This window comes from Carya illinoinensis, chromosome 7, assembly GCF_018687715.1.
Source record: "Carya illinoinensis cultivar Pawnee chromosome 7, C.illinoinensisPawnee_v1, whole genome shotgun sequence".
Taxonomy (NCBI): Eukaryota; Viridiplantae; Streptophyta; class Magnoliopsida; order Fagales; family Juglandaceae; genus Carya; species Carya illinoinensis.
In genome coordinates, this window is record NC_056758.1 from 13,365,414 (window position 1) to 13,437,502 (window position 72,089).

Here is a 72,089-nt window from a genome sequence, read left to right on the forward strand (position 1 = left end):
TGTACCTGTGGAGCTATAAAGAAAATTGTTGATTTCCAACAAGAAGACTATGTTCTGCAGTTCTTGATGGGTCTCAATGAGACATATGCACACCTACGGAGTCAAATTTTACTGTCTGATCCGTTTCCCCCAATTAATAAAGTTTTTTCTCTTGTTTTGCAAGAGGAAAAACAGAGAGAAATTGTTACTGAGTCTTTACCTTCCAATGAATCTGTTGCTATGCTTTCTAATCGTGATTCTACTCATGATTCTAGCCGTGGATCTACTGGATTTCATGGATCTCGAAATGGCAAGACCTTTGTTTCTCGGAAGGATCGGCCCTACTGTACACACTGTGGTTTATCAGGGCATACTATTGATAAATGCTACAAGATTCATGGATATCCACCAGGATACAAACCAAAATCTCGAAATCCTACTGCTAACCAGGCCACTGCTAGCCAATCTGTTTCTAATTCAGTTTTAACTCCAAATTTTCCATTCTCTCAAGAGCAATGTCAACAGCTCATTACATTTCTTCAAACTCAAACTAATATTTCCTCTGTGAATCAAGCAAGTACAGTTTCTGCACAATCTAATTCATCTGTACCTTCTACTTCATCCGCTCCTCCATTTTCAGGTATCTCTATTAATCTTTCTTCCATTGCTTCTAAAAATAATAGAGATGTCTTTCACAATCAATCTTGGATCCTTGACTCTGGTGCAACCGATCACATGATTGGTTCTTTAGCACTTTTTTCTTCCATTCAGTCTTCTGTAAATATTTCAGTGAAATTACCTAATGGTTCATATACTCAAGTCACACATATGGGAACAATTAGACTCTCTGACTCATTTGTTCTAACTAATGTCTTATATGTTCCAGATTTTACCTTCAATCTCATTTCAGTGAGTAAACTAGTCTCACAACTATCATGTTTTCTCTTATTCTTACATGATTTTTGTTATATTCAGGACCTATCCAATTGGAGGACGATTGGAGTAGCTAAATGCTCACAAGGATTACATCATTTACTGCAAGTACCAGGCACTAGTTCTGTTTCTTGTAAATCTGTTTCAGTTGATTCATTTTCTTGTTGTAATCTTGCTACAGACAGTTATACTCTTTGGCATAATCGTCTTGGACATATATCTGTTTCTAGAATAAATGATATAGCTTCTGATTTGTCCAATTTTACATCTCCTCATAATACTCATTGTGACATTTGTCCCCTTGCCAAACAAAAACGGCTTTCTTTTCCCTTAAGCACATCTACTTCTAAATCTGTGTTTGAAATCATTCACTGTGATGTATGGGGTCCTTTTTCTATACCCTCTTATAATGGCTTCAAATATTTTTTAACAATAGTTGATGACTTTAGTAGGTGTACTTGGATATACCTACTCAAAACCAAATCTGAAACTCGCTCTTACATACAATCTTTCTTTTCTTTTGTTGAGACTCAGTTTAATTCTAAAATAAAAACTGTTCGTACTGATAATGCTTTAGAATTTGATATGAAGTCTTTCTTTGCCAACAAAGGAGTTATACATCAACTCAGTTGTGTATATACTCCCCAACAAAATGCTATTGTTGAAAGAAAACATCAGCATATCTTAAATGTTGCTCGAGCTCTCAGATTTCAATCTCATATTCCCTTAAATTTCTGGAGCTATTGTGTTCTAACTTCAGTCTCATCATATTCATATCAATAGGGCCTTCCCTTCATAATATTTTAAGACAGCTCCCAGTACCCCAGTTTTATGGATATTCTTAAACACAGCACCATCCACATTCAATTTCAACACTCCATAATTAGGAGGATACTGCCATTTTAGGGGGTTCATTTTCCTAGGTGTGCTTTGCTTTACTACCAACCCTTCCTTCAGTACTTCATGAACCAATTAAAGCTCTTTCCATATAGCTAGACTGATGCGCTGCATCTCCTTCCTTCTCATTTGTTATGTGGTTCCTTCTACACTGCACAGACCGAGAAAGTTAGAACCTAGTCAACATGTCCTTATCATGCTCCTCTGGTGTTCCTTTTGCTTATAGATCAAATGAGCATTGAGTATTATATTCTGCTTCAAAACTTGGCAAGTAGTTATTCCATATTTATTAACACCCGGGGAGTAGCAGACTGTATGTAATTATAAGCTTTCTGCTCCTACTTCAAAATTTAAACAGCTCACATTCTGTACAATATTGTAGGACCCTTTTATGGACCATCGATGGTGGGGCATTGAAAGAAAGTCTCCAAGAGAAATTCTTGACTTTGTTGGGCATCTATAAATTCCATAATGCTTTCCAAAATTTATCTCCTGTTTGCATATCTGAATTCATGATGACATCGCTGGTAAGTGGGTAATCAATCATGTTGTCTTCAATATTATGTTCAACATTAAGTGGGTAATCAATCCGGTTCTTCTCATCGCGGCGCCAGATCATATGATCACTACTTCACTTTTGTCATACTTAACTAAGAGTTGTCATCAGAATGGCTTTTGCCTCGTGCCAGATAGATTTCAGCTTGAACGTTAATATGTTATAGTAAATTTATATTATAAGATTAAAATTTATATGTTATATTAATAATTATAAGATTATTTTTATATTATATCATTGAATTGGTGGGTTCGGTCTGATTAGTAAGCAGTTCAATCTAGTAGCGGTTCTTAAGAACCAAAATTGGTACGGTACCAGTTTTTATATTTTAAAAATCAATTTAAATCCTACAGGACCGATATATATTTATAATGTTTTGTATTATATTATATATATTATATGCTAAATTTTTAATTAATATAATATGAAATTCTAATCTTATTATTTAAGTCTATTAATCTTATAACATAAAATTAATTTTATAATTTTTAATATAATATTTGATATAACATGTAAATTTTTATATTATAATATAAATTAATCTAACATAAAATTTTAATCTTAAAATAAACATCAGTATTAAGTTATTAATATAAACTTACTTTTGATACACACACACACCAAGGATAAATATATTTTTCACATAATAAATTATAATGTATATTCTTTTTGTAAATACAATTTTACACATTTGATCATATATATTCATATAAAAAGTCTAGAATTTATATAGATTATAGTTAAATTCAATACTATACTATTATATATGTGTTAATTATTATAAAACAATGTGTTTATACTATAATATAAGTAGACTAATAGTTTAGTATATGTAAACATCATGTTGTTAATAACATAGATAATCTGCAAAATCAGAAAAATCAGACTGAACCGAAATTGGAAAAATTGGAAGTTTCGATTTCGATAATGAATTGGTTTTTAGATTTTCAAAATCAGTGTATATATGCTAGTTCGATTGTTAAAAATGTAAAACATGCACACCCCTAGTTATTTGTAGTGAAACACTTTTATCTTAAATGGGCATTTGCGCCCAAAATAACTTGTGACAAAATTGCATCATAGTGTAAAAACATTAATATTGTGGCGAAAGTCAATTTGCCACAAATACAAACAGTTTGATATATAAAATAAAATTATACACAATGAAACAAGAATAAGCCGAAAATGAGAAATGATAGTTGTAGTCGTAAGTGCGCAAGTATCGTACAATCATTTTGAAAAAAGTGAATAAATACGGAACCCACTTGAAAAGAAATTAATTTTTTAATAGTGAACTTCACTCTTTTTATAAATGACAGCATGACACTTGCACATTTAGTAATTGCATGTAGCATTACTAACCGAAAAAGTACAAAAAAATGTTCTAATATAAGCCTAAAAAATAGATATATCTATTTTTAGGCTTATATAAGAGCAAAGTTGAGATCCAAATTTACCAACAACGTATAAATAGGATTTCAAACAAACATGCATGTAGATCAAATGTGCAAAACATTACACAAACTGAACATCATTAAAATAACTTCAATCCATCTAAACAACAGTAAGTAAGAAACTAAAATAAAACATTAATTAAATAAATAGATTGAAGATCATGATGGGAGAATGATCTTCTAAAAGTTTGTAGCTGCCTGCAAGCTTGCTGAGCTTTTGGTATTCCCCTGTCAACTGATTTTGCTTCAACGTCTTTTGGTTTAATCTTGTAGTAATCAAATTTCCATTATCATAAGACTATTACAATTGTGAGGACGCAAGTTTGTGTGTGTGTTTACCTTTAGTAAGACCAAGTGGTAGTATAAGTGGTTTTTTTCTTTTTTTTTTTTTGGGTATAGCTAGAGGCCGGGCCTAGCCCGTGTGTATAAGAGTCCAAAATCTGGAAACAAGCCCAACCCTTTTTTATCCTAAACGGCGTCGTTTTGATGGCTTAGAAGATGAATTTTTCCTTACCCTCCTATACGGCATTGTTCTGGCCTAGGAGGAAAACTCTAAGCCACTTCTCATCTTCCCTAGCGTCACAAGCCTTCTTCCCTTTTTCTTTCTTTTCTCTTTTCTTCTTCTTCTTCTTCTTCTCTCCTCTTCCCTAAACCCGTGACCTGCCACGTGTTCATCGGGTAGCAACCCCTCTTTTTTGTCAGGTACCACCGTTTCTTACGCCTAATCCGCTCCTTTCTTTGTCTGTCAACCCATGAAGCCTTGGCCATGGCAGCCCCTTGCCGCTGCTGCGTACCAACCGTCACCCACCATGTGTACGATGCAAGTGAATCACCTACATCCCTCACCACTAATCATAGCTACGACTACGATCTCTGACCCCTAACCCTCTGCCTATAAATAGGTCGAGTCTCTTCATCTCTAAATCATCCCTTAAAAGCCATTTCCTTCTCCCATACACAATCGCATTAGTTTGCCCACCTCCAGATCTGCCTTCCCATAGTTTTAGGAGAAGTTTTTCTCCAGTGGTTGTTTGACCACCCTTGGCCTTCCCCTTCCTATTCCCAACTTCCTCCTCCTTGATTTCCCCGAACTTGTGAGCGAAGGCTCACTTTAGCCATTGCTCTGTCATGCTCCACCACACTCCACAGCGAAAATCCCCTCCTCCACCCACTATAACAACATATATGCCTCCCTTTAAATTTTCTAGTCATAGATCCCATCCAATCTATCTAGATCTGCCACTACCTCCGTCGTGCCACCCCTGCCGATGCTATGCTATGCCCTCCAAACACCACCATAGTAAGGTGCAAGCTACTCACCTTGTTTATTAATCTTTAGGCAGCGTCATATTTGAATAACTATTTTTCTTCCATCTACATAGCAGCACGCGCTCACGCACGCCTGTGGGATACTTAAATTCATCGCGCATAATATCTAGAAATTTCCTCTTCACCTGTTGTAAGAAAATTCCTCAATTGACCCTTGAAATACTAACGTGGAATAAATTATTATCTAAATGTTGTTATAGTCTAGTTGTGAATAAGAAGTGGTCGGGGGCCCTGTGGAGCATTAGGTTATATTAATGTAGTTGGTAATAAATGTCGGTCTAGGGCCAAGTGGAGGATTGAGAATCGTGTGTAGTTTGAAAATACTGAAATTATTGGAACTATGACAAATGTAATGTCTATGGGATGAACTGTATGTTGTTTAGTTGTACTATGCCATGCCATCCAATAACTACCTGTCATGTATCTGCATTTTTATTGTTATTGCTTGTCATGATGTTATTAATTGTGCTTTGCCTTATGGTTATGCTGTAAAACTGGAAAAACTAGAATTTTGGTGTTATAACAAACAAATTAAAATGAAAATTTTGTGGGTGCATGCGTATCATAGATGGGGAATTATCTCGGTAGATTTCCTCTGGTCACATGAGAGCGTGTAAAACAGAGTGACATCCCTTGGGCTGTCTCTGGGCAATAGTAAACTCGGCTAAGATGGCAACGCTCTTGATATGACTTCGTGGCCCCTCTACTGGCGGGAGTTAGAGGATGTCTAGTTACGTACATGCCAGGAGGGAGCTAGGCATTACTTGTTACGAAATTACATGCATGGTCGTTACGAGTGGTGTGACAAAGGGAGCCAAAATGTGCAGATGGTCCATCGGGGAGACCATGGTGCACACTGTAATAAATGAATGTCACCTGTGTATAAATGTAATTTTTTCCGTGAGTGGCTATAATTGAAGCAATTCTAGTAAAGGTTATTAAAAGGGGTATTTGGATAATCTCTTATGATTGTTGTGCATTTGTTTGTAAGCATCCATGTTTAAAATTCCTAGTTGTTGATTTGTTGATTGAGTTTTGTTACATACAAATAAAATCGCGTATTAATATGTGCACCAATACTGATTCTTTTATATTCAAATTTTAAATTTATACCGTTTTCAATAAAATCTACTTTTTGACCAATCATATTAGATTGATGCATATATTAGTGCACAATTATGATTGTAACTAGATTTTTCCTTGTTGATTTATTTGCTGAGATTGAAAGATCTCATTGTGGTATTTTCACTTACGGTTCCGTTTTATGGAACTATAGACTTTAATGTAGAAGATGGATTTAAACATGAAGGATTGACCCCACTTGAGGAGTGAAGACCTAGGGTCTATTTCCATTGTAGTAGATGGAATTTTATTTTATTTTATTTATGTTAATCAGTTGGATGACTCTAATAACCTTATGAAGGACATCCACCTTGTGGATGTGGCTGAATCATTAGTGGTGGACTCTTTTTTCTTTGAAATGAGGAGACTTTTAGTAGAAAGTTCACAACAAGTGAATCCTAGCCTCAATGCAAGTAGTCAGGGTTGTGGACTTTGAGGAATTGAAGACTTTTTAAAGGAGGGACCTGAAGCTATTAGTTATCTGACGGAGAGTCAGAAAGTCAAGAGGACCTACACATTACAGTTTGAACAAGGATGGGACTTTGTTGCAGGGTAATTACTACTAATTCAGAGTTTAAGGAGAAGATTTTGACAGAGGCACACGCAACCCCTTACTCAATTCATGCTAGAAGTACGGAGATGTACCAGGACATAAAATTTTTGCTATGACATACTAGTTTTGATACTTAGATCTAGTTAGAACTTAAATATGAGATAAATGGTTGTGTTACTTCAAGATTTATTGCATAAAAATTAAGGATCTAGCCTCGCTAGCCCTGGGTAGAGCCGGGACTGAAAGAGTTGCTAATTTTAACACACTGAAGTCAACAATGTGTAATGACCATTAAGGACATAAGCTTAAGGAATGTATGTTTCTTTGAGATTTAATGTTTTATATGATATGATGATGATCGTGTACGTTGACTATGATTGTTGGAGTTAGACCGGAAAAATAGATTGTTATTATATTTATATATGATGTAATTTTTTCTAAGTATTTGATTCATTTTTATTTTTATGTGTGCCTAGCCTAAATGATGATTATTATGAGGATGCTGCAGGATACGATACTGCTCAGGGCAATGCTATTGAGGCTTGCGGAGTTTGAGATATTTTTTTCTTTATTTTTCATTACCATGTGATTGTAGCACATGAGTTTTAGATTGTTTTCAATAAGTGCTATAAGGAAGTATTTCTGAGATGTTATCTTTTAATACACTGCTTTGATTTTATGACATTTATATATGATGAAATCTTTTATAAATCATACGTTACAAATTAATTTTAAAGTTAATAGCATTTATTTGCTCTAGCTTTTACAACTCCAGAGGAACGGGTGTTACTCTTACAATTTTCGGTGCATTTTTTCAATTTCAGCAAAATCTTGCAATTCCGCCTGAATTGTAATTTTCCTCGGAACCAAAACGAGCTACACCTGAAGTTGCTGCTTTTCTCATCTCTTCTACACGGTAAAGATATATTTTTTAAAAATAGTTTTAACGTTACAGGCTTACAACCTATGGCCCAATCGAAGTCCAATCAAGAAATCATAAAAGGAGACATTGTTATGATTTTAAAATAGGAAACCTTTCATTGAGTCACGGATATGATTTTAAACATTGTAATTGTGCAAATGAGGGCAAAAATGTAATTGTGCAATGTGAACCCAAAGAAGATATATTGTTCATGATGCTATAGCCTCTTTTATTTTAGGATAGATTTGCATCCCTAGAGACATATATATATATATATATATAGAAATATAGTCGTAAAGTGCGTGAACGCTGTTCAATTATTTTAAAAAAGAGTAGATTTATTATTAAAAAATTAATTCATTTTTATGTGAATATCGTATTTATTTAATTTTTTCATAATGATTGTATGACACTTGCGCATTTATCATTATAACTATTATTTCTCGACACACATAATATGCATACATAACACAAAAACAGAAACATATATAGCACATTGATACAAACTTATCATAATCCCAAATCTATAATCATTATTGTATTTATTGTATAAGAATCAATAAAAAATGTGCTTAAGTTATCCTTGGTTTGCACACCATAAATCAAAGCATGGCTAAAGTTCTTTACACTAGATAGTATAAGGCCTCATTTATAAATGGGATAACCAAGTTCGTAACTCCACTCCCTCTATACAATAAATAAATAATAAGTCTAATCATATTCCATGATAAACCACAAATACACAATCCCACCAACTTCAATACGTCAAACCCTCGTTTTGCTCACTGCAAGTACCACTCATAGGATGATCTTTTAGAGAAATAAAGGCACTTCTACCAATCGGAAATACTTTGGGACCCGAATTTGGGTTCCGAGATAGTGTCTTTGAATGAGGTGTTTTTTTTTTTTAAAAGAAAACTTAAAAATTAAGATATTATTTTTTTAATAATATTGTGAATTTTTTTATATTTAAAAAAATATTTAAGAATATAAAAAAATAAATAAAAAAGAAAAATAAAAATAAAAACTTTTTAACTTATTCAGTGAGTTTTTGAGCTATATCCTTCTATGGATGTAGCACCACTCTCTATCAATAACCTCAATCACTTTGATCACAATCTATTCACTATATTTAGGATTAAATTACTGAAATAGTCTCTATGGTTTACCTATTAGTTCCCAAATTTTAATCTTGAATTTCGTTTTATTTCTTATACTTTCAACTTTGATCAAAGAACTCTTTCTGAAACTGTTTTGTTAGTCAACTGTTACAAGTGATAGGTCAACACTAATAAAGCTTGACACGTGTACATCATATTTTAAAAATTAACAAAATATAGAATAATATAAAAAAATAATTTCATTTAAACATTAAACAAAAAATCGAAAAAAAAACAATTTAAAATGATTATATTTTTTAGTATTTAATTTCAATTTGAAATTCTAAAAATATGTAAACCAATTTCTAGTATTTAATACGAATTAAAAATAAAAAAATAATTCTACTTCTACCTTGACTTTCTTTAAACAAAAAAAAAAAAAAATACAACTCATAAGAAAAATATAGTTATTCATTTTAAATTGAAAATTATTTTTTAAAAGGTTTTTGTTTAATTTTAAAAAGGCTTATTTTTTTGTATTTTATATTATTTATTTTATTTTTATATTTTAACTTTTTATTAGTATTGGCGTGCCAGTTTTAACAGTTAATTAACAGAATAGTGACAAAAGGATTAATTTGACTAAAGTTGAAAGTAAAACTTTCAAAGTTAAAACTTAGAGACTAATCTGTCTTAAAAGCAAACTACAGAGATTCTTTTAGTATCTAACCCTTACATTTGTTATTGATCCTCATTCTGTTAATTGTTTATTTTCTTAAATTATAGATAATAATCTCAATTTTTTTGTTGGAAATTTAAGATACAAAATTTCAGAGAGAGAAACATATATATTAGAGTATGTTTTATAAACTTCTTTAAATGGATATAAAATACCATATATTATAGCTCTCAAAGCCAAATGCCAGTGAAACAAAAAATATGGCTCGTATTTTTATTAAATCAACTGTATTTGACTTTCAAATAAGATTACGAGTTATAGTAAATCTATTGCAAAATTTATATTTGGAGAGTCACTGTTCAACAGCCAAAAACATATTTTATTAAAAAATAATCTAGGAAAGTGGTCCCATTTTCAATGCAAACCCAGGAGTTTGATATTCTCCATTGTTTTACATTTAGTATCTATAAGCAACTTTTTACTTTTTGATTACTTGAGGTTGGATTTTAAGTTTTCTTGTGTCTGTTATTTGAATTAATGTTCAATTTTATCATTATAAAGTATTAGTATTAGGGTTGGTAAAATATGTTTGTTGAATAATTAGGTTGAAAAACAAATAGTTGTCAAACAGTAATTTGATTAAAAATTAAGTGATTAATTAACATATAGTTAGTATAATTACAAAATTTGAAAAAAAAAATAAATTGATAAAAAATATTATTATTAAAAAAATAATGTTTTATTATTATTTTGACTAATAAATGGATAATTTAATGTAGAGTTATATCTTGAATAACAAAGGCAAAAGGCAAATCATATGGTTTTAGGCAAATTCTAATTTTGACTTTGGTTAGACCATTACTAGTGCTCTTGGTTACCAAGTACAACGGGTCAACTTTGCGAAGTGACGAACAATGGGTGGCCAAAAGTTTCTCCTTCAAATAGTACTTCAATTCTATAGAACTCATACAAAACTTGTATGATATATTGCGACTACAAACACTAATTAGGAATGTGAATATGAGTTGAGTTTAAGTGTGTGGTGGTCAAGATTTATTTGTTTCAATTTTGTACGAATATGAGTTAGCTCAAATTTATCATCAAGTTACATTTTATATTCAAGAATAACTTATTTATTTTTGAACGAGTTCGAGGTGGTTCATAAATTTCTTAATTTTGACATAAATATTATATCTTATTGATTTACCTAAAATTTTAACAAACTCACTCTAGATTTTTGGAAGTATCTTTATACAATTCATATGTACATGTATGAATAATCATAGTTAGTGTTGTGAAAAACGATGACAATGAATTGAGAGATAATAACGAACGAGAAAAATAATCACACACGCAATCACACACGACACAAGATGTACGTGGTTCGGCAAATTGCCTACGTCCACGGGAGCTACAGAGGATTTTATTATTGAGGAATATCACACTACAAGATGGATCTCAACACTGTTCGTCCACAGTGTTTTTCGTGTCTACAGTACCCAGACATAAGAGTCAAAAATCATATATATAGTTCAAACGGCGGAATCCCTAAAATCGTATGTTCGCTCGAGCGGCGTGTCGAGCGCGCGTCGAGCGAACTTCCCTTCCGCGTCCCGCTCGAGCTCACTGTCGAGTTGACGTCGAGCGTTCGACTCTGCCTGACTTCGCTCGAGCGGCCAATGCCTCCGCTCGAGCGGCCAATGCCTCCCGCTCGAGCTCACTGTCGAGCTGACGTCAAGCGTTCGACTCTGCTTGACTTCGCTCGAGCGGCCAATGCCTCCGCTCGAGCGGTGTGGACCAGACTCCACAGTACTCAACAATTCTCCCACTTGGAGACTGGTACACTCGCTGTATCGCCGTCTTCCTCAAACATGATATCCTCCACCTCTGCAACTCACTGCTCCTGTCTTCATTCTAGAAGACCAACTGAAGTTGCGCACAACTTCAGTTTCTCAAGCGTAACACCCTTTGTCAACATATCAGCAGGGTTCTTGCTTCCACAAATCTTCTCAAGTAACAACTGTCCGTCATCTAACAATGACCGTATGAAGTGATACCTGATCTGAATGTGTTTGGTCTTGGAATGGAATGCTGGATTCTTGGCAAGGAATATGGCACTCTGACTGTCACTGTAGAGAGTGCCTTTCTGATTCTTCTTACCCAATTCTTCCAAGAAGCCTTGTAGCCATACCATTTCCTTTGCAGCCTCTGACACTGCAATATACTCAGCTTCTGTTGTAGACAAAGAAACTGTTTTCTGTATATTAGAATCTCATGACACTGCAGTACCACCAAGTGTATAAACAAAGCCCGTGGTACTCTTTCTGCTGTCAATATCTCCAGCTAAATCAGCATCAACATAGCCCTGCACCTCCAATCTCTCTCCAGAGAAACATAAACAGGTTTCTGAGGAACCCTTTAGGTACCTCAAAATCCACTTCACTGCTTCCCAATGTTGCTTTCTTGGGTTACTCATGTATCTACTCACAACTCCCACTGCATGGGCAATATCCGGTCTTGTGCAAACCATAGCATACATAAGTGAACCAATGGCTGAGGCATAAGGAACCTTACTCATGTAATCTCGTTCCTCCTCTGACTCTGGTGACTGATTCTTGCTGAGTCTGAAGTGACTTCCCAAGGGTGTGCCAACTGGTTTGGCCTTGTCCATATTGAACCTACTGAGTACCTTTTTCACATACTCAGCCTGTGAGAGTCTCAACATACCTCTGACTCTGTCTCTGACAATTCTCATGCCAAGGATTTGCTTTGCAGCTCCCAAATCCTTCATTGCAAAGTACTCTGACATCTGCTTCTTCAGATTATTGATCTCATCAATACTAGCCCCTACAATAAGCATGTCATCCACATACAACAGCAAAATAATATAAGAATTGTCAAAATGCCTAACATAGCAACAGTGATCTGCCTGACATCTAATATACCCTGCACTGTGTATGAAGTTGTCAAATTTCTTGTACCACTGTCTAAGAGCTTGCTTCAGGCCATACAAGCTCTTCTTCAGTCTGCAAACTGAACCTTCCTTTCCTTGTACCACAAACCCCTCAGGCTGGTGCATGTAGATGTCTTCTTCAAGGTCTCCATGAAGAAAAGCTGTCTTCACATCTAACTGCTCAAGAAATAGATCTTCAGTAGCAACCATAGCCAGTACCATCCTGATAGTTGTGATCTTTACCACAGGAGAAAGGATCTCAGAGTAATCAATACCCTGCTTTTGCTGAAAGCTTTTTACAACAAGTCTAGTCCTGTACCTCTTACTGCCGTCATGCTCAGTTTTCACCCGGTACACCCACTTGTTGTGTAATGCCTTCTTCCCTGATGGAAGTTCTGTCAACTCCCATGTCTGATTCCCTAGCAGGGAATCCATCTCGTCTTTCATGGCCAGCTCCCACTTGCTAGAATTCTCATCTTGCAAGGTTTCTTCATAACTCTACGGTTCTCCACCATCTGTCAACAAAATGTAATTCAAAGTAGGTGAAAAACGCTGTGGAGGACGTATAGTCTTAATTGACCTGCGAACTGCAACTGTAGGAGTAGACGGTTCTGAAACTGCCTGCGGAATAATAGGAATGGGTGCACTGGACCCACTCTCCCCGTCACTCACATCTCTACATTGCACTGTGACCTCTGGTAGGTCATCCAATCCTACAAACTCGGACTCCTGAGGAGCTACTGCAGAAGCTGTGCTCGACTTATCCTTGTACATCATTTTCTCATTGAAAATCACATTCCTGGTTCTTATGATTTTCCGACCCTGATCATCCCAGAAACGATAGCCAAATGCGTCGTCTCCATAGCCAATGAAATAGCATTTCTTTGACTTAGCCTCAAGCTTACTACGAGCATCAGAATCAACAAACACATAAGAAAGACAACCAAAGGTTTTAAGGTGAGAAAACTTAACCTCTTTCCCGCTCCAAACCTCCTCAGGCAATCCAAAATCCAGTGGAACTGATGGCCCTCTGTTTATCAAATAAACGGCAGTGCTGACTGCATCTGCCCAGAAAGTGGGTGGTAGTCCAGCGTGCAACCTCATGCTTCTAGCACGCTCATTAATAGTCCTGTTCATACGCTCAGCAACTCCATTTTGTTGTGGTGTCCCAGGAATGGTCTTCTCCATTCTGATACCCAGAGCTGCACAATACTCCTTGAACCCGCCATCAACATACTCACCACCATTGTCAGACCTCAAACACTTTAGTTTCAAGCCTGTCTCTGTCTCAACCATGGCTTTCCAAATTTTGAAAACATTAAATACTTCAGATTTATGTTTCAAAAAATAAATCCATACCTTCCTACTATGGTCATCAATGAACGTAACATAGTAGCGAGAACCTCCAAGAGATGCAACTGGGGAAGGACCCCACACATTTGTGTGCACAAGATCAAGTCTTCCTGTCTTTGGCATCCTGCCACTTTTCAAGAAGCTGACCTTCTTTTGTTTCCCCATAACACAACTCTCACACATACCGAGATCAACTGTCTTCAGTTCTGGTAGCTTGCCTCTAGACAAAAGTTCCGTCATGCCCTTCTGACTCATATGGCCAAGCCTACAATGCCACAAATCTGCTGTGCTCTCTGCAACGGTAGTAGCAATAGTGTCAATTAAACCAGTAGTCATATATAGTGTACCAGTTTTCTTACCCTGAGCTAGTACCAATGCCCATTTTGTGACCTTCCAGGTGCTATCTGAGAACACCACTGAATGACCACACTCATTAAGCTGCCCAACAGAAATGAGGTTCTTCTTCAACTCAAGAATGTGCCTGACCTTTTGCAAGGTCCATTTGTTCTTGCCAGGGAGTGCAATGTCAATGTCTCACATCCCCACTACGTTCAAAGCCTCACCATCAGCCAAATATACCTTTCCAAAATCACCTGTAACATAATTCCTCATTAGTTCCCGGTGGGAAGATGTATGGAAGGAAGCCCCTGAATCCAGTATCCAGTCATCAACTAGACTATGAACTGCAAGCAATAGTGCATCCTGTACTTCTTCAGTTACCACATTAGCACTATCATTCTCCGTCTTCTTGGGGTTTTTGCAGTTTTTCTTTATGTGGCCAGCTTTGCCACAATTCCAGCAAGTTGCCTGCTGACCAGGCCTCGACTTGCTCTTGCCCCTGTACTTTGATTTTGATCTTCCTCTGTTTGAGTTCCTGTCATGTGATCTCCCTCGAGAATCAACATTTAGGGCTGAACTCAAACCCGAGGTCTCACCTGAATCTTTCCTGCGCACCTCCTCAGCCAAAATCAAATCACGAATATTATCATATTTCGGTTTAGTTTTACCAGCAGAACTACTAACAGCCATTCTCATGACTTCCCAACTATTTGGCAATGAAGCCAATAGTATCAGTGCACGTATCTAATCATCAAATTCAATTTCAACAGACGACAATTGATTTGTGATAGTATTAAAATCATTCAGATGTTGTGCAACAGACGTACTATCTGTCATTTTCAAATTGAATAACTTTTTCATCAGATGTACCTTGTTATTCGCTGACGGCTTTTCATACATACCTGACAAAGCCGCCATGAGATCCGCCGTCGTCTTCTCCTTGATGACGTTGTGTGCAACGGATCTCGACAGGGTTAATCGAATAACCCCCAAAACCTGTCGATCCAACAGGTTCCAACTAGCATCATCCATCTTTTCCGGTTGCTGCCCCAATAGTGGAAGATGAAGTTTCTTCCCATAGAGGTAGTCCTCTATCTGCATCCTCCAGTATCCAAAATATGTGCCATCAAACTTCTCGATCCCCGATACCTTCAATTCATCTCCAGCCATCGTTTCTCCTCAGACCCGAACCTTGGCTCTTGATACCAATTGTTGTGAAAAAACAATGATAATGAATTGAGAGATAATAACGAACGAGAAAAACAATCACACACGCAATCACACACGACACAAGATGTACGTGGTTCGACAAATTGCCTACGTCCACGGGAGCTGCAGAGGATTTTATTATTGAGGAATATCACACTACAAGATGGATCTCAACACTGTTCGTCCACAGTGTTTTTCGTGTCTACAGTACCCAGACATAAGAGTCAAAAATCATATATATAGTTCAAACGGCGGAATCCCTAAAATCGTATGTTCGCTCGAGCGGCGTGTCTAGCGCGCGTCGAGCGAACTTCCCTTCCGCGTCGCGCTCGAGCTCACTGTCGAGCTGACGTCGAGCGTTCGACTCTGTCTGACTTCGCTCGAGCGGCCAATGCCTCTGCTCGAGCGAACTCCTCCCGCTCGAGCTCACTGTCGAGCTGATGTTGAGCGTTCGACTCTGCTTGACTTCGCTCGAGCGGCCAATGCCTCTGCTCGAGCGGTGTGAACCAGACTCCACAGTACTCAACAATTAGAGCATTCACAATGATTCATTTATTTTATCCTTTAAAATACATTATCAAACTTAACTTTTTATTTTATTTTATGTACTGACTTTTATTCACAATGACTACATATGAAAAGCTCTTTTCAGCACACATATGGTGGTCACTACGTACACTACTCCTGGTGGTCCCTATCTCGATTCCAAAATTAGCCTTATTCCCCTTCGAATCGTTGTCTAAAGTTATTTTTTTCTTTTAATAGTGATATTTTACTCTCTGTTTTGAGATATAATTTTTATTTTTGATTTGGGGCCAGATTTTGGCGAGATATTTATTTTATTATTCCACATTTGGGTGGTTGGCTTGTAGGCTTCATAAAGGACTTTTTATGATCTATAAACTCTAATCTCCGAGTTTATCTCAGAGTTTTCTCTCTATTTATATTATTTTAATCTCAATATATCCCTTGTTTTCATTGTTTAGCTAGTTTCCATAATAATCCCTATTCTGCACGGAGTCATATAGTCTTAGTTACCAATGTGAGTACACAATCACAATAAAACAATAAATAATCAACAGAAGAGTGCCCGTAAACTTCACCTGATAAACTGCAGTTTCAATCGAAAGAATTCATAGTCGTGCCCAAAGACAATGGCATGATATGTACATATCTAATTGCTCAGTCGGTTAAATTCCCATGAAAAGGAAAATACATATTTGAGGCATCTATTCTTTTCCTTTTCTATCCTTTTTCAAGTGCTTATAGTAATTAAAAACTGGCATTTGGACATACTGCCAGAGGCCGAGGCAAACCACCGCCATCGAATCCATATGCTGCCCACCATTTGAGTCGCCCATCCCTCTCTAATGATGAAATCATTAGTGGTTGTTGTGGCACTGGAATCAGCATATATAGACCCATGTGGGGCACCTAATCATGTAACTCCTTATGGATTCTCAAATGGCTACAAAAATATAGCAACATATATCATGTATATATTATATATGTGTGAATGTAAAAGGTAATCATGTGATCAATTATGTGGGATTTGAGTCCTTTTTCCCTAGGAACTTGCTGTTCCACATGCCTTCCAGCTCCCCACCATGTTAAATGATTTGAATTATTAACCTTTAATTGCAGAAGCTTTTAAATATGTATTAGTCGTATAGGATTCTTGTATTTTTAAATTTTAAATAATTGCATGAGCCAGAGGTGTGCATGTGGAGGCTTAGGAAGGAAATGGGCAGACATTGTTTATGGGAAAGAATGGTGTCTGTGCCACAGACAATGATTGTCTGAAAACATTTCTCTCAATGGGACCCATTTTCTATTTCTCTATTTCGTGGAGAAAGTTCTGAAGTTTTCTATAAACTTTATCGACCTTGTAACGTGATGATATTCTCCTCTGTCCAATTCATTATTGGTTGGTTTGAGGTAAACTTGAACTAAATACTGAATTACTATATGGTGGTCTTGGACTTCTCTCAACCTCAAAAACTAGTTTATGAGGTGAGGTTTTCCTTCACAGTTATAAATAAACCACCAGCCCATTCCACAACCGATATGAGACAACCACAACAATTACCTCTATTATAAGCATTAATTTCCTTGGGCAACAATGGCAATTGGTTTACACCTACTTTCTCATTTTCTTTTCTTTCATTCCTATGTATTGAGCAGTAATGACTGCACCTAATGATGCTTATGCATTAACCACAAGGATTATGCATCAAGAAAGAGAACCTAATTAGAAACCCAGATGCTGAAGAAAAGGATTAGAAAGAAGATCTCCTTTAAGGTGGACTATATGGTTCATTGTACTATGAGTAAAAGAGAATAGTGTGTGAGGCAAGTAAAATGAAAGAATGAAGCATGGCATTGCAGTCCATGTAGTTACAGTACCTTTTCAAATAAAAGTAAGGTGGGGAAGTTACCCAATTCATTCTTGATAATGAGTTTCTAATAAAAAAATGAAGGTAAATGCAGGGAGGCAAGTTCATTTTCCCTTCAAAATTAAGAAATCAAAATGACAATTAAAAAAATATATAGCATTTTCATTTGTTAATCACCCCACTTGGGTTGACCATGATAAAATTATAAGAACACAAGTACAATGATCAGTAGTGGAACTGTAAACACATTCTCTCCATGTTTTAATGTCTAGGAGATTTCCAATAAGTCCAAAGCTTGACAGTCATTAGATGCAGATCATTAGCTGGTGCAGATCCCAAGAACCCACGAATACATGATAATATAATCTCCACTTGCTATTAATTATCACAAGCTAACTCTCTCTCTCTCATTAGCTGGTGCAGATCCCAAGAACCCACGAATACATGATAATATAATCTCCACTTGCTATTAATTATCACAAGCTAACTCTCTCTCTCTCTCTCTCTCTCTCTCTCTCTCTCTCATAAGTTGATAACTCCCTGCTACGACATTCTTACTCCTTTCCACAAAGGAAAAAATAATGACATACAACTGAGAGGAACGAAACCAAAAGAGCAGCAAAATGCAAACCCACTTTCTTTTCTTCTGCTGTTGCGTTGGCCTCTCTCTTGCTCTTGCTGAGGGAGCTCAAACCACGCCAAATGATGAATTGTTAACCTTAATATCAATAAAAGCTGTTCTTATCGATCCTTTAGATAGCCTGAAGGATTGGCGAATGCCAAACAGAACGCTTGAGAAAGGTTCGGTACTGCATTGTAACTGGACAGGAGTCATGTGCAACTTCAAAGGCCTCGTGGAGAAGCTTGATCTCTCCAACATGAATCTCAGCGGCAGTGTTTCAGATTACATTCAAGGCCTGCATAGTCTTTCTTCTTTCAACATTTGCTGTAATGGGTTTGCCTCATCTTTGCCAAAATCACTATCCAATCTTACTTCACTGAAGAGCATTGATGTAAGTCAGAATTCCTTCATTGGCAGCTTCCCCACGGGTCTTGGAATGGCCTCAGGACTGACTTCAGTTAATGCATCAAGCAATAATTTCTCAGGTTTTCTTCCAGAGGATCTTGGAAATGCCACATTACTTGAGATCCTTGATTTTAGAGGGAGCTTCTTTGAAGGATCAATCCCTTCATCTTTCAAGAATTTGCAGAAACTGAAGTTCCTCGGCCTTTCCGGCAATAATTTCACCGGAAAGATTCCACGAGAACTCGGGCAACTTTCTTCCTTAGAGACAATAATTCTTGGGTACAACGAATTCAAAGGTGAAATCCCGGTGGAGTTAGGCAACCTTACAAATCTTCAGTATCTTGACTTGGCTGTCGGAAGTCTCAGTGGCCAGATTCCACCTGAATTGGGTAGGCTAAAACAACTTACCACGATATATTTGTATAAAAACAACTTTGCAGGAAAGATTCCCCCAGAAATTGGTAACATCACATCGCTAGTTTTTCTGGATCTTTCCGATAATCAGATCTCAGGACAGATTCCAGCTGAGCTAGCAGAATTGAAGGACTTGCAGCTCTTGAATCTAATGTGCAATCACCTGTCTGGTCATATTCCAAGCAAGCTTGGTGAGTTGACTAAATTAGAGGTACTTGAACTATGGCAGAACTCTTTGACAGGTCCTTTGCCAACAAATCTTGGAGAGAACTCCCCCATGCAATGGTTAGACGTGTCATCAAATTCATTGTCGGGTGAGATTCCACAAGGTTTGTGTAATTCAGGCAATCTCACTAAACTCATCCTTTTCAACAACTCCTTTTCCGGCCCCATCCCAATTGGTCTTGCAAAATGTAAGTCACTAGTACGTGTCCGAATGCAAAATAATGACATTTCCGGGACCATTCCTTTTGGTTTGGGAGATCTTCCAATGCTTCAAAGGCTGGAATTGGCCAACAACAATCTCAGTGGCCAAATCCCAGAAGATATTGCCTCCTCTGTATCACTTTCTTTCATTGATATCTCCTCCAACCACCTTGAATCATATCTTCCTTTCACCATTCTCTCTATTCCTAATCTACAAATCTTCATCGCTTCCAGCAACAATCTGGAAGGTCCTATCCCAGACCAGTTCCAAGACTGCCCATCACTTTCCATGCTTGATCTTTCAAGCAACCATTTCTCAGGAAAAATTCCAGCGGGAATTGCCTCGTGTCTAAAGCTAGTGAATCTAAATCTTCGAAGCAACCAGTTTACAGAAGGAATTCCCAAAGCACTTGCAACCATGCCATCACTAGCTATTCTTGATCTGTCCAACAATTCTCTTGTTGGTCGGATACCCGAAAATTTTGGAAGCTCACCCGCCCTGGAGATGGTCAACCTCTCATTCAACAAACTCGAGGGTCCAGTCCCCTCAAATGGTATGTTGATGACGATCAATCCTAACGATCTAACGGGCAATGCCGGTCTCTGTGGTGGAGTACTTCCACCATGTTCTCGAACTTTTGCTGCACCACCAGGACCAAAAAACATGCATGCAAAACACATCCTAGTTGGATTTATTGTAGGGATTTCTATAATTCTGTCTCTTGGAATAGCTTTGTTCACTGGACGATGGCTATTTAGAAGATGGTACTTATATAACAGCTTCTTTGATGACTTGTTCTTGAAGAGCATTGAACAATGGCCTTGGAGGCTAGTTGCATTCCAGAGGGTCAGTTTCACCAGCAGCGACATACTAGCTTGCATTAAAGAATCAAATCTAATCGGCGTTGGAGGAACTGGTGTAGTGTACAGGGCTGAAACTCATCGGCCAAATGCAGTTGTTGCTGTCAAGAAGCTATGGAGGTCAGGGTCGGACATTGAAAACAGCGATGATCTTTTGGGAGAGGTGAACCTTCTTGGGAGGCTTAGACATCGGAACATTGTAAGGCTTTTAGGGTATCTTCACAATGAAACTGACATTATGATGATATATGAGTACATGCCAAATGGGAATTTGGAGACAGCGCTCCACAGTAAAGAAGCCACAAAGTTGTTGGTGGATTGGGTTACCCGATACAACATAGCTGTCGGGGTTGCACAAGGGCTGAAATACCTCCATCATGACTGCCGCCCGCCAGTAATCCACCGGGATATCAAGTGCAACAACATACTACTTGATGCCAGTCTCGAGGCAAGGATAGCGGATTTTGGGTTGGCGAGGATGATGGTTCATAAGAATGAGACTGTTTCTGGGGTGGCTGGATCTTATGGGTATATTGCACCTGGTTAGTTACCTTCTACGCTTCTTATATCAATGATCTATTTGATTGTAGTAACAATTGTTTTGCTAAACAAGTTATGGTTGGAAGATAGGAATGAATAGATCAACTAACGTTTGATGTCAACCAATTCCAAAATTCTGGAATAACCTTACAATAGTAAAATACCAGAAGTTCTGAAAAGCACTTGAAATTCTCATATTTTTATTTCTTTGACGAGTACTTGAAATTCTAATATGTTTGTTTGCACAATATTTCCCTTTCCTTTTAAATGACAGAATACGGATATACTCTGAAGGTCAACGAGAAGACAGACATATATAGTTTTGGTGTCATACTTTTGGAGCTTCTGACTGGGAAAATGCCTTTAGATCCAGCATTTGGAGAACCGATCGATATTGTCCAATGGGTTCGCAGGAAGATTGGAAACAGCGGAAGCTTAGAAGAAACATTGGATCCCAACATAGCTGGTGAATGCAAACATGTCCAAGAAGAGATGCTCCTCGTCCTTCGAATAGCACTTCTTTGTACTGCAAAGCTCCCCAAGGACAGACCGTCTATGAGGGACATTGTAACGATGCTTGGAGAGGCAAAGCCGAGAAGGAAGAGCATTTGTCAAAATGGGGTACACAATAGTAGAAAAGAGAAGCCAATCTTTAGCACCTCGCCTGTAATAGGTCTTATGTAGGAACAATCTCTGCAGTTGGCTGCTTTCGAGTAAATATTCTCTGAAATTATTTTTATTATTGTTATTTTGTTGGGATTAATTTTAGATTTCAAGCAGTCATTTGCACCTATCAAGAAGAATAATGATCATTCAAACAATTTTATCTCAAATGCTTAATTTTCTAATTTGATTTCATTTATGTCATCAACCGCTTGATATTGCCACTACAATATCTCTATTTCACAGACCGACAAGCAGAGCATGCATGGCATGTTGATCCAAAATCCAGTTAATTTTTAGAGTAATGTGATATACAGTCGTAGAGTGTGCAAATGTCATGTAATCTCTCTAAAAAAGAGTGACGTCCACTATTAAAAAGATTAATTTTTTTTCATATAAATCCCTTATTTATTCATTTTTTTTAAGTAATTGCACGGCGCTCACGTATTCACGACTGCAATTATGATTTCTCTAATTTCTGATTTCCTTGAATGATAGATAATATGTGCTTCCTTTAACCTTTTTGTTCTCCCCAAATCTTTTGCAGCTCTAGGTTAGAAAAATTAAAATTTTCACGGCCAAACTAAAAGAGCCAACCAAACCTATAAATATAGCATAAAACAGGTCACATTCCTGCTTTCAGTGCTAATAGGGTTAGTTCACCGCCTAGAATAGTATTTTTTTCAAGGTTACTAAGAATATAATTCTCAAGTAGTAGACAAATTATAGTACTGAGTTCATAAACAGAATAGTGTAGACCATTGGATGATGGTGTAAGTTACCAATCAATACACAAGTAAATATATACATAGATCCTCATAAACATCATCATAAAACGAAGATAGGCTTTTAATTTGTTTAACTCCATTACACCACCCTATATTACAAATCCAGTAAGAAAAACATAACAAGCAAAATTAAAATTGAGAAAAGCACACGGAAGGCTTGCAACCCTTCACAAAGGCAAAATATGATGGCAGAGAAGGAAAAATGGCACCTCTTCCAAACCCAAAACTACTTTGTGTCTAATTATTTTACATTGTACCTCTCTTATGCTAAAAATGAATGAATAAAATGTAACATTGTAACTAGGGAACCTATTCTGAAACACAAAATAGTCCGTCCAAAAATAAGATTCACCTTACAATCTACAGCCGGTATCTCCTATAGAACTGCATAGTTAATTGAGACTAGGCTGATCTTAAAAGAGCGGTACCCGTTGCATTCCCACCATCAAGAAAGCCGCTAGACAATGGCTGGGGTAAAAGAAAAAAAAGGAGGAAAAATGTGAGAAAGTGACAGAAGCCCAGTCGATGACATGGATGAAACAAAAATACTCAACTTGTACCAAAAACCCTTATGCATTAATCCTCAGAAATCAAGTAGATATAATTTCCAATTCACATCGAATGTTAAATGGAGAATAGATCAATTACAGTCATGAAACTATCATTGCTGGTTGTCTATGGGTTTTTTCCAAAGACCGAGGATCATTTTATACAATCACCAGGGTAAGGATTCATGATCAAAGAGAGGGCTTAGAGGGGATAAAATTATCATCTTTTATTCAGAGACGTATGGTTATTGTTAATTACAAAGTGTTGATAAAACTAAAACCATTTTGGAACTATGGAAAGCTGACAGTCTTTTCCCCCAAATTATCAGGCATCATTTATCAAACAACACAATTTACCTTCAATTTCATTCAAGGTTTTCAAATCCTTTTGGTCTGAAAGTATGGATTATTCTCACTAATAGATAGTCCCATAATTTTAAAGTGATTAAATGTTGAAATCACGTTCAAGGCTAATGGAATGATTTAAGATATAAAGAAACTATACTTGGTGTAATTTCTGTAGAGCAGAGGGCCACACATAACCTGAATCAAGTTAGTTCTTTTTTTACATCTAGAAGCTACATGGGAGACAGTACTCCAGATGCTGTGAACCTAATATGAATGCACTTCAACAAGAACATTGCCTAAAGCATCAGCAACTAGGATAAATATACATTTTAACCATAAATTACAAAATATTCTAATAATAAACCCTAATAAGTAAAAATTGCACAAAATGGAGAAATAATCAATTATTGGCAGGCATACCTCTCTATTATAAGAACTTGAAAGAAAAAATGGTTCCTTCTCCTGAATCCCACCATATTCTTCAACTATTCTTTCCAAATCCTGCTTAGTACAGAGTACATCATATTATTGAAGATATTTATGTCATCAGTTATTACCAAAAATATTACATTTCAATAAGAGGGGGTGGGGTGGGGACTAAGAGTTTATAAATTCATGCATGTTTGAACGCTCAAGATATTCATGAATTCCATTTTCTCAACCTCAAACCCACCAATTTTTTTTTTTTTTTTTGGTGTGTGTGAGAGAGAGAGAGAGAGAGAGAGAGAGATCTGAATTAAACTGCAAGTAAACTCAAATAAGTACAGTAACATTACTTTGAAGTTAAAAAAAATGACTGTAATTGAGATGTATTGAACAACTCAGATTCCACCTGATTGAGTTCAATTAAAGACATTATGTAAAAGAGTTATATGTACTTTGATGCTGTAACAATGAGCGGGTGGAGAAGAATTATCTGAAAATCCCAAATCTGCATTATCTGGTAAGAGTTTGAGGTAGCCTGCTATTATTTGCTAGTTCGTTATTTTCCTATTTGTGTTTTGGATAATTTTTAATTAAGATATAATTAAGATGACCTCGGCATTCACAAGGGTCTTCTTATCAGATTCATGGCACTAACTTTATATTGGCAGGCAAACTAAAATCTTCGAATAATGACACCTGACGACATGGAATGTGGAAGTTTTTGGGAATGTAGATAGTCAGAAGAAGTCCTTTCTTGAGGAGTTGCGGGGCTTAGAGGGTAGGGAGGAGATTGGGGTTCATGTGGTGTTTTTGAGAAAAAAAAATCAGATTGCTTCTTATCTTGAGGTGGTGATTTTGATGGAGGAAATCTAGTGGAGGCAAAAATCTCGGGCTTTTTGGTCGAAAGAAGGGGATAATTGCACTGCGCTCTTCCACTGGGTAGCCAATTCACATTGGAGGAACAATACCTTTAAGATACTTCACATTAATGGTCTTGCCCTTTGGGATCACTCTGAGATCAAGGATCACATTGGCCACCGTTCTGAAAGAATCCTCACGAAACAATTTAATTAGAGGCCTAAACTTGATGATTTAGCTTTTAAGCCTATTGATATCCTGAGTGCAACTGGTTGGATGGACTGTTCGAAAGCATGAAGTTCTACAAGTGATAAGAGTGGTGGCAAGCTCTTAAACCAGATGGTTTCCCCATGGCTTTATTTCAGGATTGTTGGGACATTGTTTGGGAGGATGTCTCGAGGGGAAAAGCCGTAATGTGACTCTCATTGCAATTGTCACAAAGAGGGCTGGTGCTTCCGAGTAAATTATTATCATCCCCTTTAACCTTGTGAATGGGGTGTATAAGTTCATATCTGAAGTTCTTGCCAACCATATGAGCATAGTCATGTAGAAGATTATTTCAAAGCCTCAAAATGCCTTCGTCAAGGAAGGCAAATTTTTGGACTCGGTGCTCATTGCCAATGAATGTTTAGAGAGTAGAATCAATAAGGGAATGCCAGATACTTTATGCAAGTTGGATATGGAGGAGGCTCATGAACATGTAAATTAGGAACTTCTGTATTATTGTTTGGGAAGTGTGATTTTGAGGAGATATGGTGTTCTTAGATAAAACATTGTGTTTCCCCAACTCGTTTTTCAGTCTTGGTGAATGGCTCTTTGATTGGATTCTTTAACAGCCCCATGGGTTGAGACAAGGGGATCCATTGTCTCATTTTCAATTTTTCATTATTATGGATACTTTCAATAGAATGTCGGAGGCCACCATTGGTGGTGGATTTATTACATGTTTTTCGGTTGGAAGTACTTATTGTGACACTATCAATATTTCTCACCTTATTTTTGCAGATGATTTGCTTTTCTGCAAGACGGACCATGGCCAAATTCAATCATTGAGGGAAGGCATGGTGGAGGGTTGCTACTGACTCCAACTATGGGTTTTGGATTGCTTACCTTGCCAAAAGCATGACCATAGATAATCTGAGGAATCACGGCCTTCTTGTCATTGATTGGCTACATGTGTAAGCAAAATGGTGAAACTGTGGACCATCTATTACTTCGTTGTGAGGTGGCTAGGGTCTTATGGGATGATATATTCAGCAGGATTGAACTTGCATGGGTACAGCCAAGAAGGGTGATGAATCTTCTTGCTTGTTGGAGAGGTCTTCAGGGTAATCCCCAAATTGCCTCAGTGCAGAAAATGATTCCCATGTCTTATGGTGTGCATTTGGATGGAAAGCTTTGAAGATTGAGAACATTCTTTGGGTGAACTTAAAAGATTCTCTTCCAATACCTTATTTTTATGGGCTTCTCTTTTTTTTTTTTTTTCAATAGGGCTAGTTTTCATGATTTTTTTGTATACTTTTTTTTTTCCCCTTCCTTTGATTGGCACTAGATGTCCGAGAACAAAATCCCGACTAATCCCGAGGGTGCACGGGACATCATCAAAGAGTTTCCTGTATGTCCACCTTGGGTAATCAAGGAGAAGTTCCCCAGTCTGATGGCCCCTAGACATTGTTTGCACCCCAGAGGAATCAAACCTTATACCTAGAAAAGGAGCATACCACCACCACCAAGGCTTTTACCACTTAAGCCAACCCCTAGGGATTGGTGTTCTCTTTGTATACTTCCTGTATGCTTAGACTATGCCTACTTGTTTTGATAAAATTTTATTTCTAACTATAAAAATAAAAAATAAAAAATAATTAAGGCTTGTAATGTAGGGCCAGGATTTATTAGACCAGGGCTGGAATTCTTTTTTCCTTTAGGATGTGAGGGGTTCTAATGTTTGAGAACGTCGAGGATTATTGAGAATACACAGCTGAAAGATTTGTTTGATTTCCTTGCCTCTCCCTCTCCTGTTTTGTTTCTTTCTGATTCATCTTCTACTTGCCCTCAATATTCTCAATGTCTGAACTAAAGATTTAGATCGAATAAGATGCAGAATACTCTTATAGCCTAATAAGACAGCACAAAAATCACCAATAAAAAAAAAAAAAGGAACAAAAACACAGCACAAAAATCTCTGACTTGCTCTGATATCAATTTGATGCACATCTTTCAGAAATTCAGCATTGGATTAGGTTCTGATAAGTTCTTGAAGGCTTATGGATAGGGTTTGACATGAACAAACTTGAGTCAGTTATGTTAGTCATATATAAAAGGAAAGAAAAAAAAAATAGAAAAGGAAAGAGAGCCCAGGCAATCACACCTAGGTTTCCGAAATAATTGTAACTAAGGAGAGTCACATTCTCAAATCTTTAGAGAAGTAGCTGGAATTTTATTCAACCCAATCTCTACAAATCTTGACAAAGAACATAAACCCTTCATAGAGGCTATTCCTAATCATTTTCCTGAGAAGAGTTTGATTTCTAAATAAAAGAGAGAAAATAACCACTAAACCAAGTAACAAACAACTAGAAATGAAAGGTTATGTTTGTACGGTCTTTGGAATTCCTCATCAAAAAAAAAAAGAAAAAAAAGAAAAGAAAAGAAAAGGAAACACTAGAAATTTTCATTCAAAGGACAGGGGCACAACCCTGATGCACAGGGTGTATATAATAGAACCCTTTTAATGATTAACAGAAGTGAAAACTTAAAAAATCAAAATTATTAGAGTAACGAGATAGATTATAGACCCCTATCCATATAGAGCAATTTGATCAACATATTCTTTAGCTCTTTTACCAACATCTCAGTGTCTTGCATTCTGCTCTCTCCATATGCTCCACACTAAAAACAAATTGACCTATTGAACAATCTAACTCTATCATCCTTCTAGGCATGACCCGTTCTACTCCAAAAGGGCTTGAAATCACTGGCCACAATGCCCTTGTCACTTCACAATGGATGAGAAGGGGAGATTATGGATTCCCCGCTCCCTTCATACATGTAACACCAAGTCACTGCTATGAAATTTCTTTTCGCTTATTCAAAGTCAAGATCATCCCAAGGGCTGCCATCCACACAAAGAAACTTACTGACTTTTTAAATAATCTTCCATGGAAATTGAGAATCCTTCAAAATAGATTATGTTTGATAGTACGACCTAGCTTCAAACTCCTCCTAGAGGGGATCCACGAGTACAATTTTCACCAATTCTTTTTTTTGAGAAAACAATTTTCACCAATTCTACCCTGATGGAGCACAACAATTCAAAAAATGATGTTACTCCTTCTACCTCCAAATCTTGCACAAATCCAGTAAGAGATAAATACACTGAAGAGTTCCATTAGAATTCATATTATCCACTATCAATACCACCATACTACAAACGATAATGAACAACTCCAGAACAGACCCCTTTCGTGGTCCATCCCCACACCATATGTTACGCCTATAAGATGCGTAGGGTTTGGGCTTAAACCACCCATGCAATTGCCCTTGGGTGGATACTCAAATCTGCTCCCACCTCTACCTTTGTACTAGGCTGGATATTCAGATGTGGAAATCCGCAGTTGCGGATAATTGTACCAATCTGACTGCCATATTGGGATCCATGGAAGCACTTACAAAATCGATTTTTTATTTTCGATGACACTTTCATACAAAACTAAAGTACAAACATATAAAAAAAAAAAAAAAAAAAAAAAAAAAAAAAAAAAAAACAGAGAAAGTAACCATAAGAATTCTTCTTCTTGGAAAGGAAAACATACAGACTTGTGAAAAAAATTAAAAATAAATAGCATTAAAAACACAACATAAATCCTATCAAAATAAAATGATTGACCATAAGCATGAAAATTTGAGAAAATCAAAGATTTCTTTTATAACTTTTATATGCTCATGTTTTGCAAAATGTGAACAGAAAATTGTTTTATTAAACAACGATGAGTTTCAAGGACAAAATCAAATATCTCATTTGAGATTATCACAACTTATTGCATTTGAAAGGTTCAAATCACAATCAGAGCAAAAGAATCAAAAAGAAAACCAACGAATAAAAAAGAAAATCACAGGTTGTAGAGGGAAAAACAAATTGAGAAATCAATGATAGAGAGACAGAGAGGTACCTTCAGGAAGCTAACTGGAGCAAGAAGAAAGATATCCTCTTTTCCTATTTGTGTGTTGTTTTGTGGGAAAATGGAGGGAAAGTACACACCTAAAACTATGAAATTTGGTAGGTTAGATTGGACTAGATGTTTCACAAGTGCATATCCAGATTCTATGCACGTGATCAGCTTAATTCTACAACATCATTGATGTGCTTGCGATCCAATGGGCCTCCCTGTCAGATTTGGCTGAATGACCCCCTTGAGGTGCTTCCTTCTCATTATATAGAAATAATTACAAAGATAAGATTGAGAATTCAAATTTGAATCTCAACAAACTACATCTTTATCTCTATCTAATCTCACCAAATTACATCTTTATCTCTATCTAAACTAACCTGATTTTATCCTATCTAAATATGTGCAAGTTTAATTTAAATACAAGATAAGATTAGAAGATAAATCCTAATCTATTTGAATTTCAGTTCTGCTGCATCCCAATAAAGTAGGAGATTAGCTGCCATGTAACCCTAGCTGCAACTTAGTAAAGAAAACCCTAGTTTTCCTTTGATACTTTCCCTCAAATTGATGCTAGAGAGTCGACTAGCAGCAATTTGCTAACTAGGTATTGATGCCATTGTCAAATCAGAGCTCTGGTGAAGATATCGGCTACTTGGTGTTCAGTGGCCACATGAGGGAGAATGATAGCTTTAAACTCATAGGCATCTCGGATATAGTGACAATCAACCTCGATATGCTTTGTACGTTCATGAAAAACTGGGTTGGCTACAATTTGAATGGCACTTGTATTATCACCATGAAGAGGCGTGGGATGTGTCTGTGCAAAGCTGAGTTATGAAAGAATACCACGCAACCACATAATTTCCGAACAAGCAGTAGACATTACCGGATATTCAGCCTCTGTAGATGACTTAGATACACAACCTTGCTTCTTACACTTCCAAGAGATAAGAGAATCCCCAAGGAAGACACACCATCCAGTAGTAGAATGTCGAGAGTCCGGACATCCAGCCCAATCTGCATCAATGTAGGCAACTAATTGAAGAGAAGAACCTTTAGGAAAAAACAGTCCACGATTAGGAGTCCCAAGTAGATAGCGAACAATCCGACGAACAACTACAAAATGAAGATGTCGAGGAGAATCCATGAACTTACTAACAGTGTGGACAGCATAGGAAATATCAGGGTGCATGATGATGAGATAAATCAAGCTGCCAACCAACTTACGGTATAAGGTAGGATCCGAGAGAAGTTCGCCTTCTTCTTTCCTATACTTAACATTCACCTCCAGAGGAGTATCAACTGGAGTATTATCTTCCAATCTCCCTAATTGAATTAGGTCTTGAATATACTTGTGTTGACTGAGAAATAAACCATGTGTCTGAGACCTAACTTCCAACCCTAGAAAGTAGGTAAGATCCCCAAGATCCTTCATGTGAAACACATTATGAAGATGTTGCTGAAGTTTTTTTAATCAAAAGTCCATCCAAAGCAGAGATGATAATATCATCTACATATACCAATAAAAATACTACTCCAGCATCGCCCTTGTGCAAAAATAAGGAAGCATCATACTTACTTTGCTTAAAAGAAAACCCTAGCAAAGTATTGTGAAAATTTTCAAATCAAGCTCGAGGAGCTTGTTTAAGACCATACAAACAGGCATAGGGGAGGAAATAGGCATACCAGATGGAAGTTTCATGTAGATATCTTCCTTTAAATCTGTGGGCATTTGATTCTTGTTTGACGTGGGCCATTTGCTTTCAAGTGGGTCATACATGAGAATACTTTTGGGAGGAACCTTGTGGGGCATTTGGGTTGGATTTTGACTTGGACCTATTATTTTGTCTTGTTTGACGTGGGCCATTTGTTTTCAAGTGGGTCATACATGAGAAATACTTTTGGGTTGGATTTTGACTTGAATCTATTATCTTGACTTGGATCTATTTTTGGGTTGGATTTATTGCTTATTTGATTTTCGTGATTTTCATCATGTCTATTGAGAATTTTCCTACGTGAGAATTTCAATTTAAGATATTTTTGAAAGGGAAAGAATTATCAAATCATATTGATAGTTCTGCTACGGTTCCCACTGATGAAAAAGAATTTCCCCAATGGGAGGTCAAGGATGCTAAGGTGATCTCATGGCTACTGGGGACGATTGAGTCTCACCTTGTGACCATTCTTCACTGTTTAACCACAGCTCAAGCTATGTGGGACTATCTCCATCGCATTTATCACCAGAATCACAGTGCTCGGAAATTCCAATTGGAGGTGGAAATTAGCAATTATACTCAAGGTAATTTGACCATTGAACAATTTTATTCTAGCTTTATTAATCTTTGGAGTGAGTATTCTGCTATTGTTCATGCTAAGGTTCCCCCTATAGCCCTCATGGCTCTTCAAGGGTTCATACTGAGAGTCAACGTGATCAATTTTTGATGAAGCTTTGCCTTGAATTTGAGCCTGTTCGAGCTGGTTTATTAAACCGTAGTTCGGTTCCTTCTTTGGATATTTGTTTGGGAGATTTATTACGTGAAGAACAATGATTATCCACTCAGATGGGTATGACTTCTGAGAAAGTCTTTTCTGAGGCTGTGAATGTAGCCTATGCAGCACAAGAGAGAGGGAGGAACAAGGTACAATGTTTTAATTGCAAGGAATTTGGTCATATTGCCCGAAATTGCCCTAAGAAAGTTTGTAACTACTGCAAGAAAGAGGGTCATATCATCAAAAACTATCGAGTGCGGCCTCAGAATCGCCAATCCCAAGCTTTTGAGGCTGCTATTCAGTCCTCTTCTCCTTCTTCTTCTGCACCACCTATTGTAAACTCTAATTTATTTGTTCTCACACCAGCAATGGTCCAACAGATGATTGTGTTTGCTTTTACGGCCTTAGGTCTACAAGGTACAGATACTAACTCAACCTCTTGGATTGTTGATTCGGGCACTTCTAATCATATGACTGGAAATACGACGGGTCTCCATGGGGTTCATAAGTATAGAGGCTCGCAAAATATTCAGATCTCTAATGGTAGTACCCTTCCTATTACTTCTGTTGGTAAATTGGGCTCTTCATTTAGTGATGTTTTCATCTCTCCTGGATTATCTACCAATTTGATTTCTGGTGGACAATTGATAGATAATAATTGTGAGGTTCACTTTTCTCGTGGTGGTTGTCTTGTGCAGGATCAGGTGTCAGGGACAGTGATTGCAAAGGGGCCTAAAGTGGCACGTTTATTTCCTTTACAGTTTTCTATTCCTAATGTTGTTTCTCTTGCTTGTACGGCTACTGCCAATACTAATGAAGTCTGGCATAAGAAATTAGGTCATCCTAATTCTGTTGTCTTGGCTCATCTTATGAAACATGGTTTTTTGGGCAATAAAGATTTCTTTTCCTCTTCTCTTGTATCTTTTGATTGTGCTACTTGTAATCTTAGTAAAAGTAAAACTTTACCTTTTCCTGCGCACGGTGGTCGTGCTTCTAATTGTTTTGAGATTGTGCATACTAACGTTTGGGGTGTGAGTCCTGTTATTTCTCATGGTCAGTATCGTTATTTTGTGACATTTATTGATGATTATAGTCGATTCACTTGGATATATTTTCTCCGTTCTAAAGATGACGTATTTTCTGTCTTTCAAAAATTCATTGCGCTTGTCGAGACACAATTCCGTACTTGTATCAAAACTTTACGCTCCGACTCAGGCGGGGAGTACATGTATCATTCTTTTCAGAATTTTCTTCAGCAAAAGGGGATCATTTCCCAACGTTCTTGTCCTTATACTCCTTAACAAAATGGAGTCGCTGAGCATAAGAATCGTCATCTCTTAGATGTCGTCTGTACTTTGTTGATTGATTCTTCTGTACCTTCTAAATTTTGGGTAAAAGCTTTTTCTACTGCTGTCTATTTGATTAATCGTTTGCCTACTGCCACTCTAGATTATGATTCTCCCTATTTTCGATTATTTGGCATATCCCTTGAATATCAATCATTTCATACTTTTGGGTGTGTTTGTTTTGTTCATCTGCCTCCTGTTGAGCGTCATAAGCCTGCTGCACAATCTGTCACGTGTGCCTTCATGGGATATAGTCCTACTCAGAAAGGATTTATTTGTTATGATACTCATGCAAACAAATTCCGAATCTCACAGAATGTGATTTTCTTTGAAAATCAATATTTCTTTCAGTTTCAAGCTATTTCTGATCCTCCTATTACTCTTCTTCCCGCTTTTGATGATGTGTCCTCTTCTATTGAGCGATTTAAACTAGGTATGGTGTATCATTGACGTCTTCCCCCTTCTTCCACGTCCCTTCCAGACACTGATCCGTCATTTGATTTTGCGGTTCCTATACCTCGGCACTCCACCCAGGCTACACATCCACCAGATAGGTATGGTTTTCCTCATATCTCATTGCCACTCTCGACACTGTTTCTGTTCCTCACTCTTATACCCAGGCAACCACCCAAGTATGTTGGCAGCAGGCCATGCAAGAAGAAATCCAAGCTCTTCAAGACAATCACACTTGGGATCTTGTGATTTGTCCCTCTGGTGTCAAACCTATTGGTTGTAAATGGGTGTACTCAGTCAAGTTTCGAGCTGATGGCTCACTAAGCAGATATAAGGCCCGTCTTGTGGTTCTTGGGAACCGACAGGAGTATGGTATTGATTATGAAGAGACATTTGCACCTATTGCCAAAATGACTACTGTGCGGACTATCTTGGCACTTGTTGCGTCGCAAGGGTGGTCTCTCCACCAGATGGAAGTGAAGAATGCTTTTCTCCATGGGGATTTGAAGGAAGAAATCTATATGTCTCCACCTCCCGACATGTTTACTACACCTTCGTCAGAGGTTTTTCGGCTACGCCGATCCTTGTATGGACCGAAACAGACTCCACGTGCATGGTTTGATAAATTTCGCTCTACACTACTTGCTTTTCATTTTACTCAAAGTCAGTTTGATTCCTCTCTTTTTCTTCGCAAGACTTCTGTAGGAATTGTATTGCTTTTGGTATATGTTGATGACATTGTGATTACTGGCTCCGATACTGAGTTAATTAAGCAATTACGACAACATCTCAAGGCCTCTTTTCACATGAAAGATCTTGGTCCCCTGCAGTACTTTCTTGGCCTTGAGGTGCAGCTTACTCCGACTGGTACATTGTTACACCAGCACAAATACACACGGGAAATGATTTCATTGGCTGGTCTCCAATCGGGTAACTCTATTTTTACTCCCTTGGAGGTAAATCTTAAGCTTTGTCAGGAGGAAGGTGAGCTTCTATCAGATCCATCATTGTATCGGCAGCTTGTCGGGAGTTTGAACTACTTGACGATTACTCGTCCTGACATTTCTTTTGTTGTGCAACAAGTAAGTCAATTTATGCAGGCTCCCCAACATCTTCATTTAACCGTTGTTCGTCGCATTATCCTATATTTGAAGGGCACCTCTACATGTGGGTTGTTCTTTCCTAAAGAATCTTCCTTACAGTTGGTGGGATATAGTGATGTTGATTGGGCTGGATGTGAGGATACTCGTTGCTCTGTTACTGGCTAGTGCATGTTCCTAGGCAATGCACTCATTCCTTGGAAGAGTCAGAAGCAAGACAGAGTTTCCAAGTCCTCCACTGAGTCTAAGTATCGTGCTATGTCTTCCGCATGCTCTGAGATCACATGGCTTCGTGGTTTATTGGGTGAACTTGGTTTTCCTCAGCTGCATTCCACTCCTCTTCATGCTGATAATACCAATACTATTCAGATCACCGCTAATCTTGTCTACCATGAGCGTATAAAATATATCGAAGTCGATTGTCATTCTATACGTGAATCATTTGACAAACATGTTATTACTCTCCCTCACATTTCCACTGAAAGTCAAACTGCAGACATATTCACTAAAGCTCTTTCTCGGCATCGACATCAATTCTTGGTTGACAAATTGATGCTTCTTGATCTACCAGCATCAATTTGAGGGGGGATGTTACAAGGATAATTTAGGTATATATATATATCTAGACTGTATATAGCAGACAATTAGGCTGTAGATAACGTGGGAATACTTAACGTATGGGCTGTAGTTAACGTGGGAAATACTTTACGTGTACAGAAAATTCTGCAGCAATTAGCGCCGAAATACTTAGTAACATATATGTAACTCTCTCTATAAATAATGAAAGGAACCCAAGGGAAAAAGGCATTCAGACCTTTTGACAATTAGATCTCTCTTCAAGCATCTTGCAGCTAGACCAATTGGTACTTCTTGTAGTCCCTCAGAAATATGTTCACAAATACTTAAAACAATAGACTCATAGAAATTCAACAAGTGCAAGAACCATAGCAGAAATGTTAAGCATGATAATATAGGCAGTTTCAGGATAATGATTATTTACCTTTCTAGTCAGGATTTCAAATTCAACCAACTCCTCAACAATCTTTCCAAGAACTTGATGATTCTTCTGAAGCATTTCTTTGGCTTTGTAATATGCTAAATCGTACATCTATAAAAATCACGAACGCTTATCAGAGGTTGTGAATCAATCTTACTGCAAATTCTCATTTTTATGGCTGGTGTTTGGTGTGCCACATACTCCCTTTGTCCCACAACAAATGTCTTCATAGAATTCAAAAAGAAAAATTTGAGAGGCATGTGATACTTTGGCACAAATATATTTACTTTTTACACCCTTAAAATCAACCTTTAACGATTGGTGCTTTGACATTTCCAATTTCAAAATCAGGGATAAAATGGAAGTGGAAATTTGGTAGTCACTTTTGGATTTTTTTTAATGCAAGGAATTTCAGAGATTTTGCAAACTCAACAGGTCTTTTATCCAGTTAAACCCCGAACCCATTTAACTTGCCCACATTACACACAGCAGGTAATTCATCAACTTTTTACCAATGGGACATGGCCCCTAAAAATTGTTTGCTCCCAAGGCTTCAAATTTGACTTGGGGTGAGGATAACCCATGACAATATACACTTACCTTTTCAACTTTAGCTGCCATCTCAAACTCATGGTTGTCGCCCATGCTTAAAGCTGTAACCTATGGCAATAAGAACATGAACAGTCAATCACTACACCATCAAACCTGTAAGAACCTTGAAAAAGAAAAGCATTATTGAAAATGAACTTGAATTTTTCAAAAGATTCCAGAGCTATGATGTTTACAATGAAGTTGTCAATATTGCCTCTATCAACCATTATCAATGTGCTCAAAAAAACTACAATGAAAAAACTAGACAACACCACTGCTCATCAACATGTTCTCCATTGGATGTCAACCAGGGTCATCTCAGTTCATGATAAATTTGGGCAACCTCTCAGCACCAGAATCCACCATCTTTCATGTGTTACTATGAGTAACCATCATCACCACCCAGTTGTCAACACCCGCCAAAGAACATCACATGCATTACCAGGAATGATCACTTCTCAAAGTTGTGTTTGCTCGCAACAAGTAAAGAAGAGGTACCAGAATCAATAGAAAAAGTCATGGATATCTACTTCTATCTTCAAGAACTACAGACCACAATTACTTGCATTTTTTTTTTCCAAAACAAAAGGAACATGCATACATATATCTGATCCCCCCCCCCCCCCCCCCCCCCCCCCCCGCGGCCGTTCCGAAAAAAAGAAATTAAATCATGAACATTGTCCTCCTAAATCAGGCACTACTTAAATGCCCGTACATGACAACCTATCAGATTAAAATACCCCCTCACGTGGAACTTCATCGTGAATCAACCAAAAAAATAAAAAACTTCTGACAAAGCTATTGAACCAAAGAATAGAGATTCGTAGATCATTTTTTTCCTTTACATTCGTTTTTCTTAGTACTTTATTTCAACTTTTTCAGAGCTTCTCCAATTTAACAGATTAATTAGGGAGAAAATTCTTCTCAGCATGTTCATCTTCCCACATTGCTTAAATTAAATTCAAAATGGTGTGCTCATCGTATATTCAGTTCGTCTAAAAATAGTATCTTCTTTCTGCATAGAGCAATCCTAGATAAGGTAGCTCCATGTAGTTTAAAAAGTATGATGTATCAACGTAGGATAGGAGAAGTCTATTTAAAGTAAACAGAATGGAACAGGTAGCTTTGACTTTTCTAAGAAGAAGATATGTTAAGATTATTTTATGTAAGAATGCCAATGTAGTGGCAGAGGGTGTTGTGTGTATAACTGAATCTTGAAGGTGCTCTACAAATATACTTACCCGTAACAGTGATTCAAGCACAATGAAACCACTTATTGTATAAGAATAACTTTTGGGTTTGAAAAAATGACAATACCGCATTGTTATGATAGTAAATTGCAGGACTATCATCAGGACCCCAGCCATACTGAAGCACCATTCTTGTGGCAATCTGTAGCATCCAAACAAGAAAGAATGAGTTCTATTGGGTTTTTCTCATTCACAAAAAAAAAATGAACTTTGGAAGATGATAATAATTAAAAAAAAAAAAATTGCAGAACCATAATGCTCTGCATGAAACCACCTCTTGTGCCTGGTTTAATTCTGAAGAAGATAGAAAATTCTCTTCCCCAAAAGGAAGTAGCATTCTGGCTGCAATATATGAACCAAAGCAAAATACAAGCTTCTTTTCTAGGTATGACCTAGACTCCGAAGTCCCCATTGCAGAGCCTTCATTTCTCATCTTTGTGATTTTTGTACAGCCAATTCCCTGTAAGGAGAAGATAATCAGTGCTCATCACAATGCAGTTCCCAAACGATTTGATTACTGACATGTGTCTCCACCAGGATAATGAGATTTCCCCTTTTAAATATCAAAATACAGTTGGAACAAGAGAATTGGGCAATTGACTGCGTACAAAGACATGAAGCCTTGGCTTAGTTCAGAGAAGGGGGTTATTTGGACTCCAAAGCAAATCTAATTGTTAAATCAACAGACATTTTAGTATACTGAATGCCCACTTGAGCGCATTTCACTGGTCTTAAGAATCCATTTTTGATTCATCAAATTTGACCTTATCTGAAGGTGGCTTGCATTAAGGTCGTACCTTCCTCAGAAAAGATGTTAGGTTTCTAATATTTCAAAGGAGAATAACCTTTGGAATTTCCATATGCAATTTCTTCTGTTGCCATGCACTTTGAATGCATTGGCTAGTTCTCTTCTATTACACATACACATTATAGACATCCGATTTTGTCTTCACCTCATCTTCCATAAGCAATAAAACAACCAAATATACCCAGAAAATCCTAAAAGCTTTTAAACAGAAAACAATGCAATTGTTTTATAGGTATATTCCCTGTTATTATATTGCATATGTAAAATTTAGTATTACATTAACAGATAAATATCATAAATCATATTATTAAAAATTTGCAACTATAAACAAAAAAATGTATCTTGTTTAGAGAAATATAACATAAAAAACCAAGAAATAATGCTTCTTTGTCCCAAATGGAGAACCAAAATTTCTTTTTAACCCTTCTTTCATCTTTGGCAGTACACAGTTTAGATTCTAGTCCATCACAACAAACATGTCAATTTTTAAGAAGTCGGCATTACAATCTTCAGTTTCAAAATTCATGTTTACCAAAGAGATTTAAATACATAAAAGAAAACAACTTAAATTTTAAAAAATAGCACAAACTTGAGACGAGATGGAGCAATAAAATATCCAGAAATCGCATATTAGAAACACTAGAAACTAGATTTTTCATAGTAAACATCCAACAACACCTGTATCCATCCATAGGCATAAAAACTGCAGAATAGCTAAAATGGAACAAATTAGAGAAATGTAATCATAATAAGACATGAAAATAATACCTGCCAAGACAATGGCTCAAGCCATACATTATCGACTACAGCAAAGTTGGGCAATAGAAGAGCAATAAGAGCACGACCAGCAGCCCAAACAGCATGTGGGAACTTGGCTTCCCTTGTCCACTAGCAATTATTAAACTCAAGTCAGTACAGTGCACAACTGCAGAGGAACAGAAGGAACCTATCTTCCTATATCATTGAGTACACTCACATAAAAAGCATAATATTATACTTGAAAATGGATCGTTTTGAAAACTTCCAAATGCATAAACATATTTTAAGCCTCTATGAAATGCATGATATTTCATTGATTGTTGGTTGTGTCATGACTAGCAGTGTGGTCACAGCTGATTTAGTGAATTTCCTTGTTATAATTGTGTATTCAGGGGTGTTGGTGGTTAGTAGTTGTCTTCATTAGTGATCCATGGTTGTTTTCAGTGTTTCACACAAGTTAGTTGTCTTCAGTGTACATTCTTCTGGTGTCGGTGGTTGACACCGTCATAGTGTGTAACATCCTGAACTTTTGAGGTTTCTATTTTAGGAAATTCAGCGTTTACACTATAATTAGGGTTTCTAAGGCAACCACAACTCCTCTTTTCTATTTTTTTTCTTTTTTTTTTCAGACAAGGCAACCACAACTCATAGGACAATTATGACTCCAAATTACATTCAAACACTCCACTAAACCCACAACACTAGGACTGCCACATCCCTTGGACTCTACACTTTCCAAACTCTACGTATTGACCCCATATGAGAGCCTACCTACCATTAGATGAGCCCCAAGTAAGGCCCCCTCCAAGGAGACGAAATTCTCTTAACTTTCTGCTAAAACCAAAAACATGAAGCCCATAACCCTTGCTAAAATACTCACATCACACCCTAAGCAAGAAGATCAAGATCCAAACCACTTATCCAAGCCATGTACTCCAATCCAACCTTTGGATCAACTGCTTCCTTTAGGTAACTCTCTCTCTCTCTCTCTCGCTCTCTCCCCTTTTCTCTTTTAATGATAGGTATGTTAGACAAATGCCATGAGATCATATGAAATTAGTGAAACTCGGATCCACGGTTTTGATGGTTTAAACATAGGGACAGATTTTTACAAAGAGAGATTGTGAGCAATTCGGGTGGCATGTGGTAGAGGCTTGAATATGGATGGATGCATTAAGGTTCAGGTGGTATGAACTCACAGGACTAAGTGTTAATAGCATGAATAGTCATAGGTTAGCTTAGACAAGATTAGGTTTGAAGATCTTAGAGTGCATAGGTATGAACTCTGATGGAAGATGATGGACTAAAATGAATGAAATGATCTACCTTTTCCTCTAAAATTCACTAAAGAAAAAAACAAATATACGTTTTTCTTAACTCTAGGGGAATGGGGTGCTACACTATGGCATGGCACCAAAAACCTAAACCGTTGATTGGTGAAGGTTAAGTGAAGGCAATACCCTATTTGGCTGCAAAATTGAAGTTCTTACCCTTGTTAGGGATATCCTTATCTTGGATATGTCACAAAATTAGGACGCTTTTACTCCAGATTAAGATTTGGGTCAACTCGGATTAATCCCATCACCTTTGGGCTAAGTCAAATTATATTCGAGTCTCTTAAAGCAGGTAAACCCAAGTGCTATCTTCCCAACTCAGTGTTTCAACCTATTTTCCCCTGCATCAGTTTGAACTTTGATCAGTTTGAACTTCAATCAGTTCATTCTGATTACCAGTGCTTTTCTTGTTACTCAGCTTCCAAAATGTAACAATCTCTAAAGTATGCATTTTAGACAGTACAATTGGTTTTTGAGCAGCTTTGTAATACGCCAGATTTAATGTAAGAGGGTGGAATATGGGATTCCACACTACCTAGAAGAAAGAAGTTACTCTAATTTATTATGATTCCAAGTGACTTGAAGTGTAACATTGATGAGTCCTTTTGGATTATAAGCTTAGATGTGACTTGGCTTTTTCTTGGGTCATTACAAATGGTATCAAAGTCAATCCCAATAAAAAAAAGAAAGACTTGAGCCATGTCACTTACAACATAATGGCATGACAAAGGACATAAGAATTGAGTTATTCTACTATCAATCTGGCGTGTAAAGCACATCATCCACGTCACTTAAATGTTAAGATTTGATTTGTAAGATTCAAATTTTAATATTTATCTTCCAAATCAAATTATGTTATGTAAGGACTTTACTAGGTGTGTTCTACACACCCACTTGAAAATAGATTTTTTCTAAGAAATTTAAGGGGGGATATTATTATTATTATTATTATTATACCCAAAATTAAGTTCAAGAGGGTGGTGAGTGGTAATCTCGTATTGTGTGAGGGATACGTTCTTGCAGTTTATAACAGAGTAATGATACAGTCCAAGGTTGTGCAAGCCTTGTGCACTCACTTTAGAAAAAAATAGGGACCACCATTAAAAAGTGGGTTTTTTTTTCATGTGGGTCCCAGATTTGCCACTTCTTTTTAAGGTAATGCATAGGGCTTGCACATCTTAAATTGTACAATCACTTCCCTTTATAATAATTCCAAGGGGGCTCCAATCTTAAAATTGCCAAGTCTATTTGAAGTATAAGCCCAGATGTACCTTGCAGTTTATAATAATTCCAAGGGGCTCCAATTGTAAGATGACACACAGAAGCCATGCAATTGACTATTTACAACTAATGTACTAGATTTTTTGTTACCTCAAGAGGAGGATTTAGAAGTTCTATTCCGTTGCTTATCTGGCCATATGGTTCCATTAGATCAACCACATTCTGCATATCTTCTTTAGTCAATTTCAGTCCAAGATGATTCACCAGCATTTTGCTTAGTTTATTCACAAACTTGGTTTCCCGTAACCATTTGGGGACATTATGACTGAAAGTCTGCAAAAGTTCTAGAAAGTATAATTATTAAGGTAAAGAAAAAAAAACAAAAAAAACAAAATTCAGCAAAGAACGAGAAGAGGAAAAGTAAACAACTTATGGCATATTAATATAATATATGAAAGGATCGAAGAACAAATAGAGAGAGCTGAAGAAAACATGGAATGATTGACACGATACAGTTATATATATTAAACAATACAAATATTTTTATTTGATATAAAGTTTTTTTTTTTTATAAGTATTATTTGATATAAAGTTGGGACAGATCATAGAAGACAATCATAACTAGATAGCATTTGAAAACTGTTTCTCTGAAAGTGGGGAAAGGGTCAGGTTAATTATAAGGGCCATTGGGTGATACTGCCCTTGTAAAATAGGCCATATGGATGATACTATCAATGAAATCAATAACATATCACTGTAGGCCATATGGATGATACTATCAATGAAATCAATAACATATCACTGTGAGGGTTTGTGAAGTGTCTTAAATACAACTTAGCTAATGCTGATTAAACCCCAAAATTAATTCAAGTTATGTTTGTGATCCGTATTTGTTGTAATCTCAAGCATAGATAATGATTCTCAACTTTCCATTAAACTCCAGAAGTTTAGACCTCTCTTCCCCTAAAATGCAATCTTCAAAATTAACGTCAAACGAAGATGATGATTCTCAATTTTCCACATTCAGTTCTTTAAAAGTAAAACTTTCTTTCTTCCATTTTCTATTTCTTTCAATCATAGGAAAAAACATCATTAGTTTATTTCAAGAAATTACTCTAGACCATACAATAGAAACAATTCGAGTTCTAAAAGGGAACACCAAAATTCACAGTAGATATAATTAATCTACAAAGGAACAAGAAATGCACTCATTCCATTTCCATGAGTAATATTAACTTATCGAAATTTCCACCAAGTAATATTAAACAACCAAAGAAAATAAACTGTTAGAAGTCAAATACACCATCAATTGTGTGAAACATAAAATAACCCTTTTATTCATCTAAATTCATAATTACACCAGAAATGATGAAAGCTTTGACTATTTCTTACCGCAAACCAACTACAGTAGCTCATTAGTTCATCTGGATCAAGAAATTTGCTCCTAAAAGCACTACCCTCCAAGGCCACAGGAACAAGTTTTAGTTCTATAGGCCGTAATAGGGCTGTCTTCTCAGCAACCTAAAGACACAGAATGTCAACGTATCAGGAGAAAATTACTACCAATTTTTTCAAACAATAAATATATATATATATATAAATAAAGATATTCACACACTTACATCCCCCCCCCCCCCCCCCCCAACCACAACAAAAACCCAAACAAACATACACACTCACTCACACACATATATATGGAGCAATAATAGAAAATTGAAAACTAAAATTGTAATAAACCACTTTCCAAGTGAGAATAGGAATCGGTGGATGGAAAAAGAAGAACACCATGTCACACTCTGTTATGAGTTAAGAACACTTAATAACTCGTAATAAATGAAACCAAAGGAATCAAAAGCCAATCACAACTTCACATCATAAAATAAGGATTGATGCAGTTCCGCTGCGATTTAATGACCATTCACTGGCATCACCCACTCCACCAACCCGTGGGCCTACACAAACCCTAGCAAAATTCTAAGAACCCAGAAAACATGGAGTCTCCAAAAGACACCTATATGCGAGCCCCAACCCCGAGGAAGTTCCATTAGAAGATGACTAGGGCTGCAAATAAACATGACCACCCGATAGGCAGCTCAAATTCGACATGATTAAACAAGAATTCGACACGATTCGATTATTAAATAGACTGTTCGTGAACAAAAGATTAGTCTCGATTGTTAAATGATACAAACTCGTATTAAAATCACTCGAATTGATTAAATTCGTGAACATGCTTGTCTAAAACTTGGTTCGACTCATTAGCTCACTTAAAAAACACACACATACATTAATATATAAAAATGCGTCATATCCTATATGTATATAGTTCACTATATATATGGTATGTGTAGTAGTTATGATGAATATATGTGTGTATATGTATAATTCATTGTTTTATGAGTATTATATAAATATACTATACAAGTATAATTAATAAAGTTAATAAGAGCCAAGCATCCATATAGTCTTGTAACCATTTAATTGTAAGTGCAAATAATTATGAACAATTGAGATTGCAAGAATAATTTGCATCTAATTGTATATTGTCACTAAGAATATTCTGTTTTTTTTTTTTTTCATTAAAAAGTGATAAACAAGTCGAGTCAAGACGAGTGCTCAATCGAGCACTCAACTTGATTTTTAATCTAGTCTGGAGACAAGTTTGGACATGAGAATTTCTTATTCGATCGAGTTCAAACATCCAAAAATGTTCAATTCGAGAGTCAAGCCAAAGCCTGGTTTTTCAATAATCGAGCCGAGTTTGACCAAACACTACTCGCTCAAGCTTAGCTCGATTACAACCCTAATGATGACTTGACATTTTTTTTAACCTCATGCCAAGCCAAAGAATTGACACTAGAAGTCACCCTACCTCTGTTTTCACCGCAAAAAATAGTGTTTCAAAATGCCCACCTCCTGTAAGTATCAGCAAAACTACGCAACCCTTCCACTTCCCACGTTCAAATATGACGATAGAGCCTCTCCTGTTGCCACCCATGTATTCCGGGATAACCAGATATCGACCAAAAGTATTCGAGCACGGTTGTGCCAGAAAAGCACAATTGCCCACCCATGTCGTTTTAAAACTTGTTGCTATAGGCTGATAATGCACAAGCATCCACCATATTTACCACCCAAACCGTCGTGGCATCGCCAATGATAATAGACTTGTTAACTTTTCTTCTCCCTCCAGTAATCCTACAAGACCTGGCATTCTTTCTTGAAAAATCGAAGACCTTTGAATCCACCAACAAACTCCTCAGAGAATCCATACTGCCCCCACAAATTTTGAGGATAAATAAGAAGAGTGAAAAAAGGGGGATGGAGTAGAGAATGGAATGGGATGAAAAAAGAAAATTTTCATTGAGAAGCGCCGAGAATTGACAATTTATTGAAAGGAAGTGTTATTTCCGGCAAGAATTGACAAATAGCAAACAACAAATTGCATTTGTGTTAAAACAGTATGCAATAGAAGTGTACAAGGGAAACCAACTCAACCATCTTAAACAACTTATCTATAACCAATTGGCACAAGTTTACCGATCGGGAAGGCAATTTAAATGCTAATGCAGATAACCTGTGAAACTGATTGGCAATTACCATTCTCCAGTCTACAAAATCAATTAGCTCATCATCCATGGTATCTTTTGCAGCAATGTGTAATATCTTTTCCCTCTCCACTTGAGTAGGCCTTTGAAGATGAAACACTCTATCCATCCTACCAGGTCGCTGCAAGGCCTCATCAATTTGCTTCAGATTTCTGGTAGTAGCCATCAAGACAACCCCATCTTGTTTTTCAAACCTGCAACAGTTGTTGTTATAAACTGGGACAGTATCAATGCACATTGTTTTTTTTTTTTTTTTTTATAAGTAATCAAAATGTATTAATAAAGAATAGGCAAAGCCATGTGTTACAAAGAATGCCCTAAACTACATAGGGGCAATAGATACAAGGAAGTCATGAAAAGCTTGACCATTAAAATTAATGGCAATGGCCCAAATACAAAGAGTTCTAAAAAAGAAAGCTTTTAGTTCCTCCATTGATCTCTCTTTGTCCTCAAAAGTCCGTTCATTACGCTCTTGCCACACACACCACATGATGCAAATAGAAATCATCTTCCATACAGCCTTGGTCTGTTGATTGCCTCTTAAATCTGTCCAGCTAGCCAGTGCCGCCACAACTGTCTCAGGCATAACCCTACCCAAATCTAGTCTACTAAATACCCCATGCCATCACCCACATGCTACATCACAGTGTAGTAAGAGATGGTCCACTGATTCTCCCCCATTCTTGCACATGCAACACCAATCTGCCATGATCACCCTTTGTTTCCTCAAATTATCCGTTGTGAGGATCTTACCCAAAGAGGCAATCCACACAAAAAAAGTTGCTTTGAGAGGCGCCTTATGTCTCCAAAGTTTTTTCCATAGAAACTGAATAGGAGGTTCTTGTGATAGAAACTAATAGAACGAGCGAACCGAGAACATACCTTTACATGTAGGTAACCACCACAACAGCCTGCTGATTGTTATTTTGGAGGGAATACAAGAGGCTGAAAAGAGCTGCAATACTATCCATTTCCCAATCATTTGCCGCCCAGCTAAAATTGATATTCCACTGGATTTGTCCCCTTGCTATCTCCCTAACGTCCACCACTGAAGTATCTTTTGCAATAGCGATCCTAAAGAGTGCAGGAAATAGATCCTTTAGAGCACCATTACCACACCAAATGTAATGTCATAATTTAATTTTGGCTCCATCTCCTAGGCATAGTCTTGAATGGCGAGAGAAAACCTCTCATCCTCTTATGTGTTTCCACAAGCCCACTCCATGAGCCCCTCTCACTTCTTTGGAACACCAACCTCCCCATAAACCACCGTATTTACTCTCAATCACCAACTTCCATAAGACTTCTGGTTCCTTGTGGTATCTCCACAACCATTTTCCAAGTAGTGCCCGATTAAAAATTCTCAAGTTTCTAATCCTCAAACCTCCATTAGATATAGGACTACATACCTTCTCCCACCTGACTAGATGGAATTTAAATTCCTCACCTATTCCACCCCACAAAAAGTCTTGTTGTAGTTTCTCAATGCGAAGCGCCACACTTGCTAGAATAGGAAACAAGGACAAGAAATAGGTCGGTAGGTTAGAAAGAGTACTCTTTATTAGAGTAATCCTACCGCCTTTTGATAGGTACATTCTCTTCCAGCCTGCTAGGCGATGCTCTACTTTCTCAATCACTGTATCCCAAACATAAGCCGCTCTCGAGGCAGCCCCCAATGGTAGGCCAAGGTATGTCATAGGAAGTAAGGCAGTCTTGCATCCCAGAGTGTTGGCCAACTGTCTTAAATGTTGTACACCTCCAATAGGCACCATCTCTGATTTGTCCGGATTCACTTTCAACCCCGAAGATGCTTCAAAACAGAGTAGGAGGGCCTTCAATACTAGTTACAGTTTGCCTCACAGAAAATAAGAGTGTCATCTAAAAACAATAAATGGGAAATATTAATAGAACCCCCTACCAGGGATTCGATCGAGTAACCTGACAAACGCCCGTTGAGGACTAGGGCTGAGGTCATTCTACTCAAGAGCTTCCATCACAATAACGAAGAGTAAAGGGGACAACGGATTTCCTTGCCTTAGGCCTTGTGTGCTATCGAAGAAACCTGTTGGACTACCATTTATCAGAACTGAGTATTTCACCGTAGATATACACCAACGGATCCATGATCGCCATTTCTCTCCAAAACCACACCTCCTTAGAAGATCGAGTAGAAAGTTCCAATTAACATGGTCATACGCCTTCTCCATATCTAGCTTGCAGATAATCCCTTCCTTGCCAGCTTTCAATCTACCATCCAGACATTCGTTTGCAATGAGCACCGTGTCCAAAATCTATCTATCTTTTACAAAAGCATTTTGGGATTTTGAGATTATCTTTCCCACAACCTCACTAAGGTGATTAGCAAGTACCTTAGAAAGTATCTTGTACACCCCATTTACTAGACTAATAGGTCGGAACTCCTTAATCTCCTCCGCCCTAATCTTTTTCGATACCAAAGCAAGGAAAGTGGCGTTAATGCTTTTCTCAAATTTTCCAACCGAATGGAACTCCTGGAATACCTTAATGAGATCATCCTTAACACATCCCAACAAGTTTGAAAGAAACCCATAGAAAACCCATCAGGGCCTGGAGCCTTGTCTTTAGCCATTTTCCTCACCACATCAAAAACCCCAACCTCCTCGAAAGGCCTCTCCAAACGGTTGCCATCCATGTGCCCAATAGAATCAAAAACCAACCCATCAGGCTTAGGCCTCCAGCCCACCTGCTCAGATAGTAGCATAAAAACCAGTTACATAAGAATTAATCATGTTCTCATCCTTACAACAGACCCCATCAATCTTCACTGTCTCAATATTATTGGATCTCCTGTGCGAGTTGGCTATCCTGTGAAAAAACTTAGTGTTTTGGTCTCCTTCCGTCAACCATAATGCTCTAGACTTTTGCTGCCACGAAGTTTCATCTAATAGAATGATCCTCTCAAGATCTGCTACCAGCACTAGCTTTTGAGTTAATTCCTATTGTGATAAAGTCCTAGACTCTTGTAACCTTTCCAACACATGGATCTCTCTTAACTTACTTTCCTTTTGTTCCCCGATGTCGCCAAATGACTGTGTATTCCAAAGCTTCAAATCTTGTTTTAAAGCTTTCAATTTACCCGCAAACAAGAAGCTAGGGTAACCCTGGATCTGATAAGAGGACCACCAATGTCCGACCCTATCAACGAAACCCTTCGATTTCAACCACATATTTTCAAACTTAAAGTACCTTCCTCTTCTTTGAATTCCCCCACAGTCCAGCATGATAGGCCAATGACCATAACACAGTCGAGACAATCTCTTTTGCCAAACCTCAGGACAATGAATTTCCCACTCCAGGGAAATTAAAAATCTATCTAAACGAGACCACAACTGATTATTCGCCCACGTGCCTGAAACCCCCCGCCATTGGTAGGTCCACTAAATTCAACTCAAAGATGCATTCCAAAAATTCTGACATTGCTGGTCGCATTCTTCTATTGCCAAAGCATTCACTGGATAATCTTGTTACGTTGAAATATCTACCAATGCACCATGGAAGATCTCGCCAGCTGTATAAACCAACTAGTTCATCCCACAATAACCTACGGTCAGAGTCTGAGTTAGGACCATAAATGCTTGCAAAGGCCCACAAAAAACCATCGGCCACACTCCTAAAAGAAAATGCTATCGAAAAAGACCCAATGAACTCCTCTCGTTTTTCCACCACTCATTGATCCCACATTACCAACACACCTCTTGAGGCCCCATCTGCAGCCAAATAAACCCAATCCACATGTAAACAACTCCATATGCTTCTTACGATATTTGTAGTTATAACTTTTAACTTCGTCTCCTGCAAACAAACGATGTCCGCTTTCCACCCTCGCAATAAGTTTATAACTTGGAGACGCTTACTGGGCTCGTTTAATCTGCGAACATTCCACGAGACAATTTTTTATTTCACTTTGAATAGGCTAGCCCCTTTCCCTTGGACCTATCCCTACTAGAATTACCTTCCGAGTTCATCGACCAAGTTAACCTCTTGAGTTCCTGTTGTCTCTTAGAACCAGCTTTCCTTTGTTGTTAGTGTCCCACTTCAATAGTAGTGAGTAACGCCATGAATTACTCCTCGTATCCTTCACATTTTAGACCCACTAATTCCTGGATATCCCTCACCGTGTCAAACACCCAATCCGAGACACTTCATTGGTCTGGAAATGAATAATTTAAAGGGATAGGGTTCTGTACATTAAACTCCAGCTGTTCCTCCAAAATTTCTTGCCCAGTCAAAAAGCCCACTTGGTTCTCCTCATCAAAGAGGAAAAGGTCTTCACTGGCTGAGTCCCCTGAAGCCATTTTCCCACTAACCCCGACATCACTGGCCGTGACCCCTGGAGCCACTTTCTCACTATTTGACACCTCACTGGCCGTAACCCCTGGAGCCACTTTCTCATTGTTCAACTCAAAAGCACACACAAGACCGCCATCTCCCATCACAAATACCTCATTGTTCAAGGCGTTAGTACTTGCCAGTCCGCCATCGCAAATACCGAGCCTTCCACTCTTGTCGAGCTGGTTTCTGCTTAGCGGGCTTTAAAACAGGCCTGCCTAGGCTCATTTGGAGGCCTTTGTATGGAGCAACGGGCTTAAGCCCTCTAAAATTCCCACAGGCCTGATGGCCCAACCCAGTATATGCCCCCTTTCTCCCACGTGAGGCCTTATCATTATCAGTTTGAAACGCACTATTTGGAACCCTTACATAATCCAAAAACACCTCGTTTCCTCCAGCTCTCCCCCTTTCATTACTGTCCATATTAGCCCCAATCCTCCTCGCCATCTTTTCCAACTCCCTTTGCAAATACCCCATTTGTACCTGCAGTTCCCTCTCCATACAAAAGACATCTCTGCCATAATTCCTCTCCCATGACAAACCACGAGGGGCTCAATGCATATCGCCGTCACGGTACCCCCCGCCAGCCCCTCCCCCGCTAACCCCATATCTCGGAACGTCATGACTCTCTGCTATGAGAGCCTCTTTGTACGACTTCCCTCCCGCTTCATTTACTTTCCATGGCTGCCTTGGAACAACCCCATCAGTCCCCTCTCTGACCTCCTGGGTTACCTCCATGACCATCTCCTTCATTCTCCACCATCCTCTACCCCCATCTTCTTCAAGAATAATAACAAAATTTTGGCGTCCCCTTGCGCCGTAAACAGCCACCTCCAAGAATCTCCCACGAATGTTATGATGTCTCTGAGCTATGAAGCTTCGATCACCCTCCCTCCTGGATGCATAAAGGTCCGTACTTTCTTCCTTCGCACAATCCTCCAGCACCCTCCCTAACCAACGTGCAGTACCCAAACCCAATAGTATTTCCTGCTTAAACCTTCTACCTCTCTCAATAACACGAACCAGACCACCTTCTCTCACTACAGAAAAAAGTTTGGACTCAATCACAATCTCCCTTGTAAAAGCCATCGTAGAAGAACACCATCAACTTACAATCATCTTCAACGACAAACCAAGACACAGAAAAAACTAATTTCGCAACTTTTTTTGCACATGGAGAGAAAAGGTAATTTGAAGCAATTAGCAAGTGGGGGGAAAGAGATATATAGTAGTTGATCCCACATTGTTCTATTACACATGAGACAACGGTTTGTGTGTGCATGTGTTATCAAATTAAGTCGCATGCATAACAGCGTTCAAGGTCAAACATTATAGCGTTCAGTTTTTCAGATAAGGAACACGAGCATAAATATAGGTTAATGAGCTAATTATTCACATTTCAATTAGTTGATGGTTGAACAGTAATTAATACAAAGAAATAAGAAAAACAACATGCACAACTGAAGCAGATGTCGATTGTGTATTTTCCTCACTATGGACAAGTAAGAAGCAATTAGTGTGCACTGTGATAGGATCGAAAGTAGGTTACATTACAAGAAGCATACAGGAAGTCTTGGGTAACATGTAGAAAAAGAAAGTATAATGAGGCAAAAATAGGCCTTTAATAATCTTAATTACAAAATAACAAAGGAATTTTTTAGAATGGTTAGCCGATGAACAAAAGAAAGAGTTGATACCCATCAAGTTCCACTAGAAGTTGATTAATGAAAGCCTCATGATCTTGATTTTTAGTATGAATGAACTTCCCACGTACACCAGCAAAGAGATCAAAATCCTCCACAAATATGATTACAGGCGCCTATGAATGGCATCATGCAACTTGGCAAGTGTTAGATAATAGGAAATCAAAAACTTTGTATGTTTATTTCAAGGCTAACAATTCTTTTTTTCAAGGCTAACAATTGTGATAGTTCAAATTAAGTTCCCATCCGAAAGTAAATAAAGCACATTATGATTTCAGCACCAGTTAGCATGCATAGTAAAACCTTCTCTTAAAGCATCTAACACAATAGGCCAAGCATCTAACGCAAAGTAGTACACAAACAAAAACAAAATCAAGTCTCCACCTAACAAAGAAACCAAACACACTTGCAAATGGACCTTGCATGCGGAGTCCGAAAACAACCCTCCACACCCCCCCCCCCCCAACCCCCCCAACAAAAAAAAAGAATGCTAGAGCATTTAATCCAAAAGCTTAAGCTAGTACATAGAGAGCCTGTCAATTACGTAAGACCCATCACCAAGCATGTATTAGACCAATGTGGGACTCATTCACAAACAACTTCATTAAGTCCAGGATATGAACTGATGATAGTCTTAATTAATGTTTTACTAAGGACAAAAGAACAATATTACATATTTACTCAAATGTCATCCACAAAATTAAGACAGATTACATGATTTTAAAAAATAATAATAATATGATAGCATATGGACCAAATGGCATCTACTTCCCTCATAAAGAAAGGGCAGAAAGTGAGATCATGGATTTCATCTTGTCCAAGTTTGTAAGTTATCATTGATATAAAACCAATAATAATGATCACTATGTTTCAAAAGAAATTAAGAATATACTTTTGAAACAAATGCTTGCTCTTAAAGATTTGCATCTTGTTTGGATCAATGTTCCTATTTTTCTATTGCAAGAAAGATATAGTCCTAAGCTACAGGACATCTAAATAAAAGGGAAACAATGTTAATAAGTTTTACAAAATAAAAAAGAAATTAAAATAAGATGGTTATGACATTCTAGAATTTATTTAGTTGAATGATAATAATACATCTTAGAAACTCAATGAGCCCTGCATAACAAGAAAACTTATACTGGAATATGCATGTTTCGATGTCATCTTAGTACAGAATTATTATTTAAATTACTTCCAAATTATAGCAATTTTCATGTCCCAAAACCCTCTTTTTTCCCTCTTGTTGGTGCGTCTCTGTCTAGAAATTGATCCCAGACGTTTGCCTGAGGTTCCATGATAAACCAAAAGCTATCTGACCGACTCAACTAAAGTGTGTGAAAACCCATCTACCATGCCTAGATCAAAACAATGTATCTACAAACTACACTTTAGTTGTGGACACTGTTTTATATATAATAGTGACTTTAAAAAGGGGGAAAAAATTGAAAGGGGGAAGAGGGGAAAAAGAAAAAAGAAAAATGAAGAATAAATTGGACAAGAAGGCTTAAGAGAGATGACCAAATCTCTTGCTGTTTGAAACAGTTCCCTAACATTTGATGCACTTTGGCCAACCCATAGTCCAGGCTCCAACTGTTGGGCTTTAATTTCAACAACAGGCACCTTGGCTTCCGCAGCTACAGCCAATGCTAGAGACGTCTTTCCTGTTCCCCTCTCACCTACTATCAGAACTCCCTGCAACACAAGTATAAAGTGCCTGAGAAGCTGTTTGTGCGACAACTTAATGAAAATCTAACTTACCTACCTGTCCAAAAATAATAACTAGATATTTACTCGTCTTACATGTCAAACATCATATAACATGTATTGCTGGAAAAAACCCCTGCATCTTCAGGTCTACTTCTTTATAACAAGAGTTCAATTTTTCAACTAGCATATACAATCAAAATGAAAATGGTGTCAAGTTATGATGTCAGTGTTATGATGTTTGCAACAAGATGATATAACATACATCAATGAGTAGTGTTACGGCCACAAAAAGATTTCACAAAATTAAATTCACAAACTAATGTGGCTTCATGTGATCCATTAGATCTACTTTAAAATAATAGTAACTTTACAATTTGACGTATATATCAAGCTACGTCAATTTGTAAGTTTACTTTTGAGAAAGCCTTTTGTGGCTAAAACATTTCTCTACATCAACAATCCTCAGACCAAATTTTATCTCCTCCTCCAAAGCTAGGGAAGGAGAATAAGGTCAAGTTTGAACCATTCATGGTATGTGAGTTGTCCGCCATTTTTAAGAAGAAAGTTTAAAAGAGAAATAAAAAGAAACAAGTATGGAAAAAATGCATCATTTTGAGAATAACATACCCGAGGCGCACGGGCACCCATCTGTTCGAATGCCCGAGGATTTTGTAGAAATGCCACAACTTCATTGATTTCCTCCCTCATAGAATCAATACTAGCAAAGGCTTTTAATGGTATTGGTGGATTCTTCACCCTCTGCATACAATATATGGATCAGAAAATTTGCCTGTTGTAGGAACTAATTTGATCATAAGAATTAGTGCCAAGGATGAACCTTCATTCCCTCAAATGCAGTTTTTATGGGATCAATGCCAGCTTTTTTCTTACGTTTGATTTCCCTCACCCTGTAACTAAGATAAGTTTTCTGCAAGATAGCATAGAAAAATCATTTTATCTAGTCAACTGCACCTCAAAGTCCCAAAAATAAAGGAGGCATTATAGTCTATAGAGCAGTTCAGATGAGATGAGATGTTTTGTTGAAAGTTAGAATAAAATATTGTTATAATATTATTTTTTAATACTAGTTTTTTTGGAATTTGAAACAGTTGAATTGTTTATTATATTTTGTGTGGAGATTTGAAAAAGTTGTAATGATTATATGAGATGAAATATTTTGGGTTTAGGTAACCAAACCAGCCATTAATAGTTGAGTATCATGACTGCAGACTTGATTATCCTTTTGCTGCTAAAACAGTCACTTGTCCTTGCAAAATACAAATCTTCGATGGACATCTAAGAGTGAACGATATCTAAAGAGCAGGATAACTGAAGTCAAAACAAAGATTTCAGCCACTGAGTTATCTCATTCTCAGATACCGAAGATTTATTCAAGGCTCAAGTCAAATAATGTCCAATAGACATTATATACCACATAGAGCACTTTAAACAACATCAACTGACTTAAATCACCCTTGAGTTTCAGAAAATTCAGCAATGTAAGCTCTCCAAATTCAAATATTTTATTACAACTTAAACAGTTAATATTAGAAAGCTTGACCCAAGAGAAATGTTGAGTTTACAAATCGTCATCCACTATTAAGGTGAATTATTTTGGGACACATTTAGAAAGCTTGACCCAAGAGAAATGTTGAGTTTACAAATCGTCATCCACTATTAAGGTGAATTATTTTGGGACAGATTCAAAATGTGGTAGTAGGGAAGAGGCATTGCATGAGTCATGCTAGCTTCAGGTTAATTGTGGACTTCAACATGGGTGACATGTAGCAAGACCACGGAGGAAAACTTTCAATGCAAGTCATCCCGAGAAGAGTAACGGTGATCAGAGCCATAAATGAAATCTCCAGAGCATGCTAATTATCATGCAGATAATGTTGGCAAAGAATTGAAAGATCAATTCAAACTTATGAAACACTTAAATTGTAGCATTATAATCAGATAAAAAACTGATAATCAGAAAGGGACAAAATAATACCACTCTCCGCAGCTTCCACAGGTCTGGATTTCTACGTAAAGGCCCATAACCAAGAAGTCTTCGAATTTTTCTACTCATAAACTGGATAACATTAAACAAAACAAATCCATATATAATGCTTCTAACTAGAAACCAAAGAAGCCACTGCATGTTATCTTTTTTACGGGATTTAAACCTCCTTTCTGCCTCAGACTGCCATTTCAAGTACCACGTCGAGTCAACAGCTTGGTCTATTTCCTCTGGCCATGCCATCCCCAGCCTCATCCTTACCTATAATAATAACAATAGCATTAAGAACAGCAACAATAGAAGTATAAAGCAAGTGTCTAAAATTTCACGAGTCACAAATAAATTAATACCGGGTAAGGAATTATAAACTCCACAGTTGGAAACACAACCATCATCATAATGTCATCATTTATATTTCTAATTTTCTCAAAAACCCAATTTTTTGCGTATGATACAATTCTACTCTTCCACAATCCATTCAAGCATTGACTCGACAGCCTCATAGTCAAGAGAAACTGTTGACGGAAATCCAACTCTGAAAGGGGGATCCACATCAGGTGAACAGTAGTTGGAATATCACAGGCAAGCATTTTCATATAAAGCCCATCAAAACCTCCAAATTCTTCGAACAGCAGATCAAATTCCTGGAATGAGAATGAACATGTTAAGAGCGCGCAAATAATTTTTTTTTTATAAGTTAAAGCAAACATAATAACTCTCATAGAGGAATTAACAAAGAATATGCAAATAAACCTTAATGTTGACACAATATTCCTTGTCATCCCCCTTCAGTAAAATATACATGACAGCCCAATCATGCCTGATTCGAACATGCTCCACTAGTTTCTTCGACACAGCATATGGAACAGCCATCGGATCCATTTCCCACCTATTTTTCTCTTCATCATACCAAGTCTTTGACACCACTCTATCTCGGTCAAGAAGAATACGTTCCTAATGAACATTTGCTAAATCATTAAGAAAACAAATACTTCAAAAGAATTGCATCCAACTTCACATGCTTAAAAGTGTACATTAAATGAACATAATTCCGAAACAAAGGTTCTCAGCATAGCTGAGAAAGGGGAAAAAAATAGCGCTTATTAAAAGCCAAGAAAAAAGTTCAAGGATTATCTTAAACAAATATAATTCACATCATTAATTTTAATTGGCCAATGAAGATTATAAAGTCAGAGAGGCAACTAAATATCAATCAAACACAGTCTGTCTATTTAGAACACTAGAAAAAGAAAACCCATATGAAAATTTATGTTGATATCAAGGTGGTATGGGAAATACCAATAAGAGAATTCAACCTAACTAAGTAGCTTGCAATTTATAAAATGATATCTGAGTCGGAGGAAGGGAGCGCGATCACTGTTGTAACCCTCATCGACGACGTGTTACGAGGAACAACATGCATGATTTCCATATTAAAGCAACCAAGGAGGTTGAATACTCAAAGTTTACAATGGCTTCGCCTTCTATTAGAGGTGTATGCTGTGGATGTAAATTTCACCTTAATTTCCAGGTCCAAACTACTTGTAAGACAATCACTTGGGAAAGAAAAGGTCAAAAAAAAAACAAAATGGTCCACTAAACTTAATGTCAATGACCTCCCTGGTCCAAAGGATGAAATAATTAAATCATTTTCTTTCATGGAAAGTCACATGCACAAACATAACAGGTTTTGAGGTCAGTACCTGGCCCCCGAATGTGTTCATACAAGGAGAGTGCAATTTGAGCTAGAACCCATTTGCATGATATAAAATATTCATCACAATAGTGAACATATATTAAAAGGATACCACCAGATTTGATCACTACTGCAAGTATAAGGTTAAAAGGATACCACCAGATTTGATCACTACTGCAAATATAAGGTAAAAAGCATACCTGCCTTTCAGCCACATACTGTTCACCAAACTCGAGATTTTCTAACAAGTTTCTTTTCAGGTCTGCCTTGGCTTCTTCACGCCACTTCTTCCAACCATGGAACAAATGGAGGCCTATAGCATTTGGAACCACAACCTCTTTATCTCCAAACATCCACTTCAATTCAACTTCTGGAAAACCTTTTAGCACTTCATCTTCTGGCGTGTTCACAACAAAACGCTTTTCAACACCAAACTTCTTCATATTTTTTCTTATACGAGCCTCCAAATTTCTTTGCAGCTCCCTTGAATCTCTGAGGCCTTCGCTTATACGCTGAGCAAAATCTCTGGACTCTTGATCAAATAAAGGTCCAAGATCCTCAAGCTCCAAGATACTAGGCAAAATCATTTGCTCCAAATGTTTTCTTTGCGCACTTGCCAAATCTTTCTGAATATCAGGTTTGGAAAGCTTGGGGACGAAGCTTTTCGGTAGACTGCAGCCACATAGCAACCAAAGCTCACATAAGGAAATGAATCTTCATTAATTTGCATATAAGGAGACACCCATTAGATATAAAGCAGCCAAAAAACAAACTATTACATATATATGATTAAAATTTTGAGAAATAGCACTGATGCAGAATTTGGCACCAGCAAGTAGATCTATGGACTTGACTGTGAATATATTAGTTACTTTCTAATTCATATCTCAACAACAAAAATCATTTTAGCCCTTCAGAATTTGAGAAAATGTAATGGGCATAAAGCATTCCCTAAAAAAGCTCACTACAGGTGACTATTCATCTATCCCAACGAAAAAGCTCAATAGGGTATTAAGTGCAGAACTTCTACAAGTATCATGAGCTATTGTTTGGTTTTTCCTTTAACAACCAACGAAGAACCAAATTTTTGTCTTTGGAATGGCTTGGAAGTAAAGTCAATGACAAAAAACTACTGAAGTATCATCAAAGCCAATGCCTACAAATATATCACATCCTAAAGTTTCACCAAATCCAACATCTAGAAAAGCATCATAAAAAAAGCCAACGTCCAAAACAATGCATAATGAAAGCACGTGCTACCCTTCACTTTCAATATCTACCAGTGAGAGATAAACGATGTAAAAATTACCTTATCCACCCAAAGTTACATTGCAAAAGTTTTAACTCGTTAGCCTTGATTCATGTGGAATCACAATCCTATGACCAGTGCACTCATATTTAGATAGAAAGGAAACTAGAACTAGAAAACACACCAATTCAAAAGCTAACACGTTCTGATGATGCAGTGCAGTGTACTTGAGAAGAATAGATTTTCTCCTAAAAACTACTTTCTTGAACCTTTAGGAGAATTTTCACTTGAAATTCTCCCCTACTAAGATCCAAATACATCAATTATTGCTAAAATTAGTCATCCAATTTTACCTGTGAGTGCTCTTGTTCCTCATTTCCCGGATAAACCTCCCCACCAACTGCTCAGATTGCCTCTCAATAAAACAAAGCTCCCTCACCCCATAACTCATTGTTACGGTCTCTGTCCTCAAAATTTGATCCTCAATCTCCCCAACCTTCTCCCAAACTGTTTTATACTCCACCTCCAATCCGCTCAAACTCTCTTCCAACCTTTCCATCCTCTCCTTCCCCTCCTTGTTCCCCTTCCTTACCAACCTTTCATACTCTCCCTTTACCTTCACTACCTTATCCACAATCTCCTCCGCCCTATTTTCCAATTCCCTCTTCTCTCTCTTCAACTGATTCACCTTCACATACAGCTCACTCATTATGCCCTCTTGCAACTCCTCTTTCTTTGACTTCACCGCGTTCCAAGCCTCCTCCACTTCCTTTATCTCCCCATTCCCTCTCCGAGCCTCCTCTATATTCCTCAACAGCCCTGAAACCACCTCCAGCAATCTCCGAGTGCACTCGGAATACTCGTGCCCCTTTGAACGCACCGTAATAGATTGCTGCTCTTTCACATTCTCTTTTCTATCCAAAATTGATTTGGCAACCACGGGAGCTGCAACTGCACATGCTCGAAATCCCCGAAATGGAGAGAAACCTATTGCAGTACAAAACAATGCGTAGACAATTGTTTTTGCAGTGCGATTGATTATACTTTTATCGAAATTCCCGTAATTTACAATCAAATTCAACAAGCACTTCTCTGGTTGGTGAGAATTTGAGCTGCTAAAAATTTCTACAACTGATTCTTCTTCCGGGGCCTTATAATTTGAGCGGCTACAGCCTCCGAGAGCTGATTTTTCTTCCGGGTTCGCGAATTTGGAGGTTCTGGAAGCTCCTGGGAAGCTAATTGAGCTTAAATGGCTACCGAATGGGAAGACATTTGTGGTGGCTTTTCTGGGGGATTTTTGGTTTCGAATGCGGCGTTTCGTGGTGAGTGAAGGAGATGAAGCGGTTCGCAATGGCGGTTGACATTGAGAGGTGAAAGGATTGGTCGGCGGAAGTGAGAAGAGAATGGCGTCCATGAGAGTGATGGCAAGAGAGAGAGACACTAAGAGGAGGAAAGGCGCATGGTAGCAGTACCCATTTCAAGATTTCGATGACAGAGAGTGGGGGAGGGGTTTTAGGGAGGAACCACGAAGAAAAAAGGGGTAAGGTGAGGTTTTGAAAAGGGAAAAATGCAAGCATAAATTTATATATTAAAAATAATAATAAAATAATAACTATAAATAACAAAATAATAATAAAAATAAGAAACAAATAACAATAAATATAAAGCAAAAGTAACAGTAATAAAAGTAAACAATAATAGATTAAATATAAAAAATAGACATTTTAAGTAATAAAAACAAATATCAAAAATATTAAACATCGAAAATCATAAAAATAATGGTACGATTCTATATATAAATATACCTATGTGAAAATAGCTTATAGCTCCTTGACATTTTTTTTTTTTAAGTTGTTGGAGCGAACATCGAATAATTCCATTTTATTAATTTATTGAAGAGTATTAATTTATGGCAAGAGTTTTATTTATTATTATTATTTTATGTGGATTTTTAAGGTAAAAATCTCAAAAATATTATTAGACTCATTATTTAAGATTTAACTTTTAAGTTAAGTTAAAAATCTCCCTCTATAGGTTTTGCTCCTGCGCTGAGGTCTTACTCCTGTCCTGGTAAAAGAATTACATATGTAGTCTTATCTGCAAGTTTAGTGAGGGAATCTCTATATGCACGATGGAGGAAGATCTGGATAATCTTTATAAGAAGTTATCTTTAACGGGACAAGAGGTGGAAGAAATACTGGTGAATGCAGGAAAGTTAGATGATGCAGTCATTAGAGGGGTAAATGTTTGATTGTAAAATTGTTTATGGATCGACATTATAACAAAAGAAGCTTTTAAAGCAACGATGAGGAAAGTGTGGAGACCTGCAAAAAGTATAAGATTTAGAGATCTCAATTATATTTTTCTGTTGATAGAATTTAATGATATTCAGGACAAAGATAGATTGATTCGAGATGGACCGTGGTCTTTCGACAAACACTTGGTGTTAATGATAGAAGTGGAGGGTTGTCAACGGATTCACCAAATTCAAATCGCTGAGGCATTATTCTGGATCTGGTTTCATGATTTACCTCTTAGTGCTCGTAATGAGTACATGGGAAATTTGATCAAGCAAGCGGTGGGTGAAGTGGAAGAAGTGGATTTAGAAGAGGGGGAGATGGAATGGGAAGAATTCATGCGAGTGCGGGTAAAGATTGATATCATGAAACCTCTTCTCAAATGAAAGAAGATCAATCTAGGAAAGGGGTAGTTTGTATGGGTACGGTTCTCTTATGAATGTTTACCAAACTTGTGCTATTGTTGTGGCAGACTAGGCCATAGCCACAACGATTGTGCTTTCTGGAAACTGAGAAAAGCAAATTCAAAAATGGGTTTTCATACGATCAATGGATGAGAGTTGTTCCTTTCAGTGGTTGGAGAGGTATTTAGCATGATCAAAAGATGGGGCTGGAGTTTCCTAATCCAATGGCTGCTCCGATGAGGGAAAACAGACAATCGTCTATTTCGGAGACGATTGGTGAGAAATCTATAAAAGATTCTCAAAGAGCAGATTCAGAAGAGGTGAGATCTTTGGAGTTTATCCAAACAGGTACAAAACTACCTAAAGAAGGGGAGGAAAACACGAAAGGGAGCTGAGACATGGAGATTTGTATGTTAAAAGAAGGAGATGGTGATGAAACGGAAGAAAGGGAATTTCAAACTTCAGTTAAGGATGTAACAGTTATAAGGAGGAATAATGGGATAAGGGAGGTTGATTCATGTGGGCCCGGAAAAGGGGCCTTACAAATGGGCTTTGAAATGGATGCATCAAGTGAATGGGCTGACGTTCTAATAATATTGGGTTGGAAATGATAGAGCTGGAGTAAGCGAGTAGCAGGCCCGAGAGGTTACTCAAGCCCGATGTCTTAATGGGTAGAAAATGGAAGAGGATTTTGCAAGTTAGCAACGGCTCTAAAAAAAAGCCATTGAAAACTCAGCTAGAACTAGTTCTGAAGAGACGAAGGGAACTGAGAGAGGGTGAGGAAAATCAAAGGAGAGTAGAAGAGGTTTGTTTCAAGGCAGCGGCATCAGGAACAAGATGAACTTTTGTCCAATGATTTAGTATCGGCGGTGGTTAACTCTCAGCCCCGCCAGGAGCCATGAAACTCCTCAGTTGGAATGCCCATGGGCTTGGGAACCCACAAGGCATTCGGATTCTTCACGATTTAGTGAAGAAAGAAGTGCCCAGTATCTTGTTTCTGCAAGAGACCAAATTGCATGTTCGTGAGTTTGAGAAATGTAAGTATTTGTTGGGTTTTACAAATTGTCTTGTTGTTGGTTGTGTGGGTAGCAGTGAGGGTATTGCAATCTTGTGGTCTAAGGATATAAACTTGGTTGTTCTGAAATATTCCAAATATCATATTGATACATGTATTAAGGAAGTTAAGGGTACATGGTATATTATGGGGCGTATGGGCATCCAGAAACAAATCTTAGACATGAAACTTGGGAGATGTTGAGATCTTGTTCAAGGAGGGAGTGGGAGGCATGGTTAGTATTTGGGGATTTTAATAAGATATTAAATCAAGATGAAAAAAGGGGGGAGTCTGAGGCCTGAAAAGCACCGGGCAGATTTTAACGATGTACTTATAGATTGTGCTTTGAAGGATATGGGCTTTAGTGGACCACAATTTACCTGGTGTAACAGAAAGGGGGAAAGGCGTAGTATCATTGAAAGGTTGGATAGATTCTAGGCTAATTCTTAGTTGGAAGATCTATTTCTACATGCTAGAGTAACTCATGGGGTAGCGGCTTATTCAAACCACTTAACAATTTGGCTTGAAATAGCAGTAAGATTGGTGGAGAAGAGAAAAGAAACTGTTTAGATTCGAGGCAATGTGGATTGGTGAGAAGGGTTGTGATGATATTGTTGCAAATACTTGGAGGAGGGGGATTGAGAATAATAGTTTACATAAAGCGATGGATTTGATTTCTGAGTGTGGTAAAAAATTGACAATATGGAATTGTGTGAAGTTTGGGAATGTTTATAAGCAACTTCAAAGGGAAAGACAGAATTTGAAGCATTTACAAGATATGAATTATGTGTATGATAATAAAAAAAAAGTTATGAAGAAGCTAGAGAAGAAGTGCATAAGTAGCTAGAGAAGGAAGAGGGTGATGTAAGGACAAAGATCAAAGGCCCTTTGGCTTAAAGAGGGGGGCCAGAATACTAGATGTTTTCACAAAAAAAGCCTCATAGAAAAAAGAAGAATAAAATCTGGAGGTTAAAAGATGAGTCAGGAAGCTAGTAGGAGGGGGATGCTCGTGATATATTGATTAAGGAGTTTTCAAGAATCTTTTTACTGCTTCTAGTGAGAGGGGCAATATGGATTTTTTGAATAATTTAAATGGCAGAGTCACTCCTACTATGAATGAAACTCTTGCAAGGGATTATACTGAACAAGAGGTTAATGATGCCTTGAAGGAAATGCATCCCTTAAAGGTACCTGGTCCAGATAGAATGGCACCTTTATTCTTTCAGAAATATTGGAATGTGGTGGGAAGTTCAATTACTAAAGGAGTTCTCAAGGCCCTCAATACAAGTGAGTTTCCTACCACTCTAAACCATACACTCATCACTCTGATTCCAAAAAGAAAAGATCATGCTCACATGGTTGACATTCGCCCTATAAGTCTGTGTAATGTTATGTATAAATTGGTTTCAAAAGTCATTGCAAATTGATTGGGAAGGGTTCTGCTTGATATAATTTATGATACACAGAGTGCTTTTGTCCTTAGTCGATTAATTAGTGATAATATTCTTATTGCATATGAAATTATCCACTATTTAAAACAGAAGAATGGGGGAATAAGGGTTATATGTCCATTAAGTTGGACATGAGTAAGGCATATGATCATATTGAGTGGAAATTCTTGAAATATGTGATGAGGTCAATGGGATTTGAATAGAAACTAGTTGAGATGATCATGTTTTGTGTGTCTACTGTATCTTTCTCAGTATTGGTCAATGGTAATCTTGTTGGGCCAATCATTCCAAGTAGGGGACTTAGATAAGGGGATCCTCTATCCCCTTATCTATTTCTGCTTTGTACTAAGGGCCTAATTTCCTTGTTAAAAGTTGTTGAGTTGGATAACACTGTGCCAGGTATTCGAATTTGTAGAGGGGCTCCTCAAGTGAACCAAATGTTATTTGCTAATAACAGTGTAGTGTTTTGTAAAGCAAATATACATACCAGCAACAACTTACAGGCTTTGCTTAGCAATTATGAGAAGGTCTCGGGCCAGAAGATCAATATGAGTAAAACCTCCATGGTGTTTAGCTTGAATGTGAATTTAGAGGTGCAGAGACAGATCCTTCAAATGTGGGGAGTTGAGAGGATACAACAATATGAAAAGTATTTAGGGTTGCCACCAATGTTTGGAAGATCAAAAACTCAGGCCTTTGTTGAGATTAAACCAAAGTTTACCAAAAACTTCAAAGTTGAAAAGGGCAGTTGTTATCACAAGGGGGTAGGGAAATGCTATTTAAAGCAATAGCACTTTCTATACCAACTTATGTAATGAGCTGTTTTTTGTTGCCAAAGGTGTTATGCTCAGAGATGAAGTCTATGATGGCTAGGTTTGGTAGGGTCAGAAGAAGAATGAAAGAAAGATCCATCGGCTGAGTTGGTGACTCGGTCTCGAATGTGCTTCCAAGTGTAGAAGTGTCAAGTTGTATCAAGGATAAGTCCAGGATCGTATTCCACAGGGACAAAGGGTTATCAAAGCGTTTGTGAGATTTTTGTGTAACAAATGTGTCGACTACGAGAGATGAAAATAAAAAAATATTAAAAAAAAAATACAATGCGATGCGAAAATATTGAAGATGAGGTAAGAAAAAAAATATGAATTCAATTCCCGCAAAAATTTAATCAAAGCTGAAATTAGAGTTTCTAATCAAAATGGCAAATTAACAAACACTTGGGTTAGGTATGAGACTATTTTTGTTTCGAATCCTAGATAATTTTCTCAATTAACAATCTAATCAAGGCATTGATAAATGAAAGATAAAAAGTTATGCTCAAGTTTTGCAATATTTTCCTAAGAGATTCTCTACTTTACTAGCCAAACACACATTAACAATCAACTGAGAGAAGCCTTGATAATTTTCAAGTTTTTGTTGTGCCTTACGTCAACAACAAATCAAGAGCAAGAGCCGCAATCTATTTTTAATTTAAATCTAACTAGTAACATAGTAAAATCAACAATTATCAACAAAATATTGCATTGATATAGAACCCAAAACAAATCAAGTCTCATTCCACAACCCAAGCTTTAGAAATTAGCTACACATGGTATCTCTAATAGTAAAAATTAATCTAAGTTGAGCCATGATAAAATCTGAGAGAAAATACCCAAAATAGAAAACACCAAGCTGAAAATAAACAAGAAGCCAACCCTTGTCCCGCAACAATCCAGAGAAAAAAAAAAAGTGAAACCGACCGACAAAACTAAGAACCAAGAAGTAAAATTGGGCAATGAAAAATAAAACTAAAATGCGAGAGAGAGAGAGAGAGTTCCGTCCAACCGAAAAGACTGAAAACACAAAGCTAAACTACAGAAAAATAAAACAAGCTGAAAGAAGAAGTAAGAAATGCCGAATAGCAATTGATCTAAAAAAAAATGAAAACGTAAAGTGAAATCAATCAAACCAGTTGCCACCTTCACTCAGGTTCCTCCAAACAAAAATGTAAAACGTAAAGAAGCACCAAAAAAAATAAAATAAGCCGCCCTTCATTCTGCCTTTGAAAAACTAACAAAAGAAAAACATAAAAAAATCCAAACGAGGGAGAGCTTCATGCCGACTCCCAGGTTTCTTTCTATAGCCGACAACGTAAACTACTCAAAAAAAAAAACCAAGAAGACTAGCTCCTCAGGTCTGCACCTCAACAAAACTAGGAAAAGAAAAAATAAAAAAAAAATACAAATGAGAGAGAGAGAGAGAGAGAGAGAGAGCTACTCCCTACCCCACGTCGTCTACAACCGAAACTCCAAAAACAAGTAAAATAAAAATATCCCAGTGAGAGAGGGTCTTTCCCTCACGCCGACGACCCCAGTAAAAGCAAAAAGTATGTGTGACTATGTCTGCTGCCAACCCCTGCCGTTCGGCACCCAGGTAAAAATAAAATAAACATGCAGAATAAAATCATATGACACTCGAAACTACCCCTACATCTTATGTTGATTTCCTCTACTGTCCTGCCCCACGTCCAACTGGGTTCTATTTTCTTCTAGTATTTTCATAAATGCCTTGCAGTATATAAAAAGTGTATTTCTTTTAAAAGCAAATATAGAACTCTATGTGTGCAAAATATTGGCATCAATTAATTTGACATTCAATACTAGAATTTGATGTATAATTAAGTGCTCAATTCTCATTTGATAAAATAAATCACTCATTTAAGCAACTTAATTATGCAATTTTAACCTTTTATCACACCCTCAACTAGCTTTTTGCTAGATTCTAGCAAATAAAGCGAATGAATTCATGTAAAGGTGAAATTACCAACTACAATTTTAGAAAATCCGAGAATCACATGCCATGAAATAGATTTGTTGAGTTTAAGAACACTGGAGATAGATTAATCTGAATTTTGTATCAACTAGGAGATTTATATACCATTTAGTTAATCAACCAAGAGAATTACATGTAACAAAGCTTGCTTTCTTTCAAGTGCATGGGAATGTGGTTAAAATTCCAAGATCGACTACTAAGAGGCATTAACAATTTTAATCACAACAGCTACTCTGAGAAAATCACATGGTATTACTCTAATTCAAAACTATTGTAGTGGCGGTTTTCACGTTATTATACTTTAAAAGGCACATACTTTCTTATTTAGTACAGACCCCGATAATAGGCAGCATTTTCCAATACACAAAGATAATTTTTTATTTTTTTTAGTGGGGAATCATTTTCAGCTTTTTTTTTTTTCTCTGGATTGTTGCGGAACAAGGGGCGACTTCTTGTTTATTTTCAGCTTGGTGTTCATTTCTATTTTGGGTATTTTCTCTTAGATTTTATCATGGTTCAACTTAGATTAATTTTTACTGTTAGAGATACCATATGTAGCTAATTTCTAAAGCTTGGGTTGTGGAATGAGACTTGATTTGTTTTGGGTTCTAGATCAATGCAATATTTTGTTGATAATTGTTGATTTCACTATGTTATTAGTCAGATTTAAATTGAAAATAGATTGCGGCTCTTGCTCTTGATTTGTTGTTGACGTAAGGCACAACAAAAGTTTGAAAATTATCAAGGCTTCTCTTAGTTGATTGTTAATGTGTGTTTGGCTAGTAAAGTAGAGAATCCCTTAGGAAAATATTACAAAACTTGAGCATAACTTTTTATCTTCCGTTTATCAATGCCTTGATTGGATTGTTAATCGAGAAAATTATCTAAGATCCGAAATAAAGAGAGTCCTATACCCAACCCAAGTGTTTGTTAATTTGCCTTTTTGATTAGAAATTCTAATTTCAGCTTTGATTAAATTTTTGCGGGAATTGAATTCATACTTTTTTTTCTTACCTCATCTTCAATATTTTTCACATCACATTTTATTTTATTTTATTTATTTTATTTTTATCTCTCGTAGTCGACACATTTGTTACACAAAAATCAAGTCTATGAATGTGCGTCTACCCACACTTTCACAAGTCAACTCTTACCACTAGTCTACCTAAAGGTTTTTTTTTTCCCTGGCTTGTCCCTTTTCTCATTTAATTCACTTCAGATTCTTCCTAAGCCATTAGGATATGGATCATTAGAGTCTTAAACAACCGAAGTGTAAATCAACAAATAATGACCTAATGTAGTCTTTCTAGGCATTCCGGGCATGTGTTGTGTGTGTTTTAGCAAAACTTTTAACATCTTTCCCTTGGTTTAATAACTAAATAAAATGGATAGGTCCCTCTTTTGACATATACTCATATTTATACTACATTCCACATGTTCCATGATCTCAACAAATCATTTTTTCAGTTCACTTTCCAGCATGTAAAATTCAAGAATAGAGAATTTAATCTGCTTTGAACTCAATACCATAACTCCCCCAAGGTGGACCAACATAAGTGTAAGGCATGCAAACAGAAAATAAATTCTCTTCCACCCCCCAACTAGATTGTAGCATTGTCCTCAATGATGCAAGATAAACGAAAGAATTTACACAAAGAGAGCAGTGAAGGAGCAAGACAACTATAAGAAGAACCCAATAGGAAAAGAAAAATTTGAAGGCAAAAGGAAGAGGAATTACCTTGGCAGCTTTGAAAGGAATGCAGCCAAAATAAAAATAAAAACTGAAGAATAAAAGAAAACAATGAAAAGAAATGGATAGATCAAGAACCATCAATTAGGATCAAGCAAATGCAAAGTAGATTTTTTAGGTGAAAAATTAGAAATAAAAGGCTTGAGCCTTTGACCATTAACCTTAAAAGCATTTCCATTTTGAGGATTGACAACCTCAATAGCACCGTGAGGGAAAACTGTTTTAACTAAATAAGGCCCACTCCACCAAGACCTTAACTTACCAGGATCAAAAATTTTACTTTGGATGTGTTTGTTGGGTATACATCTTTGAAAATTTTGGTCAGAACAATATTTAAACAAGTTAAGGTCATCATAAAAAAAATGATTTAACCTCAGATTTAAACTTTCGAATGTCCTGAATGCTCCAATGAGATGGTGTTTGTCATCTAAAGATGGCTTTATGGGTGCTGCCCAAGGTGGCGATTCTTCAAACATTGGTTGCCAAAGCACCCCATGACCAGTTCCTGCAAAAGAAACATTAGAAGTATCATCAAGTATATTTACATCACTTAGAACACTTTCTAATGACAATGGTAAATTAGTGGAAGGAAGATTCAAGTGAAAATCATCATCAAGGATATTTTCCAGCAAATTAACTTCCTGAACTTCTTCTAAATCCTGATGTTGCCTACAAGTATTAAAGATATTCAGCTCCAATTTCATGTTTCTAACACTCAACTTCAAAATTCCACTTCTACAATTAATTAATGCATTAGATGTACCAAGAAATGGTCTACCAAGAATTACAGGAGCTTGGAAAGTAGATGGAGTTGACAAATTCATATCAAGCACCACAAAATCCACATGATAGTAAAATTTATCAACTTAAACCAAAACATCCTCAACTATACCCCTAGGCATTTTTATAGATCTATCAGCAAGTTACAAATGATAGGTGTGGATTTCAGTTCACCTAAACCAAGCTGTTCATACACAGTGTAAGGCAATAAATTGACACTTGAACCAAGATTCAACAAAGCGTGACCAATTTTTGAATTTCCTATCACACAAGCAATTGTAGGTACTCAAGGGTCCTTGTATTTAGGTGGTGTATTACTCTGAATGATAGCACTAACCTGCTCAGTAAGGAAAGCTTTCCTATGCACATTTAATCTTCTTTTCACAGTGCATAAATCCTTTAAAAATTTTGCATAGGCAGGAATTTGCTGAATAGCATCTAACAAAGGGATGTTAATCCTAACTTGCCTAAAAACCTTAAGAATTTCAGTGAGATGCTTATATTTATGCAATGGAACTAATCGCTAAGGAAAATTAACAGGTATAGGACAATCAATTTTCTCATACTCATTAGACACATGCTCTCCATCTTTATTAGAAGGGTTAGAAACCTTACCAGAATTGTATGGCTCATGTGCTGGAATGTCTACCGCCTTACCGCTTCTTAAAGTAGTCACCGCTTTGACTGACTTTAAGTTAGGATCCTCACGTACTGCTTGCACTTGATGAGACTACCCTTGTGGATTTGGTTGTGACTGTGCAGGAAATTTACCCTTCTCTTGGGTACTTAAAGATGTAGTCAGCCTTGTGAGGGAACTCCTTATGTCATTAATTGCCAATGAATTCTGGTTGTTGAGTGTTGCTTGACCTTGCATGAACTGTTGAAGTGTCACACTCAGCTGCTGAACTGTATCTTCAAGTCCCTTCTTTTGCATTGGAGGTTCTTGAATTGCGAGTTGAGAGGGCCCTGGAGCCAAGGTTGTTGGAGCTACATGCTGGTCACTCCTCCAACTAAAATTTAGGTGGCTCCTCCATCCTGGATTATAAGAATTAGAGTAAAGACCAGAATATGGTTTATGTATCATGTTTACAGCATTAGATTGATCCAACAATACTTCTTTGAAAGCAGGGATTATGGGACATTCATTAGTTGAATGCCCATGATCTTCACATATGCCACACTTCTCAGAAATTTTAGGGACAGCATGCACTTCATTTACTTTATTCAATTCCATGGCTTCCATTTTTCTAGACAGCAGGGTTAATTTAGCACGCAAATCATCATCTTCCTTTAAAGTATATTTCCCATGACTAGAATCGACTTGCCTAGACCTATCATGCACATCAGTTGTGTCCCAAGATTGGGCATTTTCAGCAAGATAATCAAAATATTCAAATGCCTCCTCAAGCTCTTTGTCAAAAAATTCTCCATTACACATGGTTTGTACAAATTAGCGCATTTTAGGTGTCAAACTTTCATTAAAAAAACTAATCACACGCCAATGTTCATAACCATGGTGTGGGCATAAATCTAATAGATCTTTGAACTTTTCCCAACATTGATAAAAAGTTTCAAAATCCTTTTGAGAAAAATTCATGATTTGTATTTTCAAAGCATTTGTCCTATGTATTGGGAAGAATTTTTTCAAAAATCCCATTTGCATCTCCTGCCAAGTGCCTATGGTTCTAAGTCTTAATGAATTCAACCATGTTTTAGCTTTATTTTTCAATAAAAATGGAAACAACTTTAGTCTAATAACCTCCTCAGTGCAGGTCCAGTCCATGAATGTAGAACAAATCTCTTCAAATTCTTTGATATGCAAATAAGGATTATCAGATTCCATACCATGAAAATGTGGAATTAATGGAATAATTCCAAGTTTAAAATTAAAATTGTTTGCATTCAAAGGTTGAATTATGCATGAGGGTGTGCTACTTCTGACAGGTTGCAAATAATCTCTAAGTGTCCTATTTTGATTTACCATCTCCCTATCATGATTCTCATTTTCAGCCATAGTGCTATGAGTGTCAGAAAATGATTCAAGAGAAAGAGATGCAGAGTTAAAAGATTTCAATGATTTTGTCCTAAACAGTCGAGATGTATGGTCTCTATTCCAACCAATCATACAAACAAGAGCAGAAAATTAAAGACAATGAAAAATAAATAGAGAAAAGGGAAAAAGATCAGATGTCACCCAGGCTGTGAAGAGGTTCATAGCTCCACAAATGTCCTCTCAGCAATAGAAGAATGCTCAAATAAACACCAGTTGTCCCCGGAAACGGCGCCAAAAACTTGACTCGGTCTCGAATGTGCTTCCAAGTGTAGAAATGTCAAGTTGTATCAAAGATAAGTCCAGGATCGTATTCCACAGGGACAAAGAGTTATCAAAGCGTTTGTGAGATTTTTGTGTAACAAATGTGTCGACTACGAGAGATGAAAATAAAATGAAAAAATAAAAAATAAAATGCGATGTGAAAAATATTGAAGATGAGATAAGAAAAAAAAGTATAAATTTAATTCCCACAAAAATTTAATCAAAGTTGAAATTAGAGTTTCTAATTAAAAAGAAAAATTAACAAACACTTGGGTTAGGTATGAGACTCTCTTTGTTTCGGATCCTAAATAATTTTCTCGATTAACAATCCAATCAAGGCATTGATAAACGGAAGATAAAAAGTTATGCTCAAGTTTTGCAATATTTTCCTAATGGATTCTCTACTTTACTAGCCAAACACACATTAACAATCAACTGAGAGAAGCCTTGATAATTTTCAAGTTTTTGTTGTGCCTTACGTCAACAACAAATCAAGAGCAATAGCCGCAATCTATTTTCAATTTAAATCTGACTAGTAACATAGTGAAATCAACAATTATCAACAAAATATGCATTGATCTATAACCCAAAACAAATCAAGTCTCATTCCACAACCCAAGCTTTAGAAATTAGCTACACATGGTATCTCTAACAGTAAAAATAAACAAGAAGTCGCCCCTTGTCCCGCAACAATCCAGAGAAAAAAAATAAAGTGAAACCGACCAACAAAACTAAGAACCAAGAAGTAAAACTGGGCAATGAAAAATAAAACTGAAATGCGAGAGAGAGAGGGTTTTGTCCAACCGAAAAAGACTGAAAACACAAAGCTAAACTACAGAAAAATAAAACAAGCCGAAAGAAGGAGTAAGAAATGCCGAATAGCAATTGATCTGAAAAAAATGAAAACGTAAAGTGAAATCAATCAAACCAGCTGCCGCCTTCACTCAGGTTCCTCCAAACGAAAATGTAAAACGTAAAAAAGCACCAAAAATAAAATAAAAGCCGCCCTTTGTTCTGCCTCTGAAAAACTAACAAAAGAAAAATATAAAAAAATCCAAACGAGGAAGAGCTTCACGCAGACTCCTAGGTTTCTTTCTATAGCCAACAATGTAAACTACTCAAAACAAATAAAGAAGACCAACCCCTTAGGTCTGCACCTCAACAAAACAAGGAAAAGAAAAAAAGAAAAAAATACAAATGAGAGAGAGAGAGAGAGAGAGAGAGAGAGAGAGAGAGAGAGAGAGAGAGCTACTCCCTACCCCACGCCGTTTACAACCAAAACTCCAAAAACAAGTAAAATAAAATTATCCCAGTGAAAGAGGGTCTTTCCCCCACGCAGACTACCCCAGTAAAAACAAAAAATATGTGTGACTGTGTCTGCTGCCAGCCCCTGCCGTTTGGCACCCAGGTAAAAACAAAATAAACATGCAGAATAAAATCCCATGCCACCCGAAACTGCCCCTGCATCTTATGTTGATTTCCTCTACTGTCCTGCTCCACGTCCAGCCGGGTTCTATTTTCTTTTAGTATTTTCATGAATGCCCTGCAGAATATTAAAAGTGTATTTCTTTTAAAGGCAAATATAGAATTTTATGTGTACAAAATATTGACATCAATTAATTTGACATCCAATACTAGAATTTGATGTATAATTAAGTGTTCAATTCTCATTTGATAAAATAAATCACTCATTTAAGCAAC

The 72,089-nt window shown here is 37.1% G+C and overlaps 2 protein-coding genes across 3 annotated transcripts; one reads left to right on the forward strand and one right to left on the reverse strand.

The window, feature by feature from the left end:
- Positions 1–18,274: 18,274 nt before the first annotated feature.
- LOC122315193 (leucine-rich repeat receptor-like protein kinase PXL1) lies at positions 18,275–21,860 on the forward strand. The gene is made up of 2 exons (XM_043130986.1): positions 18,275–21,044; positions 21,317–21,860. Exons 1-2 carry the CDS (start codon positions 18,398–18,400, stop codon positions 21,724–21,726), a joined length of 3,057 nt encoding a protein of 1,018 aa, XP_042986920.1. The 5' UTR covers positions 18,275–18,397; the 3' UTR covers positions 21,727–21,860.
- Positions 21,861–22,536: 676 nt separating this feature from the next.
- LOC122315221 (probable inactive ATP-dependent zinc metalloprotease FTSHI 5, chloroplastic) lies at positions 22,537–59,086 on the reverse strand. Of its 2 annotated transcripts, XM_043131025.1 has the most exons (19): positions 57,884–59,086; positions 56,482–56,953; positions 55,339–55,539; positions 54,936–55,229; positions 54,577–54,846; positions 53,419–53,508; positions 53,208–53,339; positions 52,392–52,565; positions 50,865–50,986; positions 44,792–44,993; positions 42,584–42,712; positions 41,342–41,524; positions 38,646–38,765; positions 37,344–37,529; positions 37,137–37,211; positions 35,829–35,888; positions 35,232–35,339; positions 23,810–23,890; positions 22,537–22,961 (listed from the first exon to the last, which is right to left on the reverse strand). In XM_043131025.1, exons 1-19 carry the CDS (start codon positions 58,942–58,944, stop codon positions 22,896–22,898), a joined length of 4,026 nt encoding a protein of 1,341 aa, XP_042986959.1. In that variant the 5' UTR covers positions 58,945–59,086; the 3' UTR covers positions 22,537–22,895. The 2 variants fall into 2 exon arrangements, with proteins under 2 accessions (XP_042986959.1, XP_042986960.1); XM_043131026.1 differs by lacking the exons at positions 44,792–44,993; positions 50,865–50,986.
- Positions 59,087–72,089: the final 13,003 nt, after the last annotated feature.

Excerpts from the sequence above, each read along its gene's own strand:
- LOC122315193 (XM_043130986.1), top strand. The coding sequence starts at position 18,398 with ATGCAAACCCACTTTCTTTTCTTCTGCTGTTGCGTTGGCCTCTCTCTT. Across the intron at positions 21,045-21,316 it reads TTATGGGTATATTGCACCTG|AATACGGATATACTCTGAAG; the intron begins GTTAGTTACCTT and ends TTTAAATGACAG.
- LOC122315221 (XM_043131025.1), bottom strand. The coding sequence starts at position 58,944 with ATGGACGCCATTCTCTTCTCACTTCCGCCGACCAATCCTTTCACCTCT. Across the intron at positions 53,340-53,418 it reads CTGCATTTGAGGGAATGAAG|AGGGTGAAGAATCCACCAAT; the intron begins GTTCATCCTTGG and ends TATTGTATGCAG. Across the intron at positions 52,566-53,207 it reads TGGGTGCCCGTGCGCCTCGG|GGAGTTCTGATAGTAGGTGA; the intron begins GTATGTTATTCT and ends CTTGTGTTGCAG.